The 72089-nt window shown below is 32.9% G+C and overlaps 1 protein-coding gene across 4 annotated transcripts; it reads left to right on the top strand.

Annotated features, from left to right (window-relative positions):
• The first annotated feature begins 23439 nt into the window (after positions 1 to 23439).
• Positions 23440 to 62227, top strand: LOC114337853 (uncharacterized). 4 transcript variants are annotated; one of them, XM_050656779.1, is made up of 12 exons: positions 23440 to 23720; positions 31238 to 31547; positions 34254 to 34337; positions 47617 to 47772; positions 49139 to 49276; positions 49457 to 49564; positions 50896 to 51063; positions 54884 to 55021; positions 58774 to 59166; positions 60350 to 60427; positions 60746 to 60854; positions 62129 to 62227. In XM_050656779.1, exons 1-12 carry the CDS (start codon positions 23469 to 23471, stop codon positions 62136 to 62138), a joined length of 1944 nt encoding a protein of 647 aa, XP_050512736.1. In that variant the 5' UTR covers positions 23440 to 23468; the 3' UTR covers positions 62139 to 62227. The 4 variants fall into 4 exon arrangements, with proteins under 4 accessions (XP_050512736.1, XP_050512738.1, XP_050512737.1 ...); XM_050656781.1 differs by lacking the exon at positions 34254 to 34337 and having other exon boundaries at positions 31238 to 31424; XM_050656780.1 differs by lacking the exon at positions 34254 to 34337.
• The last annotated feature ends 9862 nt before the right edge of the window (positions 62228 to 72089 follow it).

Below are 72089 nucleotides of genomic sequence, written 5' to 3'. Positions count from 1 at the left end.
CGGATACGGGGGTTATCTAAAATAGAAGAGGATAATAAAATAATATCTTGGAGTTTTTTCTCGTAAAAACATATTTTTTAATTAGGTATAACCGATTAACTTGTAACTCCATTAATATATTCATAAAAAATATGAATGCTTTGAACTATTTTTTTAATTCAAATATTTTAAATATTTACGGACACAAACCATGTTTTAGGAGTATTGTTTAAGGTGATACAGTAGCGATCAACAGGTAGCAACAAACGCGGTCCAAAATTACGAAAGTTCTGCGAACTTTCAAAAGTGAGGCAACAGTACATCGGTAATTCGACACTGACAGTGACGTTTATACTATCAAAAACAATAATTTTTATACACATAGGCGCGAAATGTTGCCAAGTCAGTGACGTTCGATTTCTTGTTATAAAAAAAAAACGATTTTTAGTAGTTCCAAGATTACACAAAATCTAGGCATGGGATAAAAAAGTTTATTTGATGAAAGTGTATTTTTTTGTCTTTCTTAATGGCGGTACAGGCTCTTTTTTTCAATATTTTATTTAGTTATAGAGTAATTTCCACATACTAACATATTTCTGAAATTGGGCTCCGTACCGCCATTCTTTATTATATTACGAATATGTGTGCCACATGTCTCAACGAAATATTCAAAATTAGAGCCGCAATCTTGGAACGCGTTTGTTGCTACCTGTTGATCGCTACTGTTTCCTCTTAGCAAGAGAAAACGTAATGATGTAAAGTTTTAAGTTTTTCAGTCATATTAAACCTGAAGAAAATGTTGATCAATTTGTGATAGGTTTGAGAATTCAAGTAAAATTATGTGAATTCGGAAAACAAGAAGAAATGTTAGTTCGAGATAGAATAGATATACAGGGTAGCGATAAAGTATGGAAACAGGGTAATTTCTCGGAAACCGCTTAAACGATTTTTATAGATTTTGGTGGGTACGTGTCTTCTAATGAGGCCGATATTACAGTGGTAATTACATTGTTGTCAAATCTTCCGTTTTTCTGCAAATCTAATGAACTTTCTTATTTTAAATAGAACACCCTGTATATTTTTTGCGTCTTGAAGTCCCTAAGAAATACTAATTATTTTTCATGTTACGTTCTCTATACCTAAATGCCATAATTTCGGAGTTATTGCTACATATATTATAAAAAAAAATTTAAAATCAAATTTTTCGGCCGGAGCAGATAATATTTTAGGTTCTTTGGATTATTGTGAACAAAAAAGTTTTGTATCATTTTCCTCTAAAGTTAATCGTTTCCGAGTTAAACAATTTAAAACTGAAAAAAAAAATCGAAAAAAGACGATTTTTAAGGTTCAAAAACACAAGTAAAAAAAAAATAAATTACGAAGTACCTAAATTCAAGCTCAAACCTTCTATCAGCTCCCAATAAGAATTTTTGGCACGTTTTATTCTAAAATATTGTTTTTTTTTAATTGTTAATGAAGCGCATATGAGAGAACGAGCGATCGAGTTGCATTAACGTCTAAAAAACGATGTTTTGAAATGAAATAAGACCAAATCACTTATATTATCGCTAGCTCATACAATAAGCTTTGAGTTTGAATTTAGGCACTTCGTAGTTTAAAAAATAATATTTTTAACTTGTGTTTTGTAACCTAGAATATCGTCATTTTTCGAATTTTTTCAGCTTTAAGTTGTTAACTCGGAAACGATTAACTTTATAGGAAAATGACAAAAAACTTTTTTCTACAACCACTATTCAAAGTGCACTTTTCTGCACGGTTTTATGTTAGCAAACTTGATATTTTCTCACAGTATAAGATATTTGACATTAGTGTGCAGAAAAGTGACGTTTCTGTGCCGCAAAGTGACGTTTCTGTGCCGCAAAGTTCTTTTCTGCACAGTATACTACCTCATTCTGAGTAACATTATATTCTGTTTACATCCGTGGACTACCGCATTCTGAGTAACGTTATATTCTGTTTACATCCGTGGTTAAACTTTAGACAAATATATAACCTATAAGACAATTATTATATTTAACTATAGCATAGAAACTAAATTATGGATGTTACAACTGTTTTATTTTACAATTTTATTCTTATTAAATATTTTATAATTATCAAATAACCAATAAGGATTTAGCAACCTGTGCAAGAGACGTCGAATGAAGTAGGTTTTGTGTAAATCCGTGACTGCATAAATATAATGTCAATAATGTGTAATAATTGTTTAAATTTAAACAAATTAAGGCAGTGCATTAATTTTTTAACTGATTTCTGTGCAATTTATTTAGGTATAAGGAATTTAAATTGATTAGTAGGTATTAATTAAATACAGTTTAAAATTTATCACATAGGTACCTATTATAATTAATCGTCGTTTGGAAATTGTGATTTTTATTTTTAGGAAAAACTGTGCTTGTAGAAAAAGTATAGTGTGAAACACGTGCAGAAAGGTACTTTCTCACTCGTTTGAATTGCGGCACTCGCTTGCGCTCGTACCGCAACTTTTCAAACTCGTGAGAAATTAGTACCTTTCTGCACTTGTTGCACAATATACTATTTTGTTTCCAATTGTCCAAATATGCTAAAATAATGTCTACACGGGCCGAAAAAATTTATTTTTATAATTATTTGTTTAATTTTTTTTAATAAATGTAGCAATAACTCCGAAAATATGGCATTTAGGTATAGGGAATGTAAGATCAAAAATAATCAATATTCCTTAGGGACTTCAAAACGCAAAAATATACAGGGTGTTCTATTTAAAATAAGAAAGTTCATTAGATTTCCAGAAAAACGAAAGATTCGACAACAATGTAATTACCACTATAATATCAGCCTCATTCGAAGACCCTTACCCACCAAAATCTATAAAAATCGTTCTAGCGGTTTCCGAGAAATTACCGTGTTTCCATACTTTATCGCTACCCTGTATGATAAAATGTTAACGCTTTACAAGAAAGAATGTTACGAGATGTATACGGAAATCTATAGAAATGTGCAATGCTCTAGAAGCATGCATAACTTTAACAAGAACAAGAGGTAAATAAAGTCAGAAAAAAGGAGTTTAAAGAAAAACTAATAAGACAGCTCAATATCTGGTACCTCTGGATTAGTTGCTCCAGTTTTGGTGTACTCTATTTCTTGATGGCGATCAAAAAACTCTTTCGTATATTTCTCCATCTATTTATATTTTTGTTCTTTTTCATTGATATACTTATTTTCTGTACCTTTCTTCTGCTTCAGATGCAAATCCACTAATGTATGATACCGATCACATTTTCCATTAACTCTCTGTTTCTTGCAATATTTATCAGAGATTATAATATAATATACATATGTCGTTAACCCCTGTCCATTGCCTTATGTTTCGGAGCCAGGACATTTTCTTGCGTCCCATTCCTCTCCTGCCTTCAATTTTAGGTTATTGTTTGATTCTTTTAAGGACATCTACTTCCAAGGACGACTTTCGCCGTCCATTGTATCTTTAGGATACGGCGATAAAGCCACATTTCGAAAGCGTTTAATCTGTTTATATCTCGATTTTTGAGTACTCAGTCCTCTACGCTATATAGAAGCACCATACATATCACTTAGTAAACCTTAGTCTCAGTTGAAGATTAAACTCTGAACAGCTCAGTACCTTCCTGAATTTTACGAGAGCTTGTCGAGCTTGCTCAATGCGACATTTTGCTTCCCTGTTCGATGCCTAGTGTTCAAAAAGCACTTTCAATGTACGTGGTATTTAGTGTTATGGTGCAGTTTTCAAGTGTATTCAAGTTTCTGGAGATAATCATGAATTTGGTCTTTTTGATATTAATCAAATCACTTACTGCATCATCCGATTATAGTGACAAGTTGTTGAAGATCGACTATATTGTCACAAATTAAGACACCATCATCAGCATATCGTATGTTGTTGATCAGTACTCCATTCACCTTGATTCCCATCTCTGCATCTTCCAAAGACTCTTGAAATATGGCTTCAGAATAAATGTTAAATAAAAGAGGGGAAAGCACACATTTTTGGGTTTGGATATAGAATTGTCTATTTTTAATTGTGCCGTTTAATACCAGTACAAGTTTTCAATGCATCTGATATGTCTTTTTGGCCCTTATGAAGTTTTTTGAGGATCTGCATTAACTTGTGTTGGACACGATCACACGCTTTTTCGTAATCTAAAAAGCATAGGAATATGTCTTTCCTCTGATCGTAACAATTTTGTACCAGCACCTGTGTTGTTACTATTGGTTCTCTTGTTCCTAAACCTTGCTTAAACCCGAACTAAGAATCACTGATATCCAGTTTCATAAATAAAATAGGTAAGTAAGTACTCAAATAAGTAGTGCTGAAATTCCCCTTCCATCCAGTAGTTTGTAGTATTTCTGAAGGGATTACATCTGGTGCAGGTGCCTTATTGTTTCTTGAATTTAATATTGACTTTTCTATCTCCTCTTTAGTGATTGAAGGGCCAGTCAGCAGGTAGTCTGTATAAACTTCACTCACGGGTCTTTCGTCATGGAAAAGCTCCTGCCTGGATATAGTTTTCCCATATACCAATTTTCTCGTTTTCACCCAGAACTATCTGGTTATCCTGATTAACTATGATAGTTGGTCTTCGTCTTCTGTATATTCCAGCAGTCTCCTTAAGCTTTTTATGTTAATTACGGTCGTCATGCTGTCATTGTAAATGATCTAGATTGTTGCTTAAGTTGTTCAGTTTTTGCTATTCTTATCTTTGATTTTATTTGTCTGTTAATGTTTTTATACACATCCATTAGTAATAGTATTTCTTCTGTCATTAATCTTTGCTTCTTGTTTTTCGATTTGTACCTACACTAAGTTGTTTTCATGATGTCGGTTGCAGCACTTGTAACCATATTCCATATTGGTGTTGGATCTTCGGCAATGTTTGGCGTCAATATTTGAATTTGTGTACATATTTATTTGATTGCTTATGTCTGATTGTATCATTGAGTCTTTCAGTTTATCCAATGCTATCTGTTGTTGAGTTTCAACACCATAGTCAGTTAGGTGGTCCAAAAAAAAATAAAATGTATTTTATGGTACACGACTCAAAAAGGTTGAGAACCACTGCTCTATATAATTACCAATATTCATTTTTTTTCTGGAACACCATGTATAGAATCGTTTTCCTTTAACTGTACCTATATTCATGTTTTGATTATACAATATCTGCGTATTAACTTTATGGAATATCTCCATGTTTTTTTGTGAGACTGCGTATTTGCATTTTTTGATTAATTACTACAAAGATAACAGCTATGTCTACACACTTATAAATTAAACCGAACCGCCAGTAAAAAATCAATTCTTTTAAGTGACCCTGAACAGTCGAAACATCGATTAACCTAAGATACCTATCTATTTACTTGAAACCTATTATTAATTATAAAAGTTTAAAACAAGAAAATAAAGGAACAATAAATAAATCTTCGAGTACCAACAACAATAGATATAAAATTCGTCTAGGGATTACCAATGATATCATCGTTGGCCGTGAAAATGCACAATACTCTTTATCATAAACTAATTACCTTATGTGTTTATTATATTATTGTTACCTCTATCTTACTCGTGATCTTAGATGCGACAGGGGCGTAGACAAAGAACTTCGTTTGTAATAACATATCTATAATTACAATATATGGTCTGTATTAAATAATAGCATGGTGTGTAATTTATATAAATATATTTACGCACACACTTAATGGGTATAATAAATTCATTTTATAGTATTTGTTTATTAAAGAATAATTACTTATAAATAATTAGATATATTGCTATTTAATTACTCTTATGGATTAAAAGCCATATATATGGCGTTTGAGCACAAATTAGTAAAAACCATAAAATCCTTTATAAAAGGTATATTTGTTAAAATCCCTATACATGGCTACATCACAAAACAGAACTAGTTTTCAATCAGTTGACCGATGATCATCAGTGTTTTCTTAAATCTAACATGCTAACCACCAAAGTAAAAAATATTTGGGTAAAAACCCTTTATAATTAATCCGTCATAAGAACATAGAAAAATGATGTGAATTTAAACATGGAAGTTTAAAATGTTTCATGCTCGAGGTACCATTGAGCTCAATTTGACTTGTTCACATCATGGCTGTATGGAAGGAAATGCTAGGTATTAATACTTGGTGTATTAGCTGATTTTTCAGTCTTGTTTCCCACACTTAGTTTATTCACCATCCCTGCATGTGATTGATGTAACTGGGCAGCATCTCTTGCTAATGTTTCCATACTAAAAGCTACTTCAATGGCCTTTTCGATAGTTAGAGTTTTTATTTCCAACAATCTACTCTGTATACATTCAATACATAGGCCAAATACCAATTGATTTCGTTATGCTTTCTTTTGGTAGTCACCAAAGTTACACGTAATTGACAATCTTTGTAGAACTGTCAAGTAATCTTTTATACTTTCCCCCTCATGTTGTTTTCTCTGTAGGAAACGAAAAATCTCTGCTATTTCTAGAGGATCTGCGTTGTAATGATCTTTCATGATATTTACTAATTCATCATAAGATTTCGTATCAGGTGTTTGGGGAGATAACTTATCACAGAATATATCATAAGCTTCTGGTCCCATGTAATGTAATAAGTAAGCTGCTTGCTTACCTTGTGGAATATCAAATACTTTGAATGCACTTTCAAACCTCATTAACCATCTATCGATTTTTTTTGATACATCATATGATTCTATTGAAAATACGGTCTGTACTGTATGATGGACCGTCTCATCTACTGCATCTGCACTTTTATTTGGGGTTGCTGCACCTGCACTTTGTTGGGGTTGCTGGCACGTCTCCAGTATTCTGCATCTTCTCACGTTATTCTGCACTTCAATATGAATTTATAACAAAAATATGTAACCGCAATTCGCTCCGTTCTCGTCGCCAACTGTTATGTAGTATGATATAATTGATCCAAATAATGGCATAACCCAGACATCCAAAGTGAAAGTTATCCTCCAACACCAAATTGTTCTATATGGTCCACATTATGTTCAGAAAAAAGTAACACCATTTTAAGCGTCGGTTTTGGGGGGAGAGGGGGGATCGGTAAATTCGTAGTTTTTTAGGTTTTTCGTCAATATTTCTAAAACTATGCGGTTTAGCATGAACAACCTTCTACACAAAAATGTTCTACATTAAATTTGCAATAAAAAGGTCCTATGCATAATCCTTCTAAAATGAACGGTTCCAAAGTTACGGAGGTAGTATAGTATAATTGGTCCAAAAAAGGCCTGACCCAGAAATATAAAGTAAAAGTTTTCCTCCAACACCAAATTGTTCTATATGGTCCACATATTGTTCAGTAAAAAGTTACACCATTTTGAGCGTATGGTTTGGGGGGGAGATGGGGGAGAATTCGGTAAATTAGTAGTTTTTTTAAGTATAAAATCAAAGGTTCCAGATTTACGGAGGCTGAAAAGTGGAGGTTTTCGATACTTTTTATGTTATCTGGGCAATTGATGATGTTTCTGGGTGGTGAGGTTGACGTTTCTTCAAGGGCTTATCACTAACATATCATCGGTCACTGAAATAGCAAATTTTATTTACAAAACACAATCCTGTTAAAGAAAATTTCTATAAATTGCCCAAAGAATATAAAAAGTATCGAAAACCTCCAATTTTACCCTCCGTAACTCTGGAACCGTTGATTTTATAACAATTATGTATCGGACCTTTTTTGTTTTAAATTTGACGTAGAACGTTTTTGTATAGAACATTGTTTTTGCTAAATCATAGTTTTAGAAATATTGACGAAAAACTTAAAAAAACTACTAATTTACCGACTTTTCCCCCATCTCCCCCCCAAACCGGACGCTCAAAATGGTGTAACTTTTTACTGAATAATATGTGGACCATATAGAACAATTTGGTGTTGAAGGAAACTTTTACTTTTGATGTCTGGGTTAGCACTTTTTTTGGACCAATTATACTATACTACCTTCGTAACTTTTGAACCGTTCATTTTAGAAGGATTATGCATAGGACCTTTTTTATTTCAAATTTAATGTAGAATATTTTTGTATAGAAGGTTATTCATGCTGCACCGCATAGTTTTAGAAATATTGACGAAAAACGTAAAAAACTACGAATTTACCGATATCTCCCCTCTCTCCCCCCCCCCCCAAACCCGACGCTCAAAATGGTGTGACTTTTTTCTGAACATCATGTGGACCATATAGAGCCATTTGGTGTTGGAGGATAACTTTCACTTTGGATGTCTGGGTTTGGGTCTAGTTATACCATACTAATGTTCGTATGTACTTCCTATAATTGTAAATATAGTGATCGATGCTTTTGGAAATAAACTCCTATTCCGTAATTTATACCTTATTCCAGTAATGTAATGTAATGTACACAAATTGTATAATATGCATGACACTATCTCGACAAGTGACAAAATGTCAGCAAGTGACAGAATGTCATCGAGTGACATTATGTGTTCCGTATATATAATCGGAAGATATAACACATACAATAGGGCTTTTTATCGATTGTCATTTGTTTCGAGCTTCTGTCATGTGTCACATAATATTAATATATCTACGTCATACGTCTTTCATTTGTATCATTTGTATCCCAATAACGTATGACGTAGATATATTAATATTGTGTGACACATGACAGAAGCTCGAAACAAATGACTGTGAATGAAAAGCCCTATAGGATAGATCACACATAACATTTCAGCACCTTCTTGCGAATATTCATTGACAGGTTTATGTTACATAAAACTGGTTTCCAGGTCATAAAAGCCTTACGTGATATTTCGATCCTGGTTATTATCTCTTCATTAGAGTCACAATTTACATTTAACCAGCTGTCAAGGCATTTGAAATGATTTACCTGTTCTATCTCCTCTCCATTAAGAGAAAGCAGACAATAGCTTTGATGATGGCTTTGTAAGCCGAAGGGCTCAGCTAGGAATTGAAACTAACTTTACACACTTAAACAATACGATTTTTTCCCATTCTTTCACTTGTCAAGAGTGTGTACAAAAACATATCAGCCTTTTCAGTTAATGAAAATTATTTAAAAAATCCTCCACGAATTTACCTAGGCACAGCAGTGGATTCGAGATATAAATAGTTATGAATATAATTAAATTATTCAAATACATTTCCGGGAGTTGCCTACATACAATAATGTGATATTCTTAGTACATTTGGGAATTCGAGTGAATCTCATTTCTCTTTTTTTATTAATATATACGAGATTGATTTATTTTAATAATTTCCTGAAACAATGTCTATTAAACGAATTAACAGCAATTATATCAATTATGGTAAACTTTTAATTGGTAATAAAAATTAATGAGAATTATTAAGCTGAAAAATTAGTTTGAACAATATTTATGTATAGATGGTTTGATAAGCAACCTCCTTTGAAATTGAAAACGTATTTTAACGAGAAAATTCTTTTATTTTATTCGATATGGACTGCATTTTTTGGATATTGGAAGCTCTGCAAAATATGTGTTTGTTTCGTCAATTATTATCTCTTCGTTTGAGCCGAATTTTTTATTTACAAGCCGTAACTCTCTTCAGAATTCGGAACACATAATAATCGGAGGAGGAAAATCAGGAGAACAAGCTGGGTGAGAAAGAAATTCAATGCCCAACTCATGAGTTTTTGCCAGTGTTATAATACTCTGGGCTAATTAGCAAAATACAAGGAAAAGTTATTTACCAGCAATTTTATTGCTGGAATTGAATCTTATTATTGTATGTATTAATAATATAGGTATGCAAAGTCCGCAGATAGTGTGCTACTTTTTTTATAAACAAAATGGCGCCCGAAAATCGTGTTTTTCAATTTTTGCTCTATAACTCCAAAGATTTTAACTTTACACCAAAAACACTCAAATAAAAATTCACCACAATTAAATTCTGCATAGAGACGTGTTTTTCCCGATTCATTTCGACGAAAACTTTTCCCGAAAAAAGCGGGTTTTTCCAACAAAATCTTTAATTTTCAACTAAAATTTTAGATAAGTAATTGTTAATCAATAATTAAATAACTTGGAAATATAAAAGCCCTTTTCATGTAGACTATAATTCCAGAAGCCGATGGAAATTGAATGAACAGTTTAGCAACAATTGAATTGTTAATTAAAAATTTACGGTCGCTATAATAGCGACAATAATTATGGTACATAAGAATAGCTATGATTTTTTCATAAAAATACACTATACCTATCTAATGTACCTTACAGAATTAAAATTGGAATATTTAAGCGGCCTCAGGAATATTTTAAAATTATAAACAATTTTTTGGCTTATAAACAAATAGAATATCTCAGGAAATATTAAACTAATTTAAATTATGAAAACCGTATTCGAAAACTAGCAGCAGGACGCTTCTTTTAAAAGAAAAAATATTTAATTCTTACAAGTGGTTCCTGAGATACAACCGGTCAAAGTTGACCGGAATTTACGGCAAAGATATAAACAATAGGATCATAATTTTCAAATTATCACCTTTTTATTTTTGTTCTCTTTCTCCACACCAATTTTCATATCTTTAAAGTACTTATAACATATATTATTATAATAAAAACTATCGATAATACGTGTGAAAATTGCCAAAAATAGCAAAATTCCAATCAAAAATTAGGTTGGAGAAAATGTAACACTCAAAATCGGTATACGTTAAAAAATGCATTTTCTCGGCTTCCCATGGACCAATTTCCTTCATTCTTTTTTTGTTCCCTAATAACTCGAGTAGAGCCATCGAAATAATGCATTATTAAATGTCAAACTTGCTTTTGTTTTGTTATAATAGATTAATTTATTTATAAGAACAGAAAACTACATATTTTTTCCAGTTGTAGGCTTTCTTAGATAAACTTACTACAAGTGTACTAGGTCTGGATCCCGCGTATGAAAAAAAAGTTGATTAATAGCAAGCTGAAAATTTGTTAATAGCTTAAGGGTGTCTAGTCGGATAAACTTTGATATATGGGAATACTGAAACAGGGGCAGTTTTAATTGTGGAACAGGTTAAAAATTTGGAACGGTCACACCACGAAAACGGCACATTTATTTTGTCCGACAGAATAGACTTAAACTCTCCTAACAGAGATTAAACTCTCATGCAAAAATCAGACTGCTATTTATCACCTGTCATAAGTCCTGTCATTTGACATATTCTACATGTTCCACTCATTATAACGCCCATTTGGTGATAAATAGCAGTCTGATTTTTGCATGAGAGTTTAATCTCTGTTCGGAGAGTTTAAGTCTGTTCTGTCGGACAAAATAAATGTGCCGTTTTCGTTGTCTGACCGTTCCAAATTTTTAACCTGTTCCACAATTAAAACTGCCCCTGTTCCAGTGTTCCCATATATCAAAGTTTATCCGACTAGACACCCTTAAGCTATTAACAAATTTTCAGCTTGCTATTAATCAACTTTTTTTTCATACGCGGGATCCAGACCTATACCTTTTAAAGTTAAAAATATAAATATTCTCATTTGAAAGCTGTATAATTATTTAAACAATTTTTATTTAAACAAATTAAAATTTTGTGTTATAATAAATAAATTAATTTATTATATCAAAACAAAAGCAAGTTTGACATTTAATAAAGCGTTAGTTCGATGGCTCTACTCGAGTTACTTGGGAACAAAAAAAGAATGAAGGAAATTGCTCCATGGGAAGCCGAGAAAATGCATTTTTTTAACGTATACCGATTTTGAACTTTGAGTGTTACATTTTCTCCAACCTAATTTTTGATTGGAATTTTGCTATTTTTGGCAATTTTCACACGTATTATCGATAGTTTTTATTATAATAATATATGTTATGAGTATTTTAAGGATATGAAAATTGGTGTGGAGAACGAGGACAAAAATAAAAAGGTGATGGTTCAAAAATTATGATCCTATTGTTTATATCTTTGTCGTAAATTCCGGTCAACTTTGACCGGTTGTATCTCAGGAACTACTCATCATAATTAAACGTTTTTCTTTTAAAAATAGCGCCCTGTCGCTGTTTTTCAAATACCGTTTTTACAATTTAATACAGTTTAATATTTCCCGAGATATTCTATTTGTTTATAAGCCAAAAAATTCTTTATAATTTTAAAATATTCCTGAGGCCGCTTAAATAGTCCAATTTCAGTTCTGTAAAGTACATTAGATAGGTATAGTACCTTTTTATGAAAAAATCACAGTTTTTCTTATGCACCATAATTTTTAATTAACAATTCAATTGTTGCTAAACTGTTTATTCAATTTCCATCGGCTTCTGGAATTATAATCTATACAAAAAGGGCTTTTATATTACCAAGTTATCTAATTATTGATTAACAATTACTTATCTAAAATTTTAGTTGAAAATTAAACATTTTGTTGAAAAAACCTGCTTTTTCCGGGGAAAGTTTTCGTCGAAGTGAATCGGGGAAAACACGTCTCTATGCAGAATTTAATTGCGGTGAATTTGTATTTGGGTGTTTTTGGTGTAAAATTAAAATCTTTGGAGTTATAGAGCAAAAATTGAAAAAAACACGATTTTCGGGCGCCATTTTGTTTATAAAAAAAGTAGCACACTATCTGCGGACTTTGCATACCTATATTATTAATATATACCATCATAAGATTCGATTCCAGCAATAAAATTGCTGGTAAATAACTTTTCCCAAAAATGGCCTATTCTCCGATAATCAGCCCAGACTATAACGGTTTTGTGAGTCGTAGCATTGTCTTGGAGAAACACTTTTTTATGAATTCACAGTGAGATGCTTCAGTTTGTCCAATAATGTACTAAAATATTGGTAATTTACCTTTTTTTAAATAGTCAATTAAAATTATTATGCCTTTTTTAAGAACTTTTAACGTCTACAAGATTTATTTGAAACATTTTTCTCCAAAATACAGAAGAAAGGTATTATGGTCAAAAAACTGATTTTTTCATTTTTTATAACGGTTAAAAAAAGAAGAAGAAAAAGTAGCTGTACGTCTTCACGGAATTATCATCAGTTATCCCTCATCTACCATTTAAAACCTTCAAAACCCTGTATAACATTTTTTCATGTTTTTTCCCTATTAACTGGGGTAAGTTGTACATGCAGAACAGTGTAGGTATATTTAAAAAATCTGACGGTTTGGGCGGGACGTAAGAAAATGCGTGTCACAAAGTTTCACAAGGAAAAAGCGAATATTTCGAGAAATAAACGTCAGATCTAAAAACTAAGAAATAATTGCTCAATATTTTTCAAAAATCTATCGAATTATTCCAAACACGATCCCCTACGTAAAGTGGTGGGGGGTAAATTTTAAATTTTAAATAGGAGCCCCGTGATATTTCCCGAAATGAACATCAGATCGAAAAACCGCAAAATGAACGTATTCAATAGTTTTGAAAAATTCCTTACGTAAAAATAAGAAACCTTTATTCGGGACATTTTTTCGAGTTATGGATAGATGGCGCTATAATCGGAAAAAACGATTGTTGGAAATGGAAAATTAAATTAAAAATGGAAAGTCCCCACTAAAATGGAAAACTTTACTTAACTTTTTCTGGTTTAAGGACCTAATCTTCACAACCCAATAGGTCCCCATAACGCTTGAGTGACTGCAAATTAAGCATACTTTCCTCCCCTACTATTAGTTCCAAGTCCCATAATATTTATTTAGCTTTTGATATTTTAATAATGTTTATTGAGATATAGAAAATCGTTTTTCTCCAAATACGTCCACTTTATGCAGCTGTTGGAACACCAGATATTTTCACGATTTTCACACGTAGCTGGATTGCTTGTGTTGTTTTGTTGTCTCCTTTCTCGTTTCCTTATCCTTGTCACTAAAGAAGTTACAGCATATAAAACCAAAGTGTACAGAAAGCCAACTCACATCAAAAGGTATTTAAATTTCCACTCAAACCAAAATGTCAACATCAAAAAAGAATCATCAAATCATTATACAACAGAGCCCAAAATACCTGTTCCAATGAAAAGTCATTTTAAGAGGAGAAGAGCCTGCTAAGATCTTAAAAGAATGGCTGTCCTGTTGCATTTATAAACAAGGAATTTCACAAGATAAAAAAGGAAACAGCAGAACAAGACAAGCAATATAGCTACACCAATGATAACAAGGACTCAATGATAACAACAATACCATATGTAAAGAGCTTATCAGAAAAATTAAAATAAATAGGGAATAAGTTCAATATAACAACAACATTTAAAACAACTAACACTCTCAGATCCATCCTATCCAAAACCAAACCGAACAACACACAGAAGAGGTCAAAGAACTGCATCTACAAAATACTTGTGAATGCAACAACTTCTAGGTGGTAAACTGCAAGACCATTATTTGTCAGGATCACGAACATACAACATACTTAGGGCCGGTTGTTCGAACGCTAATCAAAGATGATCATTATCAAATATTTAATTACTGTCACCAACTGTCAATGTCAACTTTGTTTGGGTTGTTGAAAACATAATTATGGATTTTATGGAATCAAACTAATTTTATAATTGTTTGTGAAATATTGTTTAAACAATTGCATATGTTTAAAAATAATAAACTTTTATTATTTAAGTTAAAATATATGAACAAAGAAAGTTTTTGCTAATAAAATTGTTATTTCAAAGGATAGAGTATGTGATTTTATTTTGCAATAAACAAGTTTATTTATATATATATCGAAATGTAATAAAAATTAAAATGTATCAATCATTATCAAAGGTCATTGGAATGCCCAATCAGAGCAAACTATCCGCTGTCCTGCGCGTAGCACTAATAATTAATGTTTATTTAAAAAAATTCCTGAGCGCCGTGGTGTTAATCGATTTTAATTTTGCAAAATTGCAAATGAAAGGTACAGTACACTTCTATAAGCAAAAAAAATTTTCAACTTGATATCTGCTTTATTTTCAGTCCTGTAACATTTTGAAAAAATGAATTTTTTTTACGAAAGCTGGATTGCAAAATTTATTTTGCAAAATCTATTAAACCGATCTTAATGAATTTTACAGTATTGTTTTACTGTATCATAAAGTTTTTTAGGGTGAGATATGAAGGTCCTAAGTGTAGCATAAATGGCTGAAAAACGTAAAATGCGAATACTTGTTTTATTTATGTTTTTTTCACAATTATTGCTATTTTCAACAAGGGTGACTATTTTTTAAATTATTAGTCAATTCTATATTGTAGTAAATTTAATTACGCAACTTTTATGTCTGTACAACTTTTCTCGGAAATGAATACTTTTAAAGTTATAATCAAAAAACCAAGAAAAAATTCGAATTTTTCCTTAATTTTTTGACATTTTGATTATTTAAACAATGTTCCGGACCTTTTTGAGAGGGAGGATAACTCAAATATTATTATTTGAGTTATTTTCAAGCAATTTCTGCAAAAAAATTTGAGTCACCTCTCAACGTCCAAATGTACTAATATTTTTACAGATGCGCCCTGGTCTATAATGAAAAAACGCTAAAAACATTTTTGTACTAAATTAGTAATAAATACTAAATGTATTATACATAAATATTATTTAATGTACGGTATCCCCGGATCAATAATGAGCAAGACTTTCTTCAACACAAATAACTGGAAAAGCATCTAGCAAGTCAGTTGGTTGGCACAATGCTTTGTTGAAGATCAACATGAGTTTCATCAAGCCACTCAGCGTCATTATTTTCGCGCACTACGCATAGAATCTCTCTCGATCTACCGTTCAATCGTCACGTGAGGATGCAGGAAGGACGAACATTGTGCATCTCTCCATCTCTAGAGTGTTTTTGCTCAGATTCAGTTGCTTGTGACAAGTATTCACATGCGCTTTAGCTTTTTTCTTTGTACAAAAGTCCAGTGCACACCGCTGACATGTCCTTTCCAAAAGTATCTGATGATCCTTCTGCAGGCTAGAGCAATACAAGTCATAAATCAATTTGCCGAAGCCTTCATACGTTGGAGTAATTTCGAGAGAACGACACAGAAGAAATGGAGCATGATGGATCTTGCCATCATGCTCTTGAGGCTTTGCAAAATGGGGTAAGGATGTATAACGAAGCGTTCCGAAAGAATGAATCGTATAGAACTCCGCATATTATGTCCACAGCAAGCGCTATCATCACACTTCACCACCTAAAGCAAAAGACAGATCTGGAATAAAACTTTCAACAATGTTATCTGGCTTGACATACTCTGCTACGACGCCATGGCCGTGCGCCATATTACTCCATACTTCTGAGAGAGCTTCACCAGCCTTCTACAAGTTCTTTGTTTTAAGGTCATGATCTTTTGTTCTCCCTTGTTCATCCAAATGGGTTTCATAAGAATCATACGGAAGTGTAAGTCCAGATAATTCCCGGCTGAAAGGCACCATTCTTCTCTCAGCGCGATTGAACTCGCTTCCACCAGGTGCATTTGTAAAGATAAATATTGTTCTAGCTAGATCATTCTTGACAAACAACAATCTTGTTTTTTGTTTTATTTTGATTTAATACTAACTTTTCTTTATTATTTCTATTTTTTTGTATAATTTTTGGTTCCCTTGAGGTAACCAGAGGCGTCCAATATTTTGCTTATGTTATTTGACATCCCTATTTCGATTTTTATTTTTTTTTCTAAGCTAATAAGAGTATACTATAACATCCCTTAAGAATCCACACCCTTAGATCTCTGAGACTTGTGCGACCGTGGCCATGTCCTTCATTGTGTAACATTCCCTAATATGACATAACAACATCTTGTCGAAATTCTATTCTCTTTCGTGGGACTGTTACAGTAGAAGACATAAATGCATGGGTGACAAAACGAAAACAGGAGTGGAACGAACACATTAGTAGAATGGCAGATGAGAGGATAATACGAATAGCACGAGATAAGTCACCAAATGGACGATGAAGTCTTGAGAGATCAAGAAAAAGATGGTACGATAATTTAAGCAATTTAGGAGGCTAATATTGAAGAAAAAACAGGCTTTAAAGTCTACATACAAGAAGGAATAAGAAGAAAAAGAAGAAGCTTAGATGATTTGCAAAGAATAATCTCCAGCACATCAGATATGAGTAGATTAAATGGACTTAATCTCAATACGAAAAGAAAAAACAAAGTACATATTATGGTAGTAGGTAAACGCGAAATATTAATTACAATCTTCTATGGAAAACTCGGGTTTATGTCATCTTCGACTATCTGTAGCTGTACGTTAAGATTTTGTTGATTTTGGTTAGGTGCATCATATTTTATATCGTGTTAACTAACGACATATCAGGATACTTCAGTAGCAATGGCGGAACATTTGCCTTGGGGAAGGGGGGCGACTTCCAATAAAACGCCAACCCCAAAATATATAAAATAGATAAACACAAACTACATAAAAGACATAGGTAATAACATGTGCAATAAGTTCCCTTTATTTTCATAACTGTCGAGTTAATTGGTTTGAGTTTGTCTGTCTGTAGTAAGTTGCATGTAAGCTAACATATTTCAACGTGTAATAATCATGTTTCAACAATTTTTTCTTTAGCTCTGGACCGTGTTACCCGGGTAATTCCCCTATTCCCCCTAAATCCGCCACTGTTCAGTAGTTTTCTAAAGATAAGGTATAACTGCATCTATGCTGGTATTGGATAAGTGTAAAGCATTCAAGAAAACATTATAATGGTCATGTCACTTTAGCAGCACATTTTCTATCGCACTTCTTCAGTTTTCTGAGGAATTTTCGGAGGTTTTCTGAAGACTAAAATACGATGCATCTATTTCTGACCACGAATTCATATGCAACACGCAAATATGCATGAAGAAAATGAGTCAGCTTCTTTCAGTAATAGATATTTTCACTCACTAGACCGTGAATTAGTGCACGTAACGTAAACCTAATACCTGAATTTGAGAACTTCAGAAGGCTGTAGCTCAAGAATAACAGTTTTTCAGACCTAGGTGCCATGGACTTTTTTAATCTACTCACTGAGGACTATCATTGACCAAAGTTTCGTTAAATTTGACCGCGACCACTTTTTCATAAGGAGTGTTGCGGGGTCCTTTGAGATACATACACAATATTGTTGTTCCACTATAACTTTTCCCATGCGTCACGATTCATTTTCAAGCAAGTTGAATAAAAAAATAAACTGAAACGTATGTCGATGTGTAGTATTAATACGTACTGTCAGAGTGTCAGTGATAATCATTAGGAAATGGCTGTTATCCCGTGAACGTAATGTTAATTTATTGAAGTGTTTAAGAGGAGATTGATGGACTCAACATTAATCAGCTTGAACACCATACAGACTATTACGAAATAGTCTGTATGGTATTATAAAGTTATAAATACACTAAGCACCAAAATTAACGCACCACCTTAAAAATGGGACATTGTTGATGTCTTGTATTTCCTAAACCTGTTGTCCGATTTTAGTGATTTTTTTAATATGTTATAGCTTTATTCTTCAAGAATATCGAAATAATAATATTGTTGCTATACAGATAAGTGTCATTGTATACCGGGTGTAACAATGATAGTGTGTTTTTTCCTCAAAGTTTGGAACACCCTGTGGAATATGCTGGCGTATATAACATATTGAAATTAAAACTTAACTGTAGCCTTATGCTTTCTTAACATTATGCTTTTTGATCCATTAGCTTATGTTGGATAATAAAAAAGTTAGGTACTTTAACAACTAGCAACGTTCTTCATCAATACAGGGTGTTTCTAAATAAGGGCGACAAACTTTAAGAGGTGCATGAAAAATAATGACCGTTTGCTTTATAAACATATGTCCGCAAATGCTTCATTTCCTAGATACGGGATGTTGCATTTTTTTCTTACAAACTGACGATTTGTTTATTGTTTTAAAACCAGTTGCGATATGCAAATGAAATTTGGTAGGTTTTAAGAGGTAGTTATTGCATATTTTTTGACATACAATTAAGAATTTTATATTCACCATTGGCGTGCATACGGGTAATATGACCCGTACGCACGCCAATGGTGAATATAAAATTCTTAGTTGTATGCCAAAAAATGCGCAATTACTATCTCTTAAAACCTACCAAATTTCATTTGCATATCTCATCCGGTTTTAGATCAATAAATAAATCGTCAGTTTGTAAGAAAAAATTTAACATCCCGTATCTCGGAAACGAAGCTTTTGCGGACATATGTTTATGAAGCAAATGGTCATTATTTTTTACGCAGAATTTCCCCTTAAAGTTTGTCGCACTTATTTAGAAACACCCTGTATTGATGAAGAACATGGCTAGTTGTTAAAGTACCTAACTTTTTTATTATCCAACATAAGCTACTGAATCAAAAAGCATAATGTTAAGAAAGTCTAGGGCTACAGTTGAGTTTTAATTTCAATATTTTATATACGCCAGAATATTCCACAGGGTGTTCCAAACTTTGAGGAAAAAACACACTATCATTGTTACACCCGGTATACAATGACACTTATCTGTATAGCAACCATATTATTATTTCGATATTCTTGAAGAATAAAGCTATAACATATTAAAAAAAATCACTAAAATCGGACAACAGGTTTAGGAAATATAAGACATCAAAAATATCCCATTTTTAAGGTGGTGCGTTAATTTTGGTGCTTAGTGTATATTGCAAAAAAAGTCACAACAAAGTTACTATTGTTAAGAAAATGTAATATTACCTATGGTTGAGAAATGCAAAACTATCAAGATAAATAATAAAAAGTAAAAAATAAAAAAATGTGAAAAAAAATTTTTAAGAAACGCTTTTCTTTAGTTACGAGTGACTAAAATTAAAAATATTATAAAAGAAATTAACCAAAAAGCAAAAAATAAAAAAAATTGAAAAAATCTAACACATTCATCAAAGAAAAGCGTGGCGCGTCTTCATCGAATAAACGGTTTTCGCAACAAGCTTTTCTTTAACGAATGTGTTAGATTTTTCAATTTGTTTTATTTTTTGCTTTTTGGTTAATTTTTTTTATAATATTTTTAATTTTAGTCACTCGTGACTAAAGAAAATCGTTTCTTAAAAAATTTTTTTTCACATTTTTTTATTTTTTACTTTTCAGTCTTACACTTTTCAAACATTAAAATATATCGTCATGTTTCTTAAAATATGTATAAAACATATGATGTACTAACATGAAAAGTAGTCGGAATCGGCAAAAAATTTGAAACTTTATTGTTTATTTATGAAGCATAACGTAAAAAATTAACGTAAAAAGTAAAATTATGTATAGTTCATATCATTAGCTACAATCCGTAAAAGTTTCAAGTTTATACATTGTAAAAAACAAGAGAATTTAAGCATTTTCCATTAAAATCGTATTTTATTATTTAAACAATTAATGAATATAAAAAATATTTTTATTGATTATTCGTGTATTGTTCCCGCGAATGCATATGTCTGCAAATTTTCATTCATTTGCATTGGAGAAAAGGCACTCAAATTAACGTCTAAAGATTTGACGCAAACTATTGAACTAAATAAAAGCGTTTAAAAAACAATTAATATTTTTAATATGTATATCAAACCTTTGGGGAAACAGTGATAGAAAAAATGCAAATTTTTCACAAACTGAGTTATCAACACTACGATATTACTAATACTCGTCTTTGTCTGGGGACCCAAAAGTCAGTATTGCAACTCTTCCTTTCTTTAACTGAAATATTATAGTTATTTTTTATAAATATAAAACCAAATAAACTTTATTGATAAATAAAAAAAACTTTATTGATTTATAAAACCAAATAAATAATATGTAAATGCAAATAAATCAATAATGATAAACTGTCACTGTCATTGAAAATTATAAACGTCAAAATTCATAAGCTATTAAAGACATTCTGTATTGTTTATCCTTGTTTCACTTATTGTGATTTCTATGGAAAAGCGGCGTAATTTGGCGATACTAGTTTCTGTGAGTTAAAAGAGACGCATTATAAAAAGTAGTTCGTGAATAATTTCGTGCATGAGAAAAGTTAGAGTGGAAGTACATTAACAACAATAGGGCTTTTCATCGATTGTCATTTGTTTCGAGCTTCTGTCATATGTTGTATAATCTGTGTATACACGAATTATACGACATATGACAAAAGCTCGAAACAAATGACTGTGAATGAAAAGCCCTATCGTGAAGACTTTGTCAAATTCATTGACGCTAATGAGAACATAAAAATAATTAGAGAAAATCAAGAAAGAGGGGAAGAACAACGCCTGATAGAAGAAACCTTGGGAAAAATAGTAACAAACTTCTTGTTGAAATAACTGCACTTGAATCCAAAGAAATGTGTAGGAAGTTGTAGCGTAATGAGCTCTGAAGCAGTCGGTGCAGTAACAGAAATAAAAAAAAGGTCGCAACAAATGCAGTTAGATGTCCTTGCCTAAATCATGTTTTACACAACTTCTTTTCAACTTTTAATAATGTATCGTCTATCAGAAACGCACTGGGAACAATGAAGTCCCAGGATCCCAAGGAACCCAAGATTGCTACACTTGCATCAACTTTGCTTAATTCGTTATGCACATTTGAGTTTCTAGTGTCAATAATGTCACTGATTAACATACTAAAATTAATATTGCCACTAAGCCGACCTTTAGGTTCAACTTTGATGATTTTTAGTTGATAGACAAATAAAAATACTTTAATAACTATAAGTTTTCAATGTCTTTATGGCACTCAAAAGTGTGTAAAAAGTGTCTTAAAATCCACCGTTTCAAAACTAATTTTAAAAAAATTTCCGCCACCGCCAGTATCACCCCAAATAATTTCATCCCCCTCCCCCACCTAAGAATCGGTCATGGATACGGCCTTTAACTTGGTACCGTCAAAAGCCTTTTCAAGATCTATATACGCCATATACGTATTTTTTCCTGTTGTTGATACTTTTCTATTACTTGTTTGATGATAGACATTATGGATGCTTTTGTTATTTCGGAATCCGCTTTGTGATTCCTCAAGTGTGTTGTCAATTTTTTCGGTGATTCTTTTGATCAGTATTTTTCGTATATTTTCATGGCAATATTTATGTAGTGTTATTCCTCTGTAGTTGTCGCAATCTGCTTTATCGCCCTTTTTATAAATCGGTACTATCTGAGCCTTCCGTCAGTCAATTTGTATCTGTTCTTGTCTCCATATGGAGTTAAATATCTTTAGTAATTAATAACTCTGTTACATTTTGTCCCATGTGTTTTATCATTCCACTTTGTTATTCCGTCACACCCCGGTGCTTTTTCTTAGAAAAACTTTGTATTTATTATTTTTATTTCCAAAATGCAGTCCTGTTTAGTACTCAAAAGAGTTGATAATAATGGCATTTGAGACTTTTTTAGACACATTTCATTTTTGTTTGTTTTCCATTCTCATATTTCTTTCTCTTCTTTTCCTTTTATAACACCTGTGATCAAACCACGTTTGCTTTTATTTGTTTTATTTTGACCTATATTTTGTGTAATTATTACGTTGCTATTATATGAAAAAAAAAAGAAAGTATGTAATGATAAAACTAAATAGAAAAAAAAAGACAAAACAAATAAACTGATCTATCTATGCTATTTTTTAGTAGTAGTACCATATCCACATATAAATGCATTAAGCAATATTATGTTAATCTAAATTTGTTTTCTAATTAAGTTTCCTAGTTTTCATCATTAATATGAAAGAATTCTATCTTCTGAGAGCACATGGTACATGAAGAAGAAGATAGCTAAGAAAGAAAGAAAATGCAGAAGCAGGAAAAGAAAATAATAGACCAATAATTTTATATGGAATATATTTTAAGGTTAAATGGTAATATCAAATACATAAAATGAAAGAAATGAATGGGAAGAAAATTTAACTAATAACAATTGTGCATAAAAGAAAATGTAAATTCAGAAAAACAAAATGAAGAAAACTAGAAGAATATATATTTTTAAGTTAAAAATTAGTTCAAAAAGGCAGAAAATATATATTGACATCAAGATAGATAGGGCACACACAGTAATGAACACATTTTGAAAATGAATCTAGGCGACAAAAGTAAAACTAAACAGGACCATCTATAGAAAGAAAGAATATAAATTAATGAACAAATAGAGAAACAATATTTTTTAACAAATATACAATTTTGGAATGCAAGGAAAAATTCATGCCGAAAACCATATTAAAAAACTCTAAAATTCAAATTCAAATGAGGTTTTTAATTGGCTCTCTTTGCTATTTTTTATTACAAGTACAGAGGATCAAAAACAATACAAATCAACAGGGAAAACAATATATTATGTTAATTTAAATTTGTTTTCTAATTTATTTTCCTAGTTTTCATCATTAATATGAAAGAATTTTTTCTTAAAACTCTGCTCACGTATTCTCACGACCAACAGGATACACGTCTCCAATTCCATCTATTTTTTACATCGTCTTTTCCAGTTACATAACAAAATGTAAATCGTGATCACAAAACTATAAAAAGAACTTATCGACTATTGTTTTTTCACACTCGCTAAAATGAAGTGGCTCTTAGCAGTCACATGTGCTGTGATCTTCAGCACGTACGTGGGAGCAAAAGAAGAAGTCGACAATGAAGTTAGCAAAAGCTCTCCCGGTGGTGTAGTGTACCTAATTGAAAGTATTAGTGATGGGAAGAATGCTGATGGGCATCAACCTAGTTATGTGTTGGCGGATCCGATACCCATTGATCAAGCGGGAGATGGAGTTTACTTTAAACCGCTTGATGGACAACCTCTGGATACACCAAAGGTAATTTTTAGTTTTCCTTTCTTTTATCATAGCTCTTGTTTATGTTTGAAGATAAATTTACTTTCTTGTTATTTAAAGTAACTAATTATATATTATTTAAATAATAGAGAAATTATATTTATAAATCTAACGATAAGCCTATTGCTATAATAATGATGTAGTTTTCGTATACACTCACCGACACAAAATTCCGCCACATAAAATTTTTGATTAAGTTTGACAATTTATAACTTTATTATTTTTGCTCTGATTTTCAAGATTCTTGCACCAGTTTGTAGGTACATGTATTGATATTGTTTGGTATTATTCCGGCAACAAATAAATTTTGCTTGCACGGTATTATACAGGGGTGAGTGGAAGCGTTGTATTTTCTCCTAATTTTAAAAAATTCTGTGTAAAAATGGAATAGCTCATTTTGTTTCGTAGTCCTGTCATATTATTCCTCAGGCATCACCATCATTTTGTTTTTTGAATTATCCGAATAACTTTTATGTTGTAAGAGCTGTACCATTTTGTGTAAATAAAAACACTGATTGATTCATAAAATAGAGGTTGGATTGATAAGATTAGAATGGCCCGCATGCAGTCCAGATCTCAATCCTATTGAAAATTTATGGGATGAATAAAAAAAGCTATTTGCCGTCATCCTAGGCCTCCAGAAAATTTAATACAGTTATGGCCCTGGTAGAGGATCTTTATTCGATGCTAAACAGATTACGAGCAGTCGTTGCTGCAAGAGGTGGACATACCTGCTACTGAATTGTTTTGTTTTGTTGTTAATTTTGTTTTGTTTTGTTAATTTTAGTGCGTTTGATATTTTGAATTAAATAAACCTTCAAAGCAGTATTTTTAATTACAGCTCTTACAAGAAAAGAGATATTTGGATAATTCATAAAACAAAACCTTAGTGATACCTCCAGAATAATACAAAAGGAGTACGAAACAAAATCAGCCCTCCAATTTTTCCACAGAATTTTTTAAAGTTAAAAGAAAAACAACTCTTTAATTCACCCCCGTATAATGCCATCTAAGCAAAAATTTGTTGTTATCGGAATAATAGCGAACGACATCAATACATGTTCCTACACGTGACCCGTCAAAATAGCCCGGTCAAAACAGCCCCGTCAAAAAAGCCCCGTCAAAATAGCCCCAACACAAAATAGCCTCGACAAAATAGCCCGCAAACAAAATAGCCCCGACAAAATAGATCGCACACAAAATAGCCCCGGTCAAAACAGCCCCGGCTAAAATAGCCTTGGCTAAAACAGCCTCTTATAAACAATTACATAATTATTTATACAAGGTGTCCAAAAACTTTTTTTAATTTAAATTATTTGACAAAAAGGAAGAACGTATTTAATTTATTTAATTTAAAATGCATTTTACTGTTGCCCGAAAACAGAAAAAAATGTTTATATCATAAATTAACATTGATTTTCGCTTAACTTAAATGTTCAAACTTCCAAGAGGCAGGAAAGACAGGACTCGAGTTCTCTGAAAAGACAATTTTTATTTAATGTGGTTAAGATAAATATCTGAATAGAGGATAATTACCATTTCCGAAAAAATGTATTTTTAAGGAATTATTTCATGATGAAATCTGAAGGGAGCTTTTTTTTCGGGGCTATTTTGTCGGGGCTATTTTGTCGGCGGGCTATTTTTCCGCGGCTATTTTGTCTGCAGGCTCTTTTGTCGGAGCTATTTTGTGTGCGGGATATTATGTCGGGGCTATTTTGTCGGAGCTTTTTTGACGGGGCTATTTTGACGGGGTTAGAATATTGAAAATCGCAGTACAAATAATAAAGTTATAGATTGTCAAACTTAATCAAAAATTTTGGGTGGCGGAATTTTGTGCCGGTGAGTGTAGATAGTAGATATAGCCATATTTTAGTTATATTAGGACACATTGATATTATAAAGATAAAAAACGCATTAGAACTACACTTAAATCTTTCAGTTCATATTAACACTTTTTTCCTTTGGTTTTTCTCAGAAATTTCTGGTACGTTGTGATCTCATTGTGAGTTTATTGGCCCATAATAAGCGGATAAGTTATAGGCCACTCAAAAACCACATTGGAATTTTAATTTTGGAGTTTTGGTTTCCTGTATGAATTTTTCCTTGCATTACAAAATTGTATATTCGTTAAAAATATGTTTTAATCAATTTCTCTATTTGTTCATTTATTTATTTTCATTCTTTCTATAGATGGTCCTGTTCAGTTTTTCTTTTGTTGCCTAGATTAGTTTTCAAAATGGTTTCATTACTGTATGTTTCCTGTCTTCCTTGATATCAATATAGGTGTTCTGCTATTTTAATGTCCTTCTTAACTTAAAAATATATATTCGCCTAGTTTTCTTCATTTTGTTTTTCTGAATTTACATTTTCCTTTATACACAATTATTATTAGTTAAATTTTCTTCACATCTTTATTTCTTGCAATTCATGTACTGTATTTGATATTACTATTAAATCTTGAAATAAATTCCATATAAAATGATTGGTTTATTAATTTCTTTCCCTGCTTCGGGATTTTCTTTCTTTCTTCGCTTTATTATTCTTCATGTACCATGTCCTCCCAGAACGCTGGTTGCCATCATAGCTATCTTAATTTTATTAACTGTCACCCTAAATAGCATGCTTATATCAATACCATACCAATCTCGCAAGTCCTTCAACCATGAATCCTTCTTCGTCCTGGACTACGTTTGCCTGCTTTTCTTAGCTATGTTATTCGCTATATTTTTTATTTTTGCAGACGGAGCAATTTGCGCAGTATGATTTATTATTATTTTTTTAATTTGATCTAGCTGGTCCCGCCAATTTTTATTGTACATCTGGTCGGTTCTTAGCTGATGACTATTGTTTTTTTTTCTGAGCTGTAATAACTATGTTTAGAATATAAAGGAACAGATTCCTCTCATTGGCTGTATACCATAATAAAAAACTTACTAAGGAAGTAAAACTTCACTTATAGGTAGATGGTATATAAATTTATTAATTTTTTTTTTTTCTAAAAAGATCCAAGTTGGATTAAAGTGGGTACATCACTAGTACAAAAAAACACAAACGTTTTCGGACTAATCAGTCCATCATCAGGTTGAAACTTCAGATCCAAAGTAGTTGGAACTAGCTACATAGTTAGGTCGAATGACCTTAGCATTATAAAAATTAAGCCATTTCGGCTACAACAATGTCGACAATAAGTCGATGTTAAAAGAATATAATTAGACTATAATGGAGTCTTCATCTTGGTTTCAAACTGACAGACTGAAATCTATATTTCATCATAATCTTTATTATAGTCTAAGACTCCATTATAGTCTAATTATATTCTTTTAACATTGACTTATTGTCGACATTGTTGTAGCCGAAGTGGCTTAGTTTTTGTAATGCTAAGGTGATTCGACCTAACTATGTAGCTAGATCCAACTACTTTGGATCTGAAGTTTCAACCTGGTGATGGACTGATTAGTCCGAAAACGTTTGTGTGTTTTTGTCCTAGTGATGTACCCACTTTAATCCAACTTGGATCTTTTTAGAAAAAAAATTTTAATAAATTTATATACCATCTACCTACAAGTGAAGTTTTACTTCCTTAGTAAGTTTTAAACTATGTTTAGCGTCTTTGCTATTATGGAAACTTATAGACCAATCTTTAATTTCTTTATCCCATCTTACAACGTTTACCTCTTTTCACGATTTAAATTATTTTGTCCATTATCAATGTAGAGGCCATAAATATTCTGCTGGCCTTATACCTGTACCTGTTTTCTTCTGTCAGTTATACATCACATCTATTAATTATTCTGGCCTCAATTTTGATGTAGTGAATATTTTCGATTTGGTATTTCTCTATTGTATAAAAGGTGAATAATGTCCTTCATACTTACTCTATCAAAAGCTTTTTATAAATCAATAAATCAAAGGAATGCCGGTTGATTCTTATTGCCTTTTCAGTGCCTTTTCAGTGATTTGTCTTAGGCTGTGGTCTCCAATAAATGCCGTAGGTTTGCGTAGAATGTCATGTCATGGGAAAATTGTTTATTTTCGTTACTTTTAATAAACTTTGAGGGGCAAAAACTATCTGACAACTGAAAATAGTTAAAAAAAGAGTAATTCTAAACCAAATTCAAATTATAGGGTGTATTGAATTGACCACTGACTTAGCCGGTTGTGACGAATACACGCCGTAGGCTGCGTACAGCGTGTGGTGGAGACTGGAGACCACCGCCTTATAACAAATACGCCGTCTGTACATGATCTTGCGCTTCAGAAGCCATGTTGTTCATCCACCAGTGATATTCTCCCTTTTATTGATTTCGATTATAATTCTATTGGTTTCAGCCCAGCCTGGTATTCATTAGATTCATTCGTCTATAATTTTATTATTTTTTGCCACCTTTTTTAAACATTCGGATTAGTACGCTTATGTTCCAAGCTGTGTTAATTGCTGCCTTTGTTATTCCATTCATACCTAAAACTTTTCTGTTCTTTGATTTTCTTTGTGCTTTCTCCACTTCCACTGTGCTTATTCTAGGGTGTATTCATCAGTTGTAATTTCCAGTCAAGTGATCTATCTACACGTTTGTCTCAATGCCCTTAACTGAATATTTCGTTCACCTTTCTTCTTCTGTTTTGTGGTCGGTGATTACCGATTACCACGGCAAATTCATTACTGTCTTAGGCTTTATGAATTAGATTATTTCCGGTATTTCTTTTTTGGTATATGGTACATTCCATATCAAATCACTCAGGCAAAAACTTTTGGATCTCCGATTTTTCTGAAAGTTGGTGTATAGCTCCTGCGGGACGTAAAAATAAGATATTTAAGGTCAAAAAATCTTCTTCTTCTTCTTTTTTTCTGTATTTTATGCGATTTTACAGTGATTTGGTGTATATTTAAACAAATTTGCATTTTCTATCGTAAAGTATCAATGGAAAACATAATATTTTTATAGACGGGACTTAAAAATATCATTATATGGCATTATAACAAGTTATTTTAATTCAAAACAAGTTTTTGATCAAATTGTATAGTGTAGAAAACGTTAAAATACCGCTTTTTACATTTTCCTCCATTCCCAAAATACATCATAATCGATTTTGCTGAAAATGTGCCCACAGATATCCAAAATATAGAACTTTAAGTAGTTAGAAGAATTTGAATTATATTACAATGCCAAAAAAGTTACATGCAATAATATCAGGCTCAAAAGTATATTAGTCCAGTCAGGATAGCATTTGACCTTGCATGCTGAGCTGTCCAAAATTTTATTTTTCTAATCTTTAGGGGGGTCAATAGTAGCCTAAATTTAAAATTGCGAATGAATTCCTCCGTTAGGTTAGCCGCCATCTTCATTTTAAAGGATAGCCGTGTTTGCTCAATATCTCCGCCATTTTTAACTTTTCGACAAAAATGGTAGGAGCTGAAATTGTTCCAAATAAATCTTATTTACAATTATTACAATTCGTTTTAACAATTTTTGTCGTGAGGTCGATATTTTCCGAGTTAATTGTACTTACAGTCGACGCATATATTTTTGACTATGATATTGAATGTAACTTTTTTGGTATTGTAATATAATTCAAATCCTTCTAACTACTTAAAGTCCTATATTTTGGCTATCTGTGGACAAATTTTCAGCCAAAATAGATTGTGATGTATTTTGGGAATGGAGGAAAATGTATAAAACGGTATTTTAACGTCTTCTACACTATAAAATTTGATCAAAAACTTGTTTTGAATCAAAATAACTTGTTATAATGCCATATAATGACATTTTTGTGTCCCTTCTATTAAAATATTATGTTTTTCATTTATACTTTACAATAGAAAATGCAAATTTGTTTAAATAAATACCAAATCACTGTAAAATCGCTTAAAATAACATTTTGAGAAAAAAAAGAAAAAGAAGAAGAAGGTGACAATTCGACCTTAAATATTTTATTTCTACATCCCGCAGATGCTATATACCAATTTTCAGACAAATCGGAGATCCAAAAGTTTTTTTGGTCCAAAATTAAATTGAGTGATTTGAAATGGAATCACTCATATTTATTCTTTAATTCAATTAGCTAGCTGCTTACATTAGTTAAAGTTGTTTCATCATTTATGTGAATATTTGCTGTTTGTTCTCTTTCCTCTCTAAAAGTTATCTTTCCTCTCTAAAAGTTATCTTTCCTTGTATTCCGCTTTGAGTTATCCTATTTCACTACATTTTTCCTATAGTCATGCTTTTCATAATATACAATAATCCCGAGTTTCTAGTGTAACTGATTCCCAGTATTGCTTATATTAGTCATTTGAGCCATCCCAATGTATTCTATAATGTGGTTTTATTTTCTGTATATTGTTAAATGTTAGCCTTTTAATAAAACTTTTATAATTCTACCTGATTATAGTCAAAGTTAATGACAAAACCTTATTAGGATATAAAAAAGGTCGTAATAAAAAAAAAATTATTTATAATTCTCTATTTATCAATATCTTAACAGGATTTCGAAGTGTTAAGCCTCGTTTTTTTCAGCATGAGATAAGTGTTTATAATCATTTTTTTTTCTGAACTTAGAACTTTGTAAGACGAGAACTATGACCACTTTTGTGGCTAAGTTCTTGCGATCCATCTATCGTGTCGATCGTTTCATCTTTAACTCTTGCGTTCTAGTGCGCTGTTCCCCAAATACTATTAATTTCACTTTTTTGTGAATTTGCCTTCCATACAATTTCGTAAAAGTTCTCCAGTTCATCATCGGATTTATATGAAGTTGAGGCACACATCTGAATTATATTTCGATCTGTTGTCGATATAATTGTCCTTCGGCAACTATCATTGACTTATGCTGCGTTGTTTTATTTCACCAACCTAGCTCAAAATAAGTAATTATGAATCATACAGCCACTATAGGTACCTATATGCCCAATAGATCATTTTAGCTTTTAGACTTGCGAATATTTATATGAAATTGTCTTTTTTTTTTCTTCAAGTTTCATCTTGGAGGTTGGAAGCTTCCATCTATCGAAGGTTGGAAGTCATCATGACTATGCGGATCCTGTTGACTGCCGTTCCAAATAGATCTACACTACAGCATTCAAACCATTCTCTCAAGTTTATAAGCCATAGTATTCTTCGTCTTCCCATGTTTCGCTTTTCTCGAATTTTGCTTTGCATAATGTGTTTTATGCACAAAGTTGTAGGTTGTATATCATCTATATCCTAAGTACTCAAGTTTTCGTGTTTTGATAGTTATTATATTCGCTTCATATCCTATCCTTCGAATTACTTCTGCGTTTGAATTCTTTGAATCCATGATATTCCTAGGATTCTTCTGTAATACCAAAATTCAAAGGTGGCCATCTCATTCAGATTCGCTTGTTTGTTGAAGAGTATTGGGGACAGCACGCAACCTTGGTAGACTCCTCTTTGTATTTTGATGTCTCGGATGTTCTGGTTGTCATTTCTGTTGAAATTGCTATTACATAATGTTAAACTAACTCGATTGTTTACATTTTACAGAAACTGGTAGTACCTCCACCCGATGACCACGTAGTTTCACGCAAAAAGCGAAGTGTTCTTCTAGAAAAGTTAATCCATGGAGACGGCAAAGGAGGTGGGTACGGAGGTGGATTTGGCGGCGGTTTCGGCGGTGGTGGAGGCGGCGGTGGAGGAGGAGGAGGAGGTTATGGAGGAGGATTTGGAGGAGGTAAAGGAGGCGGTTACGGCGGAGGTTTTGGAGGTGGTAAAGGAGGTGGTTTTGGAGGTGGATTCGGAGGTAGTGGTGGAGGAGGATTTGGAGGTAGCGGTGGTGACGGTGGGGGAGATGGAGGTAAATATATAAATTTTGAACATGAAGGTAAAAATTCGGAATAAAAAAGTAATGTTAGAGTTTCATACCTTGTACAATGAGCCTGACGATTTGAGCCAGGCGTAAGGAAATATCTTACTAAGAGTCACAAATTTTCACAAAAAAGCGAACATTTCGCGAAATAAAAGTCAGATCGACAAATTAAAAAATGCGTGTTCAATATTTTTCAAAAATCTATCGAATTACATATACCAAACATGACCCCACCCGGAGAAGGGTGGGATGTAAATTTAAAATTTTAAATAGGAATCCCGCGATATTTCGCGAAATGAACATCAGATCGAAAAACTGAAAAATACACGTATTTAATATTTTTGAAAAATCTATCTAATTACACCAAACATGAACCCCTACGTAGGTGGGGTGGGGGGTTACTTTAAAATCGTAAATAGGATACCCCATTTTTTATTGCCGATTTGGATTCCTTGCAGAAAAATAGGTCATTTTTATGCGAGATATTTTTTCGAACTATGGATAGATGGCGCTGTAATTGCAAAAATCGATTGTTGAAAATGGAAAATTAAATTAAAAAATGGAAAGTCCCCAGTAAAATGGAAAACTTAACTTAACTTTTCGTATTTTTAAGACCTTCACAACCCTAAAGGTCCCCGTAACGCTTTAGTAACTGCAAATTTAGCATCCTTGCATCCCCTACTATATGTAGTTTACTAATTTACTCATTGACCTCACGCAGGCTAGTGTTTTCAAGTTGGAACTGAATTGTAAGGTGGATTAGAAGATGGCAGAATTTAAAATAGAGGTTGATAAAGATATGTCAAATAGGACAAAATTTAAAATAAAAGAAATAATCTTAAGTATTTTTGGAAGCCAGACGATACAATATTGCTGGAAGATAGGGCGCAGCGACTCCAAAGGATGATGGATAATGTTGTAAAAACATGTAACAAACACGACCTAAGACTAAATTGTAAGACGAAAAAAATAATGATTATTAGTAAGAACACCAACATAAACGCCCAAATTACAATAAGCGATACAACGTTAAAAAGAATGGAGAAAATATGCTATTTGGGCTGTAATGTTAAGGATACTTGGGATCATAGCTACGAAATAAAAACACGTATATTATTGAAAAAGCCAGAAGTTTTTTAACGTTCTTAGTAAGATTTTATGCAACTTATCTTTAAGTATCAATATACGCATAACAATTCTTAGATGTTACGTGTCGTACTGTACGGATCAGACACCTAGAGTCTTACACAAGACGCCATAAAACGATTAGAGGCATTTGAAATATGGTTCTGCCGACGTATGCTAATGGTCTCATATATACACCATACAACTAACATTATTCTCCAGTTCTCCAGAGACTACAGAAAGACAAAAAATTATTAATGCGGTACAGAACATAGAATTTGCTTACTTAGGCCACATTATGCTTCTTTTTCTTCTTTATATATAGACATGACTATCTGTTCTTTCAATGTGCCTCTAGTAAGTTGTCGTTCTATCGTTTTCGTGGTCTTCCCACTGATAGTCTTCCTATTGGGGAACCGTCTCTCGCTGTACTGACTACCCTATTTGTTCTCATTCGGCTTATGTGGTCATTCCATTCTATTCTTCTGTTTCTTACCCAGTTATTAATGTTATCCACCTTGCATCTCCGTCGTATATCTGTACTTCTAGCTCGTACCATCGATTTTTCGAAGGGTTTCGAAGGATTTACATCTTATTGGATTAGCTGTTATAACCATGCATTTTGTCTTTTTTTGGGAAATTAACATGTTAAATTAAATTTGGCGGTTATAATAAATTGGTGCAGCATATGATTAGTATTGCATCGTCTGCATACCTATTTATTATTTTAAGTTGTCTTTCTCCCATTTGGTATCCTATTTTAGTTCTTACTTTTTTTATTATTTCATCCATGATCAGGTTGAACAATAAAGGACTCAAGCAATCCCCATGTCTTATCGCATTGCCAGCTTTAATTGGGTTATTTAGTTCATGTTCTATTTTCTTTTATTGTGTTGTTCTGGTAGATGGCCACATTATGCTTAATAGTAAATTCCGATTCTACAGTTGATTCTACAAGGCAAGATTGAGGGCAAGAGATGTCCTGATAGTAGATGTATGTCCTATACAATCTTAGGAAGTGTACTGGTCTAATGTCAACTGATCTATTTCGAGCTGTTGTGAATAGAATAAAATTAATATAATGGGTCAAAGTGGTCGCCAACATCTTTAGAAGATAGGCAAAATACAAGCAAAATTACGCTTGAAAGTAAAATTATACTTCACTGTCGAAACAAGAAGTATAAAATTATAATACTGATCAAAGGATTATTGTATGACAGAAAAACTTTAATAAACAAATGATTGATAAAAGACGAACGAAAAGAGATGGTTGGAAGATAACCAAGAATATTTGAGGCAATTTTAAGGTTTTTCCGCAAAGCATTATTTTTTTTAATATTATTTAAAAAGTAAAGAACTCAATTATATTTACAGAAGATAGGAAGAGAGTAAAGCAAATAAAGGAAATAATAAAATATCATCGCATAAAAATTCTTTGAAGTTTAACAACGATATTTTGAAGAGGTGTGTCTAACAAATTGACAAACAACAATGAACAAATGAAATCATTTTATACACCATTTTTATTTTCTATAAGAAACTCAAAATTTTATAGTTAATATTTTTCAGGTTGTGCCTATAAAAGCAATCCATTTTTAAGTAAGGGATGTGGTAAAAGTGGAGGAAATTGGGGTGGTGATGGAGGTGGAGGAGGTAAATTCTCTTTCCTTGAAATTATGCACTGTATGGGATTTTATTGTTGCACTTATTTTTTAAATTAACCATTTTTAAGGCACTTTTTAACGTTTTTATCTTTGAGTTAAATCCTTTTGTTAAGGTTTACATAGCAAATCATATATTTAATGGTTTAATAATAATCTAAGTTTATATTCTTAAATATTTTTACTCATTACCGAAGACATGCACTGTATTTAATTATTCTATATATTTTTTTGTGTAGCATACTGGTCATAGTAGTGTTCGTGTATTGTCCGTCTCCAAAAATTGTCTCAGATCATTTCTTCTAGCTCATGGATAGGTCTATTGCATATTCCTGTAATTTGGTTAATCCATCCTGTTGAATATCTTCCTCGTGATCTTCGACCTTCTACCTTTCCCTGGATAATAAGTCTTTCTATATTGTCTGTGTCTGCTCTCATATCATCATCATCTTGGTGCTACAGCCCTTAGAGGGCCTCGACCTTCTCAAGCTTTCTACTCCATTCTGTTCTGTCCCTTGCTTGCATTTTCCAGTTGCCGACTCCGATCTTCTCGTCTGCTCTCATAACTTCTTCAAAATATTTTAATTATTTGACCTTTAGCTTACTTAAAATTGAATTATTTCTCTTATGGTTGCTCCAAGAAATTCGTAACATTCTTCTTCAACAGAATATTTCAGTGGCTTCTATCTTTTTCTTCCTTCTTGTCTTAGAATCCAGGATTCACATATTAAGCAGTTGATCAACCTCATTTTTAGCGTTCGTGAAAGGTTAGAGTCCTTCCATATTTTGGCCATCTTTCCTGCAATGACTTTTTATTATACAGGGTGTTTCATTAGTAATTGTCCATATGTTAACTGGAGAAACTTTAGCACAAAATATGAAGATTTAACCTAAAACACTTTAATAAAATATTCCTCCCTACCGAGATACAGAGAGATTTATTACAAATATCCAAAAATGATTTTAGCCCATTGTTTTAACATCCATTACCTTTAAACGCAAATAACTTCAAAACTACTCACTTTATCGCATTGAGACAAAAGGATAATATTTATGTAAAAAGTAACACATAATTAAAAAAACATGCTGAAATGATTATTACAGGCGTAGATTATGAGAGGAGAAAAGGGGGAAAATTAAGTATATATCCCTACAGCACGCCTCTAGTAACAGCGAAAAACTATCTTTTAACACTAGTTAAAGTATCCTAAGATGTGTAAACTGTTTGTCAAGTTCGAACAAAAAATATGGGACGGTGTTAAAACAATGGGCTAAAATCATTTTAAGATATTTGTAATAAAACACTCTGCATCTCGGTCAGGAGGAATATTTTATTTAAGTGTTTTAGGTTAAATCTTCATATTTTGTGCTAAGGTTTGTCCAATTACTATATGGACAATTACTAATGAAACAGCCTGTACAGACATATTATCTATAATCTACATAAATCAAACAGGCCTAAAATAATTTTTCTACATCAAGCCGGCGATTGCAATATTTTCGGATTTCATCAAACACATCTGCACAAATACATATCCTGACACCTAAATGATATTTGTATTAATTGAACCAGAATATTGGAATTTACAGTAAGTTTTGGAGAAGAGCGAGGATAGATAGCCCGATCAAAGGACAATCTGACCCAAAAAAAAATAAAGGAAGGATGAAAATTTGGGAATAGGTAGTTGAAATTGTCTATTATTTTATAAGAAAAAGTTTACAATTCTACATCCCCTCCATTTTACAAACCCTCTTCTCGGGGGTGAAAAAATATACATTCAAAATAAGTTCGGAATTATATAAAATGACTAATTCTGAGCAACTTTTGCTTTATAGAGTTTTTTCACCAAGTCAATACTTTTTGAGTTATTTGCGAGTGAATATGTTCATTTTTAACAAAAAAAACATGTTTTATAGAGTTTTTCGCAAATAACTCAAAAAGTAAGGATTTTATCGAAAAAATATTCTTAGAAAAAATATAGCCTATAAAAAAGTGAAAAATGGTGTATGCATGTTCGAAGTGAAATGACAAAAAAAGGAGCGCTTTTCTGGGAAAACCTATTTTAACTTTTTAAAGAGTTTAAAAAAGGTTCATTTTTGTTTAAAAAAAAACTTTTATCGTTAAAAGTAAGTGAGTTACGCTTAAAATATTGTTGGTTGCTTTTATTTTTGGTAAAAAAATCGCGAAAATCACCCCCTAATTAGCATCCAAAATAAAATTAATCGTTACCGCCTTACAAGTTACTTTGCTTATACAGGGTGTCTGCGTAACTTTGCACCATATGGGAAACTTTTTTAATATCAATTTTACGAAAAAAAGTCATTCCTTATAAAGTGCTCTGCATAGTCTAAAACCTAAGATGCAATCATCAGATATCAAATTTTGTCAACAGTATACGAGGTATGTCAAAAAATATTAATTTCGCTCAAGAGCAAACTACCTTTATACTTCAAAATATCAAAAAATTTTATTATGGAAAGTTATTTGTAATTAAAAACTATATTCAAATATGCAATAACAGCCTTCTACGTGAAACAAAAATTTCTGAGATTTTCCTAAATTACCGATTCCGAACATCATTTTTGTTTAGGCAATACGTAAAGTATCCTTAACAATAGTAACCTATACTTATTGTACGGTTATAGAGTATATTCCCATAGGTAAGCTGGTTAAGAGTAGATAACGATTTTTCATATGTAATTTAAAGTATTATCTGCATAAATGGCACAAAGAATATTTGCTACGAGAGGTATATGGTTCAAAATGCATACAGTATCACGACTAATAAGTTATGTTCACATACATGTAGAGTACTTACAGTTTTATTCCTTGATGACGTGTCACATCAGAGCTCTGATTGAATTCCATAATCCATTTGGTTCATTTGTAAGGCACTCACTAATACGCTAAATAAATCATCGTCGATAATACTGAGCAGATTGAATTATCTGAGCGGTATAAAACGATAGCAAAAAAAGCCGGTAAAATGCGGCCTTTTTACGAATAGCGGGAGCGTCGATAGATTAGAGATGATTCTCGTTAGGAAGCTTTTGACGATCTGCCCCGGCGAGGGGTTCAAATGCGAGTCTCAACAATAACCTGGAGTTTCCAGAAAGGTTACATAAATACTACTTGAATTTTAAGTAATCAGTAGTACAGGGGCGTAACTAATTATTTTAGTGAGCCGTGTATAATATATTTATTGTACATATTGCCGGGGGCGACAGGCGAGAGAGATGGCCTATATCACCTCGAAGAGAGGGGATTGGCAAAGATGTGCACAACGATAAGAAATGTTTGAAGAAATTAGAGTTTATATACACAAGGGGTAACAACGATAAAATGGAGGAAAACGATAAGTTTTCCCCCTAGGGATAGATTTTAATCTTCCAGGGGAATCACAGCGATTTTCGTAATACCACGAAGAAAATCACCGTGAGTAGTGTGAATCTTGACAGTACGAACTAGACCATCCTTACCAGGCAATACATCTATTACCCTGGCAGTTGGCCATAAGAGTGGAGGAGTACCATCCTCCTTCAACAGAACCAAATCCCCGATCTTGACAGGGTCAGTAGGGTCGGTCCATTTATTTCTTTGCTGCAGGAGGCAAAGATAGTCTTTTTTCCACAATTTCCAAAATTGCTGTTGAATTTTACTAATACGCTGAAAAAGATTCAACCTATTTTCAGGTATCTCTGAAACACTTGGTTCAGGGGGCGCGGTTAAACTTCTTTGAACTAAGAAGTGAGCTGGAGATAGGAAAGCGAAGTCATTGGCGTCAGACGACATCCTAGTGATGGGTCTCGAATTTAGAATAGCCTCGATTTGGCATAATACTGTGTTAAACACTTCAAAGGTGAAGTGGGAATTTCCTATAATTCGATAGAGGTGATACTTCACACTCTTTATTCCTACCTCATGGAGGCCGAATTGATGGGGGTTGCGGGGAACACCCATCTTGAAAGTTATGGAGTTTTGAGTACAGAATTCCTTAATCTGTTCCGAATTATTTTGATTTAAGAAAAAATCATAGAATTCGCGCATTTCATTTTTTGCCCCATGGAAATTTGTGGCATTGTCGCTCCAAATAATACTGGGCGTGGATCTTCTGGCAATAAACCTTTTCAGAGTAAGAATATAGGCTTCTGCGCTTAATCCTGTGACGAGTTCGATATGAACACATTTAGTGCTCATGCAAATGAAATAGGCTACGTATGCTTTGTAAAGCGGTGCCTTCCTCAAATGTGAGGACTTAATTAAGAAGAACCCCCCATAGTCCACTGAGACGACTTGGAAGGGTCTAGTGGGGAGTACACGATCGGGATGCATATCTGCCATCTGTTGAACAGAATTGGGTGTCATGAATCGGAAACAGTTTACACACTTACGAATTAAGCGTTTAATCTGTCTTAATCCGTCAATTGGCCAGTACTTCATTTTGACATACGAAAGTACTGTTTGCGCGCCTGAATGTAATAACTTATGATGAGCTTGAGTCAAGATTAGTTCTACAACTCGACATTTAGAAGGAAGTAGAATGGGGTGTTTTTGATTATACGATATGGGGGCGTGTCGGAGACGTCCTCCCACACGAATCAGCCCATCATTATGTTGTAGGAAGGGGTTGAGTTTACGAATGGCTTTATTGGTCACGAGTTTAGCATTTTTCAATTCAAGAATCTCTTTTTTAAAGTAGATACTTTGGATATACCTGATGATCGCGTGATCAGCGATCTCCATTTCGGGTGGCGTCAATATATCCGTATCTCGTGGAGAGTTATTTATTTTCTTTTTAATATTACTGATGAATCTAAAAAGATAAGCGACAATTCTTTGAATTTTACGAAAAGAAGAAGATTTAGCGAATAGATTTTCAAAGGTGTCGTTGAGTTCGTGATTTGTTGCTATGTTTGAGACAACTAACTTCCTTAATTCAGGAAGATCATCCTGAAAATGAGGAATTTGATGAAGAGAAAAATCGATGGGATTGTCTCTAATAAAGCTAGGTCCGCATAACCAGTCTTCGGTGGTCTGGGGATTATCAAAGACATTTATCCCTCTGGAAGCGGGGTCAGCGATGTTTTCGTGACTTCTGACGAAATGGAAATCACAAGGAAAAGTTTCCAACAAGGAATTGACCTTTTGAATTCTGTTTTGTACAAAAATGTTCCAAATGTGTTTTTTAGAAAGTATCCAAGACAAGGCAATTGTAGAGTCAGCAAAGAGATGAGATGAAGATATACTCAAATTTTTCTTGAAGATGTGAAAAAGTCTATGAGCCAGAGTGACTCCCAACACTATTCCACAAAGTTCCAATTTGGGGATGGTGAGTTTATTTTTTAGCGGAGAAATTTTGTTTTTAGAAGCGATAAGCCGCGACGATACAGAAAAGTCTGAGTATGTCGCTTTGAGATACACACAAGTGCTGTATATTTTTTCCGATGCGTCGGTGAAAATAATTAATTGAACATCAACAACTTTCTTTTGTAAAAGTAAGCATCGAGGTACCTTGACCTCTTCTATAGTTTTGAATGTCGATAAGAGGTTTTGCCAATTTTTCATAATGATGGGTGAGTCAATGGGTTGATCCCAGTCCAGTTTCTGGGACCATATTTCCTGTATCAAGAGCTTAGCGTTCACAAGGACAGGGGATAACCATCCTAGCGGGTCATACAAAGTAGCAATGTAGGAGAGAATAGTACGTTTAGTAACAACATTAGCCAATTTGAAGATAGGAGTTTTAAACGAAAAGTGGTCGCGTTCTGAATCCCAGAATATGCCTAAGACTTTATCAGATCCCGTGAAGTTAAGACTGACTTCAGAGACGGGATTTAAATTGTGTTGAGACAGAAATTCTGAAGAACTGCAGTTCCACTTGTGGAGGAGGAAACCATGGGTTTCTAGCAAAGAAGTTAATTGTTCGAAAAGACAACTTAATTCATGAAGACTGTCAGCACCGCTGATCAGGTCATCCATATAGATAGATTCTTGCAGAACACTAGTAGCAAGTTCGTGGGTATGTTTGTTGTTGTCAGCGATGTGCTTGATAACTCTTTGAGCGATAAATGGGCTACTTGGGAGCCCGAAGGGTAATCTTTGAAATTGATAGCACCGTAAAGGCTGCTGAATATTGTCCCTAAAGAGAAAATTTAACAGAAATGTTTCAGTGGGACAAATGGCGATTTGTAGGAACATAGCCTTGATGTCGCCTACTAGTGCGAATTTAAACTGACGAAACTTAGCGAGAATGTCAAAAAGTTCATGTTGGACGACATAACCTTTGTCTATGACGTCACTGAGGGAGATTCCCGTAGACGATTTATTGTTTGGATCGAAAACTATACGAGTGGAAGTAGTAGAGTTGGATTTGAAAACGGGAAAGTGAGGGAGAAAGTAATTAGGTTTACCTGAGTCATTTAGCATTTTTAACGGCACTTGAATTATTTGTCCGTTATTGAGATATTCCGATATAATGTCCTGATATTTTTCCAATAAATCAGGGTTGAGTTGAAAACGTTTCTCGAGACTGAGAAAACGTCTTTTTGCCGAGAGAAACGAATTTCCCATGTCTATATCTTCGATAGGGAGTTTGAGATTGAGTGTGGACTCATATCGTCCATTGGGGAGAACATTAACATGTTTTACAAAATTAATTTCAGCGGGGTGATCATTAATGAGATCGGTGTTCTGAGGAGCGGCTTCTTCCAGCTCCCAGAATTTTTGTAAATGATCGGATAGTTCCTCGTTGGACACTACCGGCTCATTTACGGCGGAAGGAGTGTTATGAGAACAACAAGTAACGAGAGAGTTTGAATAAAATTCCAAAGCCTTTTTAGTATTTTTCGACTTAAGAGCAAAGTCTGGAACTGACCCTGATATCGTGTACCCGAGTAGAGTGCGTTGAAGAACGGGAAGACCTTTTCCCAAACGAATTATTTCAGGTTGAATGATATCGTTATACAGGTCTGCACCGAGCAGGATACCAATTGGGGATGTTACATGGAACATCGGATCACCTAATGGTATCTCTGAGGGTATGTTTAGTTTGCTCGCCGAAATAGAAATTTGAGGAAGCGGATTTGTTATCTTTGGGAGTACAGAGCACGAGATGTCAAAAGGAACGTCGTTAGCGACAGCGAAAATTGTTGTATCTACAATAGATTGAGACGAGGATGAGGTGGAGTTAATTCCATTGATCCGTAATTTTCCATCTCTAGTGGTGAGTGACAGTTCCTTTACGAGGTCAGCACTAATAAATGAAACCTGTGAGGCCGAGTCTAAAAGTGCCTTTGCGAAGACCCTCTTGCCGCTAGGAGCGACAAGATAGACCTGGAGTGTGCTTAATAACACCAAATGATTATCAAGCGAGGCTGCAGATAGAGCCATTGAATGTGGAGTCGAATTTTGAAGATTAACTTCCGTTTCAGGAGCTCTAACATGTGAGGGCCCCTGTTGTGAATTACCCTGTGTATGGGAGTTATTTGAGATAGCGGTTTTATTATGATTATTTGAGTTGTGTTGGCCAACAGCCGCGGAAGGGTTACTATGACCCGTTTTGTCGAAATGGAGCAACGTGTGATGACGAGATTTACAAACTATGCAAGAGAATTTGGATTTACACTGATCGAGCATGTGAGACCCAAGACAATTAATACAAAATTTATTTTGTTTGACAAAACTAAAACGTTCTTTAGAATTCAACTGCTTGAACTGAGGACAAGAGTAGATCGAGTGAGAGTCGTTGCAATAGGAACATTTCTTAGGACCTAAGCGAGGCGAAAGGTTACTGGTAGAAGTGTCTGAGGCTAGGTGTAAAGAGTGTCTGGAAGTAGTAGTCGATTTTGGTTTTGATTGAGATTGAATATTCTCAAGATGAACAACGCGTGTCTCGATTTCCCCTAGAAAATGGACAAAATCAGGGGTAGCTTGGCTACCACCGGATTGGAACTCAAGAGCCCTAATGGTAGGTGCGTCGAGTTTCTGAGTAGCGATATGTATGAGAAGTAAATGCAAGAGATCTGAAGGGGGCCTATTCAAGTTCAATAGGGCCTTGAAATTATTTGACATGACCGTATGAAAATTTCTTAATTGTGAGTGATTTGCGTTTCCAGAAATAGGAGGCGCATCAAGAATTTGAGAGATGAGAGTTTTGATAAGCGATTTAGAGTTGGCGTACCTTTGTGTCAGGTTATCCCGGGCTATTTTGTAATTGTCACCTGTGAGTGGGATATGCTCGAGAAGCGTCAAAGGCTCGGAAGTTAGAAAACTTTTGAGGTAAATGAGTTTTTCCAGATCACTTAATGTAGTATCAGATCCTATTATTGTATCAAAGGTCTCAATGAATGAATTGTATTCAGTAACTAAGCCACTAAATGGTTTTAACTGAATACGAGGGAGGTTTACTGTTCGTTGCCTAGCCATAGACTGTGAGGTTAGAGAAGAATTAGGGTCAAATTGGAGGGAGGGGGTAGCAGTCACATTAGAACTTTCAATGACCTCTAACCTTTCTTCCAATAGAGAAATTGTATCCAAATATTTATCAAAAACCACAGAGGAATCAGTAGAGGGGGTAGGTTCCTCGGGGATCGTCTCCAGCACATTTTGAGCATCGCGGAAAAGTCCGTAAGAATGTTTGAGTTGTGAAATTATTTCACGAATTTTATATTTGTTTAGAGAATTAAGAGTTGTGGGAACCGAATCAGCCAACTTGGTTATATCAAGTTTTGCGGTGAGCCTCTGTCGGTTATATTTTGATCGGTCAGCCATGTTGCGAGAATGTGAGATTAGATAGATTATTTGCAAATGTCTAAACCTATAAATCGATGCGAAAATGAGAGAATATGTACAATATATTATATATTACACGTTTAATAGTGTGAGATTGGCTTAATAGTATCACCCTGTATGAGCGCAGATTAGTATATGAAATGCAAAACTATAAAATTTCAAAATATATGCAATTTTCCAAAATGGGTATTTTTCAGCAAGTGTGAGACACCCTTAACAAGTATTTAAATTAATTAAATTGAAGGAAAAAACAATTATTTATTTTCTATAGTTTTCTAGAAGTGTAAAATGAGCTTAAGCGAAGCTAAATGTAGCAAAAACTTACAATTTATGCAAGAAAACAAAATTATTTTTAATAATTTTTGTAACCTGTGAACCAGGCTTAATCGGATTCAAAATTATAAATTTAATTTAAATCAAAAGGTTGAACAAACAATGTTAAAATTATAACACCCGTACTATCAGCCAAGAAATGAGTACACTTTTTGTATACTATAAACAGAAAAATATATTTACGAAAATAAAATAATGTAATATATGCAAATATTTTTTCATACAAACAAAACGACTCCTTTATTTGAACAAAGCAAGTAGTTTCTGAAATTGCACGTGTAGACCGGGCTTAACAACCTACCAGCTATTGTAGAGACGTGCTGGGTTAAATACTGAGAATTTGAGTGCAGAAAGAGAGGAATATTTTATTTTTGTGCCGGGGCGGCGTGGCTTGGAAATTTCCAAATGCAACAGAAAGACACTATAAATGAAAAACCGTTATTCTCAGAATAGAGATTATCAAAATATGCAAATACGAAGGACCTTGAGGATTTAATTAATAAATAATTAATATGATACGGCTCGATGGAACAGAATTGTTTAGGCAATACGTAAAGTATCCTTAACAATAGTAACCTATACTTATTGTACGGTTATAGAGTATATTCCCATAGGTAAGCTGGTTAAGAGTAGATAACGATTTTTCATATGTAATTTAAAGTATTATCTGCATAAATGGCACAAAGAATATTTGCTACGAGAGGTATATGGTTCAAAATGCATACAGTATCACGACTAATAAGTTATGTTCACATACATGTAGAGTACTTACAGTTTTATTCCTTGATGACGTGTCACATCAGAGCTCTGATTGAATTCCATAATCCATTTGGTTCATTTGTAAGGCACTCACTAATACGCTAAATAAATCATCGTCGATAATACTGAGCAGATTGAATTATCTGAGCGGTATAAAACGATAGCAAAAAAAGCCGGTAAAATGCGGCCTTTTTACGAATAGCGGGAGCGTCGATAGATTAGAGATGATTCTCGTTAGGAAGCTTTTGACGATCTGCCCCGGCGAGGGGTTCAAATGCGAGTCTCAACAATAACCTGGAGTTTCCAGAAAGGTTACATAAATACTACTTGAATTTTAAGTAATCAGTAGTACAGGGGCGTAACTAATTATTTTAGTGAGCCGTGTATAATATATTTATTGTACAATTTTTATTTATTAGACATGTAATAACTCTTTTATTAATAATTTTAGGAAAAAAACTTATTCTTCATAAAAATCTGTGCATGGTCTATACCTCAAGATAAAACCATCAGTTTTCCAAGTTTGTTAATTTTATACGAGGTGTGTCAAATAATATGAATTTAGAAAGAATATAGAAATAATTCTTTCTAAATTCATATTATTTGATACACCTCGTATAAAATTAACAAACTTGGATAACTGATGGTTGCATTTTGAGGTTTAGACCATGCACAGATTTTTATGAAGAATACTTTTTTTTCCTAAAATTATTAATAAAAGAGTTATTACAGGTCTAATAAATAAAAATGATGTTCGGAATCAGTAATTTAGGAAAATCTCAGAATTTTTTTTTCTCGTAGATGGCTGATATTGCATGTTTGAATATGGTTTTTAATTACAAATAACTTTTCATAATAAATTTTTTTGATATTTTGAAATATAAAGCTAGTTTGCTCTTGAGCGAAATTATTATTTTTTGACATACCTCGTATACTGTTGACAAAATTTGATATCTGATGATTGCACCTTAGGTTTTAGACTATGCAGAGCACTTTATAGAGAATGACTTTTTTTCGTAAAATTGATATTAAAAAAGTTTCCCATATGGTGCAAAGTTACGCAGACAGCCTGTATATTCTTTAAGTTCTGTTGGTTAAAAGTGTTCATTTTTGAAAGAAAATGGTTTTAAAAAAAATTTTCCTAATTTTGAAAAAAATTTCATTTTTGTTTTCAAAATAACTTAAAAATTATTAGTAATACCAAAAATTTCAAAGAGTAATAAAATGTACGTTTTGCTTTTATGAATATTTTGGATTTTTTGTTTTCCCGGTAGACAAAAATTGGTTATGCTATGACTGTTCAAAATTTGCATACACTCTTGATTAGTGACTCGTTGAAGCCATTTTAACTACACGCCTTTTCAAACACACGCACTTTGAACAGATGAAACTTACAGATCATATAAAGAATTCATAAGCAAAGTAACTTGCGAGACAACAGCGATTAAATTTATTTTGGGTGCTAATTAGGGGGTGATTTTCGCGATTTTTTTATCAAAAAATAAAAACGACCAACAATATTTTAAGCGTAACTCACTTACTTTTAATGGTAAAAGTTTTTTTAAAAAACAAAAATTAACCTTTTTTTAAGCACTTTAAAAAAGTTTTAATGAGTTTTCCCAGGAAAGTGCTCCGTTTTTTTGTCATTTCACTTCGAAATATTCGATTTTGGAATTGGACGAGTAAGAACCTACGTTTCATTAGCTATAACTCCGCTGCTGGTGGGCATGCAGACTTCATGCGTACACCATTTTTTTTACTTTTTTATAGGCTATATTTTTGCTAAGAATATTTATTTCGACAAAATCCTTACTTTTTGAGTTATTTGCGAAAAACTCTCCAAAAACATGTTTTTTTTTTCAGTATTGACTTAGTGAAAAAACTCTATAGAACAAAAGTTGCTCATAATTAGTCATTTTATCCAATTCCGAACTTATTTTGCATGTATATTTTTTCACTCCCGAGCAGGGGTAATCCCCTCCATTTTTGTAAAATGGAGGGGGTGTAGAATTGTAAACTTTCTCTTATACAGCGTGTCCCAAAAGTAGCGGAACGGTCGAATATTTCGCGAACTAAACATCGGATCGAAAAACTGAAAAACACGTTTTCAATAATTTTAAAAAATCTATCCAATGACTCCAAATGCGATCCCCCACTCCATCCCCTGGAGGTGGGGTGGGGGGTAACGTTAAAATCTTAAATAGAAACCCCCAGCTTTTATTGCAGATTTTGATTCCTTATAAAAAAGTAATCAACTTTTATTTGAGACATTTTTTCGAATTGTGGATAGATAGCGCTATAATCGGAAAGAATAATTTATTTTAATACCATGGGTAAATTGTAAAAACCCTCTAATATCTCGAGAAATACACTTTGAAATGAAAAACCAGAAAACATGTATTTAATATTTTTTTAAAATCTATCGATTAACATCAAACATAACCCTCCACCCCACCCACTACAGGTGGGGTGGAGGGTTAACTTTAAAATGTTAAATGGCAATCTATATTTTTTATTGCAGATTTGGATTAATCATGAAAAATTGAGCAACATGTATTTTAAACATTTTTTAGAATTGTTGATAGATGGCGCTATAATTGGAAAAAGACTATTTATTAGCGCCATCTATCAACAATTCAAAAAATTGTTTCGAATAAATGTTGCTTAATTTTTCATGACGAATCCAAATCTGCAATAAAAAATGGGGGTTTCTATTTAAGATTCTAGAGTTACCCCCCATCCCGTCCAGGTTTTGGAGTGAGGGGTCGTCTTTGGTGCCATTCGATAGGTTTTTGAAAAATATTAAATACATATATTTTTATATTTATCATTTGAAAGTGTATTTCTCGAGATATTAGACCGTTTCTATTATTTACCTATGACATCAGGATAAAATGTTTTTTTCGATTATAGCGCCATCTATTCATAGTTCAAAAAAATGTCTCCAGTAAAAGTTACTTACTTTTACGTAAGGAATCAAAATCTGACATAAAAACTTGGGGTTTCTATTTAAGATTTCAAATTTACCCCCGCCCACCTCTAGGGGGTGGAGTGGGGGGTCGTGTTTTTTGTCATTCGATAGATTTTTGAAAATTATTAAATGCGTATTTTTCAGTTTTTCGATACTGTGTTTATTTCGAGAAATATTCGACCGTTCCGCTACTTTTGGGACACCCTATATAATAATAGACAATTTCAACTACCCATTCCCAAATTTTCATCCTTCCTTTATTTTTTTGGAGGTTTTCGTAAATTTTTGTGTTCCTTGATCGAGCTAAAACTGGTGTTGGTAATAGTAGATGGAAATCTTGTACAGAATTACTTTTATATAAGTCAAAATATTTTAATTTTACATGAAGTCATTCTGACAATTTTAATTTTCTTTAAGGATACGGAGGTTCAAAGGGAGGAGGATTCGGTGGTGGTGATGGAGGTGGTTTTGGTGGAGGCGCCGGAGGTGGCGGTGCCGGTGGTCACGGTGGTGGCAGTTCAGGAGGATACGGATCAGGCGGATCAGGTGGATACGGTGGAGGAGGATCTGGAGGTTTGTTGATGTTTGGAATGATCCTTTATGTATATATTTTACACAAATATCTGCCATTCAAATAATCGAAAAATTTGGTTGAGAAAAGAAAAATGAGAAATGAAAAGGGTGTTAGTTGGCATTTTTATTACTTATTTAAAATATCAGCGCTGGCAGCAGTACAAGTACAGGATTACTAAGTCAAATTAAGCTACCATCGTGATAAGTAAAGGGGAGTATCGTTCCATGAAACCTCGATTCTCTGCCTACTGGTGAAGTGGCATAAGAAGTTTTAAATAAGTTACGTTTTGCAGACGATACAGTAATAACTAGGGATAACAACAAAGATTATCAAAATGTTAAGGCATCGCCTTAATGAATGCTGACATGCTGTCATGAATAAGGATGAAGATGAATTTTTAGAAAACTAAATGCATGATCAACCAATTGATTACTAAAGGTACTGTAATTAAGCGTGTGGATATATAAACGTTGATAACATCAAAATGTAAACCAAACCAGAGAAATTAAGACACGTATTTAAATAGCTTGTGTATATCCCGACAAAAAGTTTCTTTTTGTCGGGATATACGGTTAGAACTACTCCTACCGATGCTTCTGTATTACGTGTTTACGTGTTTTTAACTCTTATTTATGGCTTGGAAGCGTAGTCACTAAAACAAGTGCATCTAAAAATAAAGACGTGGAAATAACGAGAAGGATAGGAAATAAAACAGAAATAATATTACCTATCAAAAGATGAAAATTTGAGAACATGTAAAGAGAGTCTAAATATACTCATGTTTCCAACATATTATGCAAGACAACATTCGAGGAAACCGAAATGGAGGAAGACAAAGAATATCCTGGCTTAAGAACTTGAGGGAATGGTTTGAATACAGTAGTGGAGAACTACTTAGATCGGTAGTCAACAGGATCCGCATAGCCATGATATATTTCCAATCTTCGATGGAAGATGGAACCTGAAGAAGAAGATCTGGAGACAGAACTGAGAGATCAAATAGAAAAGCAAACAGACGGGAAAAATGCCTTACTAAAACTATACAGCAAAACCAACATATCAATACTGAGACAAAATCAAGAATCTATAAAGCCATTAAAAAACCAATAATGGCTGATGGATCTATAAAACCAATTCAAAGGCTGATGAAATCGGCGATTAACAAGCAGAATTGCTTAAAGAGAGAAAGAAGCAGAAGAAAAATATTTGCTGTATACGGCTCAATAAGAACTCAAAGAGTAAAATAATTTTGCTTTGGTACTTGACGACTTCTATTTGTTTCATATACTAGGGTACACCCATAATAACTCTGTCGGTGTTTAAATTGAAGTATATTGTGTTCTAAAAAATCTATTCCACTTATAGGATTCGGAGGAGGTAAAGGTGGTGGATTAGGAGGAGGTGGAGGAGGAGGACTTGGCGGAGGTGGCGGACTAGGAGGAGGTGGCTCTGGAGGTTACGGTGGAGGCGGTTCTGGAGGATATGGTGGAGGAGGATCAGGAGGTAATACATTTATTAATATGCTTACTTAGTTGATTGCATTAAATCCGAAGATTTTAAAAGCAGATTTATAAATCAAACGGGCTAAAGTTTCTTCTCTACTTTTAAATCCTAACGACAGATGTAAAAATATAAGTAGATTTGTTTTTTAAATTCCTAACAAATGTTAATTTGTAATATTAGGGTATGGAGGCGGTAAAGGCGGAGGAGGGGGCGGAGGTATTGGCGGAGGAGGAGGATTTGGAGGCGGAGGCGCCGGTGGTGGTGGATCAGGCGCTGGCGGATCAGGAGGTAGGTGTTCATGATTTTTAAACTTGACCTGTTTTGGGTCTGTTTAATCATGGGTCAACATGGGTCAACAGGCATGGGTCTGTTTAATCTAACTTTTTTAGCTTTCTAATTAATTTCTAACTTTTAATTATTTTCGGATAACATAGGAAAAAATTAGGTATATACAATAATACAAGATCTATATGTATACTATACATACTATAATATAATACCAATTGCTTCGATTTATAATGCAAGGAAAGATAGTTGTAACAAGATAAAAACAACGTTCTTCTTAAATATATCTTCTGGGATGGTTCAAAGTCATCAATAATCAACTATTCATACAGCTTTTCAGAAATACACATAACGATTTCCAACCTGCGTAACGCACACATAAATTAAAGTACACATGAATTTCATTAAAATATATTCTTCTAACAAAATAAGTTCTCAATCAAGTAGCACAGAAAATGACAATAAATATCGTTCTCATGCCACCAGATTGACAACAGGTGGCACTTCTCTGGTTACTACCCCCGTGATTTTCAAAAATTATAAATCATACGGGTGCAGAGACGAAATTAAGATGAGGGAATTTTAAATAATTCATGTCCCATTTGCTCAGCGCGGTAAAAGTTCCAACGAGAAAGATGCCTTAGTACTCCACAAAAGAGTAAATGAATTAAAAATGTATAAACATTTTCAATTAATTTCATTCAAGTCATTTCAAGTCATGTTTAATTCATTTACTCTTTTATGGAGTACTACGGCATCTTTCTCTTTGGAACTTTTACCACGCTGAGCAGATGGGACGTGAATTATTTAAAATTCCCTCAACTTAATTTCGTCTCGGCACCGGTATGATTTATAATTTTTGAAAATCACGGGGGTAGTAACCAGAAAAGTGTCACCTGTTGTCAATCTGGTGGTATGAGAACAATATTTATTGTCGTTTTCTGTGCTACTTGATTGATAACTTATTTTGTTTCTTGATAGATGTCTCTACGATATCCGCGGCATTTCTTTCTTTGCAATCCGGAAAGACCCAAAGCGAAATACCTAGTTGAATTGGAGAGAAGAGGATATGGGACTACTGATGAGGGGAAAAAATCCCCGAAACCGGTATAGTCTCTTCCTGTACTCTCCGATTTAACTAGAGTATAATTCTGCTGCATTTTCGGATTGCAAAGAAATTGAAAATGTTTATACATATATTCTTCTATTATCATGATTTTAATTAAAGGCATATGATTTATCTTTGTCACCATTGTACTTTTTTTTGTAAAAGTTTTTAAAAATTTACACTCCATGTCTTTGAATTACACCTATATAATAAAATTAATTTTTAGGATATGGTGGAGGCGGTAAAGGACATGGCGGAGGTGGTGGCCTTGGAGGAGGTGGTGGATTAGGCGGAGGAGGTGGTCTTGGCGGAGGTGGAGGAGGCCAAGGCGGTTATGGAGGTGGAGGTTCAGGAGGTTATGGAGGCGGAGGTTCAGGAGGAGGAGGTTCAGGAGGTATATCTCTTACTATTAATTTTCACGCCAAATATTCAGAAAAACGAGACTATTAGTCATCACGAATCCCTGAAATATTCATCCTATAATCAACAAGACTCAATCTCTTCGAAAAATAAATAATTCCCAGAAAATTCGGAGCACTAACTCTTGAGCTCAATACGTGAAAAAAAGATTTACAGTGACAAAATAATACTCGTCAAAATCCCCAAATTGGTACTTCTATTCTGTATTGTAAAATTGCCAACCCATTGAGATTTGTTTTCTGTGGTTAATACACCTCTTTGGATGATGATACCTTTAAGACTACGTGTGTCTATCACCTAAATAAGGTGAAAGTCTCCACACGTTTAATAAATAGACGATTCAATGCTTTCTAAGAAATTTGTCCAAATAATATAAATTGCTTATGACAGGTACGTAACTGTCTTCGAGTTCATTGATCAAGTTAATCATGTCGTTCCAGAATTAAAAATCAGCTGAACCACGTCCGTCTTGAAAAAACTTTTCCCATTCCATGAAAAGGCTAAAAGAGCTTATTAGTCCAGGAACCGAAGCTTTTCACCTCGCAATTTTCACAGAATGTATCGATTTGCTTGAAAATTTGAGAATAAGTAGAGGAGAGTCCAAGGATCAAAATGTATATTATGCCGAAAGCCGCTGAAACTATTTGGGTGGTTGCCACCCCATCTTGGGGGTGGAAATTTTTATTATATTTTGACCGCAAAAGTTGATAAAAACATTTATTTTAAGCAAAAAATGTTCTATACAATTTTTTGATAAAATTAATAGTTTTCGATTTATTCGCTATCAAGTGTTAGTTTTACATCGAAAAAATAAATGTTTTTCGAAATTATACTCATTTACAATTTACTCAATTTTTGCCGTAGAAAAATTTTTTTCAAACGAAGTTCTTTGGAATTAAATAACCTATAATTTCATATTTAAACATTTTTGCGTATCTCTGATGCTAATCTTTATATTTTTAAGAAAATGGCATTTTTTACCAAATACAAAAATTTGTTATTCGCTTTTAACTCCAGTTTTTTAAAAACTAATCAGTTCAGCCAGTCAAACCTCTAGAATCTATTAATAATACATAAATAAAGAAGAGTGAGGAAGTCCAATCACTTAAAACACCGCTAACTTACATTATTATGCTTCCAATTGGATTTTTCTTTTTTTTTTTCAAAAAAATAGATTGATTTTTTAACCGAAACTTTATATTTTTTATCCTAGAAAGTTTGGTAAAAAAGAATTTTATAGTTTTTTACGAGATCTATAAGGCTGTTAAAATTAAATCCTTTTAAAATCCTCAGTCGCAAAAAGAGGTGAGTTTGACAGGATAGGTAAAGGTGGTTTTTGCATGTTATTATAATTTTTAATTGTCAATAGCTTACTCAATTTTTGCCGTAGAAAAAATTCTTGCAAACCAAGTTCTTAGGAATTAAGCAGACTACAATTTTATATTAAAATATCTTTTCGTGTCTCTGATGTTAATCTCTTTATTCTGAAGAAAAGGGCATTTTTTACCAAACTACAAAAATTACTACGTTATTCGCTTTTAACTCCATTTTTGCTTAAAGAATCATTCTAAGCCGGTCAAACCTCTAGAACCTATTAATAGTACATAAATAAAACAGAGCAGATAAGGTCAATGACTAATTTTAATTAGGGTAGTAAGTAGGGGAAGTTTCCGATCACTTTTTCGCTGAAAAAAATAGGGACTGACATTCTTTTTATTATAAGTCACTTAATTTTTGAGCTAGAGAAAATTTTTTTATTTCTGGAGATAGGTATTTTAAATACTTTAAATTAGTTTAAAAGGATTAATCCTCGAAAAATACATAGTTTTCTCGTCTTTTGACTTTGAAACTACAATATTTAGCATTTGAAAAAGAAGACCTTACATATAATAAAGTCTAGCTCGATTACTATGGGCCTTAAAGAAAATTAAAGAAAAGGGTTTTGTTTATTTTTTCAAAAGGTACATGTTTTGATAAAACGAAAATTATTTAAGTTATTGGCAGAAAACTGATTAAAAACATTGGTTCTTTCGATATAAAGCTAACACTTTCGATAGCGAATAAATCGAAAACAATTAATTTTATCAAAAAAAATGTATAGAACGTTTTTTGCTTAGAATGAATGTTTTTGCCAACTGTTGCGGTCAAAATAAAATAAAAAATTTCCACTCCCGAGATGGGGTGGCAACCACCCTCGTGATAAAAGCGCCTTTCGGCCTCATATAGATTTTGATCCTTGGACTATCCACCACTTATTCTCAAATTTTCAAGCAAATCAATCCATTCTGTAAAAATTGCGAGGTTTTGTCCTATTTTAAGCTTCATTACTTGGACTATATGTAAGCATCTCTCTAATTTTAATAGTCGCGCCTATATTCAAATAAGAACAGAAGAACTACATTTACTTAATAGTAGCGGAGCCTTGGATACTAAATTTGCAGTTACTAAAGCGTCACGGGGACCTATTGGGTTATGAAGATTAGGTCCTAAAATCAAAAACAGTTCAATTTTCTATTTAAGTGAGGATTTTCCATTTTTTAGTCTAATATTCCATTGCCAAAAATCGATTTTTCCGATTATAGGGCCATTTAGCCATAATTCGAAAAAATTACTCAAATAAAAATTAAACTGAATTCGCTCAGACGAGATTTATTTTGACACATTCGGAATAGGAAACATACAACAACAAAATTCGTACCTCACACTATTAACTGCTCAAATCTTGCTCAAATCAACTTACTCTTTCATTAAAAAATGAGAATTATTGGAAATAGTGGAAGTGTATAATAAACTCATAAAATTTTGTGGAATTTATTTCTTCAAAATATTTTTATTTTGTACAATAAATAAATTTCTCATTTTTTATCAATACATTATAATTTATCAATTCCAAGGTTGTAAGGTGTAAATAAATAATTATTGATTGGCGTAAGGTTTATCGTATTTGTGTCTGTTTACTATTAATAATTTTGGCTATGAGCAGGTATGTTTGGTGTTGTAGTAATTTCCATTCACGCCTAGCAACCTACCTTCTCAAAAAAAATTACTAACATCACTAGACAGTTTCTCAGATTAACGAATCCACTATACTCATTTTTACCCCACCCCACCTCCGTGGGGTCGTGCTTGGTGTCATTCGATTTATTTTTGAAAAATATTGAACACGTGTTTTGCAGTTTTTCGATCTAATCTTCATTTCCCGAAATATTCGCTTTTTTTGTGAAACTTTGTGAAATGTGTCCATTTTCTTACGCCCCGCTCAAATCGTCAGATTTTTTAAATAGCCACTCTTCTCCATGTACAGTTGAGTCGGCGAATCCTTACCCGTGCGTCATCATTTAAAGCATACGAAATAAGTCGATGATAAGTCGGAAATTGAAATTTACTAAACGCAACTGCAAGTGACAGTAAGCGACTTGCTGTTGCGTTTAGTAAATTTCAATTTCCGACTTATCATCGACTTATTTCGTATGTTTTAAATGATGACGTACGGGTAAAGAATCGCGGACTCAACTGTACTTAACTTACCTTGTCTTAATCTGACGTTTTTTTAATTATTCTAATTATAGATTTTTTACGGACTGCTCTAAATGCACGCCCTTGTATTAAAAGTCCATATATCGTAGGGGTACATTTACAGGGTACAAGGTTTCTCCCCATATGTGATTTTCTGACGTACTCGAGTAACGCGCAAAATCCCCGCTTGAGCTCGCCTACCTTAATGATGATTTGATAGTAATTTATAGACACTGAATTTTAAAATATTTTATCGTTACCTAAAAATGCTATTTTAGGTTATGGAGGCGGAGGCGGTAAAGGGGGTGGAGCTGGTGGTGGATATGGCGGTGGTTTGGGAGGTGGATTAGGCGGAGGAGCCGGAGGTCAAGGAGGTTATGGTGGGGGCGGCTCAGGAGGTCACGGAGGAGGTGGAAGTAAGTTAGAATCAAATAAAATAAAAAATATACTTTTTTTCGATTTTGATTCTATGTAATAATCTCATACACCCACCTAAACAGATAGACTAATATTATAATTCTATATCTAAATAAGATCTTTAGATTTAACTATTTATAAATGTTGTGTATCTTTATTATACATATATTACTTTTTTAGAGCGTAGGCGCAAAATTTTGGGCCAATGCGTTTTAAATGCAATTTTTTACGAATCCTTAGAAAATTAATAATTATTTTTAATGTAAGGGACCGAAGAACAAATAAAAATTTTTGTTTGAATGAGATATTTGAAAATAAAAATCACTCAATTTTCTCTTCTTTTTCACCCCTGTAACTTATTAAAATAAAAATTATAGAAGTTTCAGGGACTTTCGGCCCTCGCTGATAATGTAATCTTTAATTCTGCGTTTAAATTTTTCAAAAACACTTTTAGCCCAATAAATGACCGTTATGGGGTGTAATTTTCAGGGGCAACTCCGAATTGCATGAAAATTTGGATTTAGGTTCTACTTACCCTCCACTTCAAAGTTGAATTTGTGCTGTTGGTTGCTTTTACTTGGGGGGTGACAGTCACCCCTTCTCGGGGGGTGAAAAACGCGTGTTTAAAATAAGCCCGGAAATGGATAAATTGACAGATTATAAGTAACTTTCGTTCTATAAAGTTTTTTAAATACTTTTCGAGTTTTTATCGATTTAATACTTTTCGCGAGTCCATACTTTTCAACTATTTTCAATGGGAAATAAGCCACAATTTTACCAAAAAACTGATTTTATTAACGTTATTTTATTCCATACTTTTCGACAAAAAATTACGTTATTAGAACGTTCTTCGCAAATAACTCAAAAAGTAAATATTTTATCGAAAAAAATATTCTTAGCAGAAGTGTAGCTTATAAAAAAACGAAAAAAATGGTGTATCAGTAATAAATTGAGCAAAAGCAAAGTTGTAGCTCATGAAAAATACGTTCTTATTCGTCTATTCCAAATCGAATAGTTCAACGCTAAACCACCAAAAAATTAAGCATTTTTCGAGAGAAGCTTATTAGCATTTTTAAAGTATCTAAAAAAAGCTTTATATTTATTTTTTACAAAAGTTCTTAACATCAAAAATAAACGAGTTACACAAAAAAAAATTGGCCCCTTTTTTTGGTAAAAAAACTCGTGAAAAACTCCCTCTATGTAGCACCCTAAATAAAATTAATCGTTACCGCTTTACCATTTATTTTAACTGTATATGTATTGTTTATACGATTTGTAAGTTTGATTGGTTTGAAGTGCTTATTTAAAAAAAATAGTTCTATAGTAAAAAAAAATTTTGGAAAATTTTTTGAATATTTTCCTTTTTTCAAAATAACTTCAAAAGTATTAGTGATAAGAAAAATCTTAAAGAGTAAAAAAATGTAGGTTTTGCTATTATAAATATGCTAGTTTCATTTTGTTTTTCCGTAAGACAAACATTGGTTAAGATATGGCTGCTCAAAATTTGCATACACTCGTGATTAGTGACCTGTTCAAGCTTTTTCAACTATAACCCTTTCAAAAATAAGCACTTTAAACCGGTGAGACTGACAGATCATATAAAAATAGATAAGTAAGTAAATTGTTTGTAAAGCGGTAGCGATTAATTTCATTTGGGGAGCTAAACACGGGGAGATTTTCATGATTTTTTTACCAAAAAAAAAGAGGGCCAACTTTATTTTGAGCATAACTCGCTTATTTTTAATGCTGGAAACTTTTATAAACAATTAAAATAAAGCTTTTTATAAATACTTTAAAAAAGTTTGAATGGGTTTTTTCCCGAAAAGTGCTTAATTTTTCGGTGATTTAACCTTGAAATATTCGATTTGGAATTAGACGAATAAGAACGTATTTTCATGAGCTACAACTTTGTTTTTACTCGATTGATAAATTTTACTGATACACCATTTTTTTCGGTTTTTTATAAGCTACACTTTTGCTAGGGATATTTTTTTCGATCAAATATTTTCTTTTTGAGTTATTTGCGAAAATTCGTCTGAAAACGTAGTTTTTTTGTCGAAAAATAAACATTTTCAATGGAAAATAACTCGAAAAGTATTGACTTACATAAAAAACTCTATAGAAAAAAAAGTTGCTTAAGATCAGTCAATTTATCCATTTCCTGTCTTATCTTGAATATACGATTTTTCACCCCTAAGAAGGGGTGACTGTCACCCCCGAAGTAAAAGCAACCAACGGCACATTTTCAACTTTGAAGTGGAGGGTAAGTAGAAGCTAAATCCAAATTTTCATTAATTTCAGAGTTGCCCCTGAAAATTACAAGGTATCGCCTTATTCCCCCTTCATTTACTGGGCTATTCTTAATTTTCTCAGGATTCAAAAAAAATTAATGGATTTAAAAAGCATTGGAGCCGAAATTTTGCGCCTAATCGCTTATAAAGATTTTGTTCATATTCAATATTGTTCTTTTTATTAACTTATGCATAGGTCTTTTACACATTCCTATAATTTGGTCGATACATCTTGTTGGGGATCTTCCTCGTGATCTTCAGACTTCTACCTTTTTTTAATAAAAATAATAATTTCCATGTTTTCTGTATCTGCTCCCATAACATGTCCAAAGTATTTTAATTGATGGAGATGAACTTTGCTGGAGTTAGCTGTTTGTTGACCTTTAGGGCATTTAAAATTGATTTATTTGTCCTATGGTCGATCCATAGAATTCGTAACATTCTTCTCCCATAGAATATTTTAGTGTTCTTCTTTCCACTTGTCTTAGGGTCCAAGATTCACATCCGTATGTCAGCAATGAGATACTGACTATATATCCAGTTGATCAACCTCATTTTTAGAGTTCTTGAAATTTAAGTCCTTTCAAATTTTAACTATCTATTTAACGGCGACTTTTACCAGATCACATCTACATTGTATTTCTTTCTGTAGCGGGCCTTTGTTTATGATTAATCAACCCAGATATAAGTATGAGTTCACCAGCTCAAACCGGTCAATCGTGGTTTTGTGTGGATTATTGTTATGTAGTCTATCCACTATCATGATATTTGTCTTTGATATGTTTAAGTGCAGACCAAATATTTGACTTTCATTTTCAATCAGTCGAATGAGATCAATTTACTATTCTTGACTATTTGCAAGAACTGCTGTGTCATCTGTGAAACGTAGGTTATTTTTGTCCATTTATTGAGATGTACTTTTCCCATCATTCGTGGGCTCTTCGCATAATATGCTCCCCATATATGTTGGACCTTCTTCTTGATGGAATTCGTTTGAGAATGTGTCGAGCACTTTAACTCTTCCAGTAGTGTGTTTGTGTAGTTCAGTCATAAGCGAAATTGAGTGATGTGGTACTTCTGCTTCTTTTAGTTTCTGCCATACGTGTTGCCATTTAACCCTGTCGAACGTTTTGTTATAATCTATAAATCAAAAAATTTATAGTGGGATATTCAATTCCCTAGGTTTTTCTATTATTTTTTTTATTTTGAGAAGATGTTCTCGAGTGCCTCTAGCTTTGGTAAATCCAGTTTGCTCTTGGAGTACTTCCTTTTGTAGGAACGTTTTCAGTTTCTCATTGATTATGTGGGCTACACATAATAATTGTTGTTATGAATCGAAAAATAATTATTCCATAATTTGCTCATTTGCTGTAAATATTATTGTACTTCTTATTGGTGTAAACTAACGAAATGATAAATTGACAAGAATTCTTAAACAAAATTTGTAATTATTCATACAGGCGGTGATGGATTTGCCACCGGTTCAATAGAAATCATAGGAGGTGGTAGCAAAGGCTCTGGAAAGACTGGACCTATTATATTTGAGAATAACGATGATGACGGATTTGGCGGATCTGGAAAAGGAACCGGAGGAGGTGGTGGTGGCGGAGGAGGCTACGGTGGCGGTGCTGGAGGCGGCGGTGGTTTAGGAGGAGGAGGTCATGGTGGAAGTGCTGGAGACGGAGGTGGTTTTAGTCTTGAAGGAGGCGGTCATGGAGGAGGACTAGGAGGTGGAGGAGGCCTGGGAGGAGGTCATGGTGGAAGTGCTGGAGGAGGAGGTGGTTTTGGTGGAGGAGGCGGTTTTGGCGGAGGAGGCGGTCTAGGAGGAGGCAAGGGAGGAATAGTTCTTGGTGGTAAATATTGACTGAAACTATCTGAAGACTTGTTGATTTTTATAAATAAAGATTATTTTATTCCTATAAACATGGAATACTAAAATTATGTTTATCTGTAGGCAAATAATTAAATAAATGCATTCTAAGAATGTAAAAGAAAAAATTCTAGATATTGTTTTGAAGCTATTTCTTTGTGGCATTTATGTAATTTACTATTCTTATTACTAATTTACTATTATTTAAGTTAAATTGTGGCTTATTTCCCAATTAGAGAAGTAGATTGCCTAAGGAAGATATTTGGACCCATCAAGGAAAAAGGAGTTTGAAGATGCAGGAGCAACCATGAACTCTACCAACGGCTCAAAGAGACACCGATCTACGAATTCGTTAAAGTCCAGAGACTTCGATGAGCTATTCATGTAATGTGCATGGAAACTAAAAGATTACCGAAAAAGCCCTAGATAGTAAAATGCAGGGCGCAAAGGAAGGCCACAGAAAAGTTATTCGGATGAAGTGATAAATTTGCTAGACGTGAGAACCTAGAGAAGATTGGTGCGGGACGGGAAAGGTTGGAGGCACAGTTTGTTCTTCTTCTTAAACCATGCGACACTTGTTAGTTTCTGGCACTTAGTTGTAAGGCCTTTTTACTATATCTTGTTTTTTCCTTAAAGTATAATAAGTTCTGTGGCCTCAACGAAGGCCAACAGTTTTCTGTTGATCTTAGTTTTAGGATCTTTTCTTCTTCAAACCCCAGTTGACCATTGAATTCCTGCCTTACGTCACTGCGCACATTGTGTGTGTGTGTTGCAGTATCTTTATTCTCTCAGAATGGTTCATTCATCTTACCTAGTTTGTATAGGTGGTTTCTTAAACTGCAATGTCCAGTCACCATTTCAATGACCGTTTTGATCTCTCGTTTATCGAGGTTCAAACTGTTCGAGAGTATTTTATCAAAATTCTTGATTAGTCTGGATTTGCCCTTGAGTGGTTCTCTATTTTTTTTTATGATTACTTATCAACCATTTTTGAACCTCGTTTTTCGTAGCATCTTTAGTCATGTCAGAGAGGGAAAAGAGGATTTAAGAATAGTTTAACAATGCAGTACAATTAGTGATTTTCCTACACATAAACAATAATATATTTATAAAAATCAATTTACTCTTTGGATAATTCCTTGTTGAGACATACATTTTTATAATAGGCGACGGAGACGATGGATTAGTATTAGGCGGAGGAGGTAAAGGTGGCGGCCATTCAGGAGGATATGGAGGATCTAAAGGTAAATAGAAGAATTTCGTGTAAATACGAACTCTATACGTATACAACTTCTCGCAACCCTTTTTTTATAAACCTATCTGGTACTTTGTTTTAATTTTCCTAATTTTATGATAAGAACAATGTTTTGCATCTTTATCTGCTGCTTTTGGTTCTAGTCTTGTAGATTCCTTATATTATTAGGCTTTGTTTTAGTTTTAATTTTTTTCTTACTTTTATTACTCTTGTAAATATTTGATTACAGCATGTTTTCTATTGGTTTATACCACTTTCTAGCCAAAGTTAGTTATGTGTAAAATTGATATAAATTATATTTTTGCAGGCGGTGGTTATGGAGGTGGAGGCGGTTGCCCCGGAGGATGCGGAGGTGGTGGGGGAGGTAAAGCATATGCAAGCGCTCATGCAAGTGCCAGTGCCAGTGCATCATCTTAGTAAGTATTTTCCACCCGACCTAAAGATCTTTTGTGGCTCATCCCTAGGTTAAAGTTATTCCTTCAAACCGAGCCTTTTTAACAAAATCTATTATGGCCTTAGGTGAGGAAGCAGAAGAGGATTTGTAAAAAGATTTTAATCTCTTCAATCTTACAGTTTTCAGTTCTCATTTTCTGTCAGTCCGATTTTGTTCATGTTCCCTTGAGGTGATAGTGTCATATTTGAAGAGCTACAATAATATGCAGATCACTTCTATTCATATCTAGTAGATCTTTCGATCTCTTCTTCGAAGGCTCATGTATAAGAACTATTGAATATTTGAGACCCATTTGTTCATACCAGTGCAGTGGTTACGTTTCATTTGTTTCGCCCAGCGCGATATTGTTTTTTTTTTGGGGGGTTTAGGTCGTTTTAGATGTTCAGCCTAAGTCTGCTTATCAATAATTGTTGAACCTGGGAGGTGGTTGTGCAGTAAGAACTCTAGCGTTTTCTTTTTAGATTCGACAAAGATGCCATCAGATCTTTTGAATAGGCCTGGTTCCTGTGCCGGATCCTTGGAAAGAATCTTATGGATTGTAGTGATGCCGTGTATATCTGAAATACTCTTGCAGAACTTCCTCTAAGATTCCTTTTTGGCTCTTCTTATCTCTTTATTTTATTCAGTATGAGTTTTTCTGAACATTTCCCAGTTCTCCAATTCTTTGACTTTATTTGATAGCCAGTCGATATTTCTTTTCTTAGTTTTTCAGTTGTCTGCTCCACCAAGGTGTTTATTTTCTTTGATTGTTCCTATTTTTATGATTATCAATTAAGTATAATCCAATTATGCGTTACATTTTTAAATGTATCTTGTATATCTAAGAAAAAATGAAAGGTTCATTGTAGAATTAAAGTTACATCCAATAAAAGTCGATTTCTATACATATGCTTATTAATAAGAAATGATAGGGAAAACAAACGATATTATGGCTTATTCCTTGTATAATTATTACGCCTTGATTTATATTTTTTATTGTAGGCTGCCTATTTTCAATAATATTGATAATGATTTATTTTCAGCTGATTGTCGTTATATATTTCTCATGTCAACTGTTAATTTGGTCGGTGTTCGTTCTTGGTTTCTTTTGTGGTTTCCTGGTATTTGTTTCAGATTTATTTTATTTAAATAATAGATCTGTTAATATCAAAGAATACTCTATTAAAATTTATTATTTTTATATATAAATTTTTTTACAAAATACGAAGAAAAATTAAACTGTTTCTTTTTTTTTAGCGGAAGATAGCAGGTAACATACTGAGATTACTTTTTATATAAGATGCATGTGTATGATATTAAATTAATAATGTAAATAAATTTGTTTTATATTAAAAAGACTTGGTTTTTATTTTCTGTATTAATATATAATATCTTGATGGAGCTTACCGATATTCTAGTGTTACAGACCTAGTCGACCTAGTCGAAAACATGGAAGCAATATTAAAGAAAAGTTAAGAAATTATAAAAAAAACTAAAAAGAATATTACAAAGTATGACAAAATCAAAGAAGCTTCACTTCTAGCAGAAATTACAGTAGCAAGATTTGTTATAATACAGACCAACAAACTAACATGAAAGGAAATGAGAATCGGCAGTAAGATATTGGGAGACATGCGAGGTAGTTCGGAGACTTTAGATTAAGTTAAGGAAGTTATAAGAAATCTAAAAATAGCAAGAGCGCAGGCGAAAGTAGTATAACAACTGACAGTTTCAAGGAAAGTAGCGAAATACTGTAAGAAAGAATCTTTCGCTTCACATTAGCAATGCGACCAAAGGAGGAAAGGTCGAAACAATGGAACAGCGCTCTTATCTGCCTTATCTGCAAAAAAGCAACAAGAGTGATAAAACTATAGATTTATAGCGATTTTAGGGATGATCTATAAAACATTTCCAAAAATTATTAGGAAAAGATAAATAAAATACGAAAAGAAAGTGATCGGATAATCCAGGGAGGGTTTAGACTAGAGCTCCATTTTCCCGGCCCCTTTTAATTTCCCGGGAATAGAGAGTTGGTAATTTACTAGAACGCTTGTATAGGGCTACAAGTTGGTAAATACTAGAACGCTTATATAGGGCTAGTGAGCATGACGCTGCTTAGAAAGCAATAGAGTAAGGATCAAGCAAAGCTTTTGAAGGCTGCTCACAGTAAATGGAGGTTTAAAACAAGAGGATCCGATATCATCGAATTTATTCAATCTAGTATTAGATCAAATCATAAGAATATCAAAAACGGACGCAAGCAATATCAAAAAACTCTCTCTAGAAAAAGTTTTCTAGAGAATAGAAGAAGCAAACAGCTACAGAGTAAGAATAAACCAAACAAAAGCGTAATATATGGAAATATGCTTAGAAACAAGAGCAATAGAGTAAGCATCAAGCAAAGCTTTTGAAGGCTGTTCACAGTAAATGGAGGTTTAAAACAAGAGGATCCGATATCATCGAATTTATTCAATCTATTATTAGATTAAATCATAAGAATATCAAAAACGGATGCAAGCAATATCAAAAAACATCTAGAAAAAGTTTTCTAGAGAATAGAAGAAGCAAAAAGCTACAGAGTAACAATAAACCAAACAAAAGCGTAATACATATATGGAAATGGCAGAATATATAAAAAATTATAGCAACCAAATGTCTATGATTTTGAAAAAGTGAGAGAATTTGAATATTCATCGTCGTGAAGTCACACTTGCAACCTTTTCATCGCCAGAATTTGACTCGAAGTAACTATAATAAACGAGGAAAAATTAAATAAATAAAAAAGATGATCCAATATCATCGAATTTATTCAATCTAGTATTAGATTAAATCATAAGAATATCAAAAACGGACGCAAGCAATATCAAAAAACATCTAGAAAAAGTTTTCTAGAGAATAGAAGAAGCAAAAAGCTACAGAGTAACAATAAACCAAACAAGAGCGTAATACATATATGGAAATGGCAGAATATATAATAAATTATAGCAACCAAATGTCTATGATTTTGAAAAAGTGAGAGAATTTGAGTATTCATCGTCGTGAAGTCACACTCGCAACCTTTTCATCGCCAGAATTTGACTCGAAGTAACTATAATAAACGAGGAAAAATTAAATAAATAAAAGAGCTAGACAACAGGTTCATGAAGGGGAGTAGAATGATAGGGGGCACTAAAATCAATAGGTACTGAAGACAAAAAACTTATCAAGGGTAACGAAAGTACGAGGCAGTAGAAAATAATAACAACAATAAATAACAGAAAGAAAAGAAAGCAGAGATCTGAGAGGGAACAAAAATTGTCGGACAAATATAGACGATACAAAATAATTTAAGTAAAAATACGAGCCCAAAGAGCAAGGTCTTGGTCACATCATAGTAATACCAAAGAACCGTAATGGTAAACGAATACTCAAAGAGTGAGAAATAGGCGAAAGGAGGAGGATGCCCAAAGATGCTGTAAAAGTATTAAAAAGGCAGTGCTAATGGCAAAAAATGAAACATGGTATGGAAAATGAAACATAAGTAGGTATAAACAAATAGAGTAAAGCATAGGATTTATGTAAAACATGTAATTAGGCTTTGCCTGTTTGTTTCTTAAATAAATAAATAAATAAATTTAGCGGAGCATGGAGAACAACAAAATCACTTAGAAAGGATAAAAAGGAAAAAGTTCATATCAGGCTAATACTAAGAGATTGGAAAGATTATAGTCTAAGAGCTCGAGCCGAAAAATCATCGTCATAAGTAATATGGAGTTTGGCGTGTAAAATGTGTCTATTGTATATTGATAATTATGACCCCTTTCAGGCTGACATCTCAGTGGATACAGAAAGTAGCAATAAGGGATAAAAGGGGAAAGTTAGTATAGTCTTTAAAGGGTTTCACCTCCTATTTTGTTAAACCTCCATCGATTTGCATGAAAATTGGTGACTAGTTAGAGCATACCCCAAAAAATAAAAATGATTTGGTGCCAACTTGCACTTTTACCCTGGGAGTGGATACCACCCCTTCTCGGGGGTGAAAACTATTTTATTAAAAACAATCCCACAAATCGATAGATGGACAAATAATTATAAATAAAATTTGTTATGTCATGTTATTAAAATAAATCAATACTTTTTGAGTTATTAAAGATCAAAGATTTGTCTGTTTAAGAGCACAAGCGTGAAGTTAGGGATGATAAAAGAACGTATTGATTAATTGTATGTTACTAAAATAATATTTATATTATTATTTTGATGTTATAAATTTAGCAAAAGTGTATTCGAATATGTCAAATATACCCATTATTGGACACCCCCAGTTTCTGGACATATTCAGTTTATATTGATAAAAAAAAAGAATGTGTGTGTACTTTGTACGCACGTAAGAAGATATTCTTCTATTATATAATAGGTAACTTAAACGAAGTAAATATACTTAAAAGGTTATTTGTACTTATTTTATTTAAAAATCAAACTAACTTTCTTATCTACCACTTTCAAACAAGAAGAATATCTTCAAAAATTATATAATAATATACTTACAATCATAAAATCTATAAAAAAATAATAACTTGCTTGGGGCTTGAACCCATTTCACGTCTACCGCGCCGTACGAAAGTTGACGCCATTTCAAACTGCACCAAACTCTCGTATACGTCATGTGGGAATATACACAAACTAAACGTTTACACCATAAATTTATATGAATTTAATAAAATTATTAGTTTGATTTTTGTCGAAATAAAATACAACAAAATATAGAGTAAGAAAACGATATATGAGATGAAGATTTGTAGAAAGTTTGTTCGTAATCAGATTATGTAAATTATTAAAACATTGCCTACTAATAGGTAACTACATTATTTTGTTTACATTTTCCAAATTTGAAACTATTAGGTATTTCCAACTGAAACATTTAGAATTACGTACCTGCGGCTTTTCAAAACTATTTAAAAAGTCACTATAATTATAAATTTGATTTTATTTCTGTCCGCCCATCAATAAAAACTAATATTATACAATATTTTTGTTTACCGATAACCTCCATATTGAACAATTATTGACAGATCATTTCAAAATTTCAACACCCAATCAGAGCCCGTATAACAACTAATACCATACTGTCGGTGTGTGCATGCGCGGGGATCAATCAAATTTTACCCTCAATCGATTCGCCGCTAAAGAAGAATATCTTCAAATATTCAATTAAATATCGAAACATTATAAAAATAATATTTTACTAACATACAATTAATTAATATGTTCTTTTTATCATCCGTAACTTCACGTATATGCTCTTAAACATACAAATCTTTGATCTTTAATGACTCAAAAAGTTTTGATTTATTTTAATAACATGATATAACAAATTTTACTTAAAATTTGCCCCTCTATCGATCTGTGGGGTTATTTTTAATAAAATTGTTTTCACCCGCGGGAAGGGGTGGTATTCACCACCAGGGTAAAAGTGCAAGTTGGCACCAAATCAGTTTTATTTCTTGAGGTATGCTCTAACTAGTCACCAATTTTCATGCAAATCGATGGAGGTTTAACAAAATAGGAGGTGAAAACCTTTAATGACTGCACTAACTTTCCCCTTTCATCCCATTGCTACTTCCTGTATCCACTGAGGTGTCAGCCTGAAAGGGGTCATAATTGTAGATATGCATTGGACACATTTCACAGGAAAAACTCCATATTACTTATGACGATGATTTTTCGGCTCTAGCTCTCCGTCTATTATTATATATCAATATCTATTGAGCAAAGTAGTCCAGGAACTAAAGCTTTTCACCTCCAATTTTTACAGAATGGCTCAATTTGCTTGAAAATTTGAGAATAAGTAGTGGATATGGATCAAAATCTATATGATGCCGACAGGCGTTTTTACCATGGGGGTGATTGCCACCCTATCTTGGGGGTGGAAATTTTTTATTATATTTTGACCGCAAAAGTTAATAAAAACATTCATTATAAGCAAAAAATGTTCTATACATTTTTTAGATAAAATTAATAGTTTTTGATTTATTCGCTATCGAAAGTGTTAGTTTTATAAAAAAATCAATGTTTTTCAATGGTATAATCATTTACCATTCACTCAATTTTTGCCGTAGAACAAATTTTATCAAACCATGTTCTTGGGAATTAAATTACCTACAATTTCATATTTAAACATTTTTTCGTATCTCTGATACTAATCTATCTATTCTGAAGAAAATGGCATTTTTTAATAAATTGCAAACATTCGTTATTCGCAAACTCCAGTTTTTTAAAAACTAATCATTCTAAGCCAGTCAAACTTCTAGAATCTATTAACAATACATAAATAAAGAAGAATAAATAGGGCCAATGACTAAAAACACCGCTAACCTACATTATTATGCTTCCAATTGGATTTCTCCATTTTATTTTCAAAAAAATATATTGATTTTTTAATTGTAACTTTTTAATTTTTTATCTTGGAAAGTTCGTTGAAAAAGGTGGTTTTTGCATGATGTTACAATGTTTAATTGTCAATAGCTCACTCAATTTTTGCCGTAAAAAAAATTTTTGCAAATCAAGTTCTTGGGAATTAAATCGGCTACAATTTCATATTTAAATATTTTTTCTTATCTCTGATGCTAATCTTTCTATTCTGAAGAAACTACACGTTACTACTACGTTTACCAAACTACAAAAACACGTTATTCGCTTTTAACTCCATTTTTTTTAAACTAATCATTCTAAGCCGGTCAAACTTCTAGAACCTATTAACAATATATAAATCAAGAAAGTCAAATCAAGTCGATGACAAATTTTAATTAGGGTGGTGATTAGGGGGTTGTTTACGATCACTTTTTTGCTGAAAAAAATAGGGACTGACATTCTTTTCATTATAAGTAACTTAATTTTTTTAGCTAGGGATTGTTTTTTATTTCTGGAGATACATATTTTTAAATACTTTAAATTAGTTTCAATAAGTTTTCCTCGAAAAATGCATAGTTTTCCCATCTTTGACTTTGAAACTACAATATATAGCATTTTACGAAGAAGAGCCAACATATAATAAAGTATAGCTCGATTACTGTTGGTCTAAGAAAATTTAAAAAAAAAACGATTTGGTTTATTTTTTCAAAAGGTACATTTTTGTTGGGCAAAGTTGTTTTGATAAAACGAAAACTTTTTGAGTTATTAGCAGAAAACTGATTAAAAACATAGATTTTTTCGATATAAAACTAACACTTTCGATAGCGAATAAATCGAAAACTATAAATTTTATCAAAAAAATGTATATAACGTTTTTTGATTATAATGAATGTTTTTACCAACTCTTGCGGTCAAAATATAATAAAAAAGTCTACCCCCGAGATGGGATGGCAACCACCCCCATGGTAAAAGCGCCTCTTGGCATGATATAGATATTGATCCTTGGACTATCCACTACTTATTCTCAAATTTTCAAGCAAATCGATCCATTCTGTAAATATTGCGAGGTTTTGTCCTATTTTAAGCTTCATTACTTGGACTAAAGAACGTCCACAATTTTTTCGTGAAGACAATGAACAAATTAATTAAAAAAATTTTAAAATACGCCATTGTGAAATTTTTTCTATTTCTTAAAAAATAAAATGTTCATATTTAAATAAGAATATCTTTTAAATGATAAGGGAATTAGAAAAAATTGCATTTTTTTGCACTAAATTGTTGATAAGTAAAATACCACGCCGAAAATTCCGTAGAAAACGTATCGGATTGCTTACTATAAGTCAGTATCGGAAAAAAACCGTAAATTACCTGGTTGTTGAGGAGTCCCGAGGAAAACTTATTTCCCTGACCAGGTCTGCTCCCTTTCTTTTGTACTTTTGTTTCAAAATTTCTCCAAACAGCTATCCGTCTTTTTCTCTATTGAATTTATAGCTATTTTATTATATATAACTACTAAACAATTTTAAATGTAAGCGTTTTTTAAAATTTTTTCTTGTTTTTTTAGGTAATTTTTTATAAATAATTCAAACATGTAATGCCGTTTTGGTTTTGTTTAGAGTTGCACAAGTTTGACTTGAATGTTTGAACTTGACTTGAGTTTGACTTAATTTCAAGTCAAACTCAAGTCAATCCTTCTGACAAATAATTCAAGTCAAGTCAAACTGGTCAATCGTACAGGTTTGAAAATTCAAACTGTTTGTCAAACTAGTTTGAAAGAGTTTGAAAAATAATTTATTTAGTAGATATACTTTTTTGTCGAGATTGACATGTTAGTTGTCAATTAAGATAAGAAAATTAATAATACAATGAGTGCCACATAAAAGTATCTTGTTACAGGAAGCGATTATAATCAAAATAGGGTAAATTTTTTGAAAATGATTCCTGTATGTTTAGAATTGCTTGCTGACAAGTTTCTTTTTATCGATATAACTTTTTTTATTTGAGTGTTACTAGATTAAAACAAAGAATTCGTTGGATAGTTTTTTTATCATACTAAGTGTAATTTAATCTACTTTGGAAGCTTCCAAGTATGTATTACGTAACGCAAGTTGGGGGAGGGTTCGAACAGGGTGTTACGTAACTTTTCAACTTTCGTTTATATTTTACATAGAACCCCTGGATTGTATTATATTGCCCCTTCACGCTCCGCTCATGTTACAATAGGACAATAGTATTCAAGTGAAAAAATCTTAAAATTTGTATTAACCAGATCAAGCACAGTAACACGTGTTTGCAGTAAATAGCTGGATCTTTCTTTACAATAAAAGATGAAAAGATACAGATGTGATAAAGAGGTTGTAATAGCTTCAAAAATTGCGTTTTGTAATACTTGTACGGCTCCTTTGAAAAAAATTGATGAAGGAACAACAAAATATTATATTTTTGATAGAGTAGGTAGGTTTAATGATTTTTTGCGACTTTGCAATGTCGTCTTAAAGAATTAGTTTACTATTTGTCATTTTATAACGCTGTTCTTTATTTTTACATAATACAAGTACATTTGCAGATTTTTTTCTCTTAATTTTTGCACTGGAAATACCTTCAAAATCAGACTCAGTTTGATCTGATACTTATTCTGAGCCGAAAAATATTCAGCTCAGATATTATTTCACAAAACACACACTTCAAAACGAACGTAATAAACAAGCCAAGCATGTACTCCTTAATAATATGAACTACAAACTAATTTGCGGAGTAGCAGATTCAGACCAATCCAAATAAGGCAAAACAAAAGTCGGTACGCTCTCCACGGGCGTAGCCAGGGGGGGTTTTGGGGGTTCAAACCCTCCCCGAAAAGTTAAGATATTAACATATTTCAAATTTTTATTATGAATATAAAAGTTATTTTATGTAGATTTAGTCGTGTTACTTTTTTGAACCCCCTCCGAAACTAAAACCTGGCTACGCCTGTGACGCTCTCAATTAGAATTGAAAATAAACATGTTGCGCAATATGATATTCAAACTTCAAACTGTTTGAAGAAGTTTGATTTCAAGTCAAACCTAAAGATATTGAAATCAACTCAAGTCGAACTTTTTTACAATAAAAGTTTGGTTTTCATGTCAAGTCAAGTTTGTTGAATAAAATCAAATTAGTTTGACTTGATGCATCTCTAGTTTTGTTAATGAGAAAATATAAAAATAAACATAAAATGTTACTTATGTTACGTTAATAATTAATTGTGTTATTACACTTAAAAAGGTAATAAACCATTTCTAACTTTTATTGTTAGCTAAAAGTTATTGCTGTAATAATTATTATTTATTTTTAATTAAAAAAAAAGATAAAAAAATTATTGGAAAAGTCATAACGAAAAATATCTTTGGAAATTTTAAAATTACTAATAAATTATTTCTGTTCCTATTTAGAAAAATTTTCAAAAAAATAAACATATGGTCATCAAGTATGCCCATATAAAACGAAATAACAAATAGTTGTTATTCTCTTTTCCTTTATCCATATTTGGGGTTGGCTTGTCTAATTAAACTGCATCATAAATTTCTATCTTGGGCCACAACAATATCAATCCCCTTACCGGCAAAGACGAAGCCATGGTACATTTTTGGACTCAGACCACAACATCATTACCTAAACTGACAAAAAACTTATAAGATGGATAGGAAACAAAGTTTGAAGTCACTATTTGGAAATTAAAACACCAAGCTACGACGACAGTCAGCGATGAGAAGGAATCCATCATTGCACAGACAGAAGTGGTGTCATTTAAAGAAAGATTTAACAACAAAAAATATCTTGGACTGGACCAAATACAGAGAAAAATGTTTGCTAGACTAAACTACTTACCAAAGATCAAATAAGACTGGTGACCGCCCTCTTCAATAAAATTGATACGAGAGGAAAAATACCAAATAATGGCCTGCTGTCAAGGTTTGCTGCAGTCTAATGAACCAGGCCCTCAAAGCTTTCCTAAGCATTATACAAACATGAGTTTGCAAAAATCTAGATGAAAACATAAGCCATCTGGCTTTAGAAGCAAATGCATGCTGGTTACTAAGGATTCTATAATCAATCAGGAATGGGAAACGGTCTTTGGAAATCATATCTTTGAACGTGTGGACAGCTTCACATACTTTGGCTCACTAGTGACTACCGCCAACAAAATAAACGAAGAAATCAAAAGATGAATAAACCTTAAAAATATATACTATTGAGTCCTAAAACAATCGGAGAGGACCACAAAAGCCTTAACACAATTTGGAGAAAAATGGCCAATATTATTAGAGAGACGGCTATTGAAATACTTGGGAAAACGTCAGAAAAGAAGTTTGAGGATAAAGAGACTTGGTGGTGGTCAAATGAAGTACAAGGAAAAATAAAAGAGAAGGGAAAATTATATAAAAAGTGGCAAGAAGCCAGATCGGGCATAGATCTTCAAGACTATATGGTTGCCAAAAAGGAAGCGAAAGTAGCAATAGCAAAAGCTAAAGCAGAAGCATATTCAAACCTATACGATCAATTTGATACCAGAAGAAGGCGAAGCAAAGATATATAAAATAGCCAAACAGAGAGCAAAGAAAGCAAGAGATTTTAATCAGATTAGATGTATCCGAGATGAAAATGATGAAGAGATGGAAAAAGTATTTTGACAGTTTATTAAATGAAGAATTTGACAGACAGACTGTTGAGTTAACGAAGACAGAAACAGCAATGGTTACCAGAATAACAAACGAGGAAGTGGCTCAAGCGCTTCAAAAAATAAAGAAAGGAAAAGCAGTCGGACCAGATGATATTCCTGGGAAGTATGGAGAGC

The sequence above is a fragment of the Diabrotica virgifera genome, chromosome 7 (assembly GCF_917563875.1).
Source record: "Diabrotica virgifera virgifera chromosome 7, PGI_DIABVI_V3a".
In the NCBI taxonomy this organism is placed as follows: Eukaryota; Metazoa; Arthropoda; class Insecta; order Coleoptera; family Chrysomelidae; genus Diabrotica; species Diabrotica virgifera.
This window is presented reverse-complemented; position numbering and strand designations above follow the sequence as displayed.

Bases quoted from the DNA above. Each gene is read 5' to 3' on its own strand.
- LOC114337853 (XM_050656779.1), top strand. From the start codon at position 23,469: ATGAAGTGGCTCTTAGCAGTCACATGTGCTGTGATCTTCAGCACGTAC. The intron at 23,721-31,237 runs GTAATTTTTAGT...TACATTTTACAG, and splicing joins AACCTCTGGATACACCAAAG to AAACTGGTAGTACCTCCACC. The intron at 51,064-54,883 runs GTATATCTCTTA...ATGCTATTTTAG, and splicing joins AGGAGGAGGAGGTTCAGGAG to GTTATGGAGGCGGAGGCGGT.